Below are 72,089 nucleotides of genomic sequence, written 5' to 3'. Positions count from 1 at the left end.
TGGGGAATGGAATGGGGGGGCGGAGCCATACAGGACAGGAGAGTAGGTGTGAAAGGACTTCTTATATGGTTATAAGGTTGGGCTTCGCAGGGGGGATCTGTTGTTTACATAACTAATAGGGAGGGGCATAGCTTTATCAGGGTAAAGTAATTATCTAACTGAGGTGTTATGCTTATATAAAGAGAGATTAATAGCACATGTGCAGAATATACAGCCAAGAGAGATCTAAAGCTTAATTATGGGAAGTAATGGGCTTCAACAGACACTCTGCAGAATTATGTGGAGAGGGGGACATTAGAATGTTTGGAGCATAGGGAATCTCTGGGTGAGCCTCTCTCCTAGGGGAGTGCCATCTATAGACAATGCTGGGAAAAGGAGTAGAGATATGACCCGCAGGCAGTAAGCACCGGCGGGAAAGGGAGGAGAGAGGCTTAACATGAATAATCATCATACAACATATGAAACTTGTTTACATATACAAGCAAGTAATAAGAGATACAGAGATCTGTAGGCATAACATGGAGCAGAGGATTGTATGGCATAAGGTATATATTCCCTCTTCAGTTATAAATATGAGAAACTAATGTGCATCAACAAGGAGGTCATTTAGCTGAGCTCCAGGTAGAGCTACATACACCTGCCACATATACATTAGAGTAGTCTGCAACCTGGAGGGGCACATGAGAAAATTTTATTAGCTAGTATTGAGGGAGCTATGTAAAGACCTGCTAAACCAATGCTGCAGTAGGGATTACATCCCATACTGTTAAATAAGTGTATTATCTTCTGGTACATAACAAAGTGCACTTGTTGACGTCTTGTAAAGGAGCAAGTTAAGTATACCCATCATGTCAAATAGCTCGAGGATCTATGTAGGAGTAATACAAAGACAAATTAAACCAAGGGGCTCTACATCATTCGGAGGTATATATACATCTGGGTAATCAAAAGCATAAAGTATGCTAGAGTAGTTAAGCACACTGTAGTAACGTATGTACCTCCCAAGCCATACAAAGTTTAAACTAGATGCTGAGAGAGCCTAGAATACTGTATATGATCAAAAATCAACTAATATATTAATCTGCGATGTGTATCTAAGCTTTACAAATGATATAAGTTAGTATAGAGAGCAAGCCCAATTGCTTACAAGTATCATGTATTCCCTAATGTGTTAGACCAGTAACCAACAAACCTACCAGTAGACACTTTAAGTAAGAGGCACAACCCATGGCCGTGGTATCAATATAATCAATATAGGAGGGTGACATTAAACTATCCAATGAGCTCTTAATAAGTAGTAAGCGATATCTTAAATATATTGAACTTCTAAGGGACCCTGACAAGCTGATAACCTCCTACATCTGATCTCTATGGGCCAATATTAACAATAATAGGTGTAAAATAGTACCTGGAATCCTAAGTCCACATGTTTCAGACCTGGAGGCCGTCGTCTAAGGTAGCGGACCATTAGGAGACAGCGGCTAGATGTATCTTTATAAGCTATCAGCTAACTACCCTATATCAAGGGTTTAAACAGTAATCTTTTAACACTTATGTGAGTAATATATAAGTTTTGTATGGAGGTAAAAGCAGTATGGATCATTATCAATGAATAACTATAGTAATCTTAGACAAGGAAAAATCCAGCGTAAAAAGTCCTCCTAAAGATAGAGCAATGTATAGAAAAATCAACATTATAACAGTCATGGTCAAACAGGAAGAGGGTGTACAGTACTGAGAGGATTATGTCCCAAAGCCTAAAAAGCTGGTAAACTATCACTACAGCTAGGCACCAGGGTGTAGTTAGATAAAAACATAGCGGATCACTGTGTAGGTAGAGGATTTCCTTGTGATCGGTCAGTTCCTGCAGGGCTGCAGCATTAGACCATATGTGTAATTTTAGAGTCAAGCAGCCTTTATCAGTGTGAGATATCTTCCTAATTATCAAGCACCGCTCATAGTATAAGTCTTAGTAACTGTCTCTCTGAAAGAGATATGGCAAGCTTGTCGCCGAGTTATATAAAAACTCAGTACAGTTTGATTCTATTATGGACCCTCTGTTGAGCTACACAGGGCAATCAGCTGAGTAAGAGGAACGGCCACCAGGATCAAAAGGGCCTTTCAATAGAACGATGCAATGTGTGGCATCCGATCTATAAGCCCCAGGTAAAAATATGTCCTGAGCAAGCAGTGTATGGGGGGGGGGGGTAATGCAACCCTGAATTACTCTTTTGCGGATTCAAGTGGGCAGACAGTCCGCGATCCTCCAGGATTAGGGCTATAGAGCAGCGGTGTGGCTTAAGGGCTTCTGGGTAAACCTCACCTCCGCATCGGAACTTCTCAAGCGGCAAGTGAAGGGTCTCCTCCAGCTGCCCACGATGTTCCTCAGCGTCACCTTGAGAGTGGTAGGTGCTGGCGCTATTTGTAGGTTTAGACAGGGAGGCAAAGAGAGCGGAGAGTGCCGCAGATCCGCACTCCGGAGGGATCTCGCTGGTCTAGACATAGCGGCCTCTACATGAGCCAGTTCAGCTGGGCACGCCTGCAGCAGGTCGTTGTCAAGTAAAATTTCAGGCAATTCTCGTCCGGACCGCTTTTCCTGCAGTAACCCAGAAGGGAGTTGAGTAGGTAATAAGTCCTCTGTCCAGCCAGCTATACAGGGAGTGCAGAATTATTAGGCAAATGAGTATTTTGACCACATCATCCTCTTTATGCATGTTGTCTTACTCCAAGCTGTATAGGCTCGAAAGCCTACTACCAATTAAGCATATTAGGTGATGTGCATCTCTGTAACGAGAAGGGGTGTGGTCTAATGACATCAACACCCTATATCAGGTGTGCATAATTATTAGGCAACTTCCTTTCCTTTGGCAAAATGGGTCAAAAGAAGGACTTGACAGGCTCAGAAAAGTCAAAAATAGTGAGATATCTTGCAGAGGGATGCAGCACTCTTAAAATTGCAAAGCTTCTGAAGCGTGATCATCGAACAATCAAGAGTTTCATTCAAAATAGTCAACAGGGTTGCAAGAAGCGTGTGGAAAAAGCAAGGTGCAAAATAACTGCCCATGAACTGAGAAAAGTCAAGCGTGCAGTTGCCAAGATGCCACTTGCCACCAGTTTGGCCATATTTCAGAGCTGCAACATCACTGGAGTGCCCAAAAGCACAAGGTGTGCAATACTCAGAGACATGGCCAAGGTAAGAAAGGCTGAAAGACGACCACCACTGAACAAGACACACAAGCTGAAACGTCAAGGCTGGGCCAAGAAATATCTCAAGACTGATTTTTCTAAGGTTTTATGGACTGATGAAATGAGAGTGAGTCTTGATGGGCCAGATGGATGGGCCCGTGGCTGGATTTTTAAATGGCAGAGAGCTCCAGTCCGACTCAGACGCCAGCAAGGTGGAGGTGGAGTACTGGTTTGGGCTGGTAGGGCCTTTTCGGGTTGAGGATGGAGTCAAGCTCAACTCCCAGTCCTACTGCCAGTTTCTGGAAGACACCTTCTTCAAGCAGTGGTACAGGAAGAAGTCTGCATCCTTCAAGAAAAACATGATTTTCATGCAGGACAATGCTCCATCACACGCGTCCAAGTACTCCACAGCGTGGCTGGCAAGAAAGGGTATAAAAGAAGAAAATCTAATGACATAGCCTCCTTGTTCACCTGATCTGAACCCCATTGAGAACCTGTGGTCCATCATCAAATGTGAGATTTACAAGGAGGGAAAATAGTACACCTCTCTGAACAGTGTCTGGGAGGCTGTGGCTGCTGCTGCACGCAATGTTGATGGTCAACAGATCAAAACACTGACAGAATCCATGGATGGCAGGCTTTTGAGTGTCCTTGCAAAGAAAGGTGGCTATATTGGTCACTGATTTGTTTTTGTTTTGTTTTTGAATGTCAGAAATGTATATTTGTGAATGTTGAGATGTTATATTGGTTTCACTGGTAAAAATAAATAATTGAAATGGGTATGTATTTGTTTTTTGTTAAGTTGCCTAATAATTATGCACAGTAATAGTCACCTGCACACACAGATATCCCCCTAAAATAGCTATAACTAAAAACAAACTAAAAACTACTTCCAAAACTATTCAGCTTTGATATTAATGAGTTTTTTGGGTTCATTAAGAACATGGTTGTTGTTCAATAATAAAATTAATCCTCAAAAATACAACTTGCCTAATAATTCTGCACTCCCTGTATGAGTATTACGTCTGGGTAGTCTAGCAGCGCCATCTTGGCTGCGCAGTTCCACGATAACAGTTCTTAAGCTGGAGAAGTGATTATCAGGTTTGTCAAACAGGCCTTCTAGAATAGAAATGAGGTGCGTGGAAGAGTCCCCGATCCTAAAAGCTTGATAGGTAAAATATAAGAATCCCTAAAACATCATTAATAAAGACTTTAGTAACTAGGTCTCAGGAGCTCTGTGAAAACACGTCTTTCCTCCGTGGCAGTTGGCTCCGCCACCCCCAACATTTAAACCCACCACCCACACAACCAACCCTACTCTAAAACCTACCCAATACCCCCTTAAAAAACCTAACACTAACCCCTTGAAGATCACCTTACCGGGAGAAGTCTTCACCCAACCAGGCCGAAGTCTTCAATGAAGCCAGCAGAAGTGGTCCTCCAGATGGGCAGAAGTGGTCCTCCAGATGAGTAGAAGTCTTCATCCAGATGGCATCTTCTATCTTCATCCATCCGGCGCGGAGCGGCTCCATCTTTTAGACATCTGACACGGAGCATCCTCTTCATCCGACGTCTTCTTGAACAATGACGGTTCCTTTAAGTGACGTCATCCAAGATGGCATCCCTTCAATTCCGATTGGCTGATAGAATTCTATCAGCCAATCGGAATTAAGGTAGGAAAAATCCAATTGGCTGATCCAATTAGCCAATAGGATAGAGCTTGCATTCTATTGGCTGATTGGAACACCCAATAGAATGCAAGCTCTATACCTCTGTGTGCTCCTCTCTCTAGCTATACCTCTATATGTGCCCTTCTCTCTAACTATACCTCTATATGTGCTCTTCTCTCTCTAGCTATACCTCTATGTGTGCTCTTTTCTCTAGCTATACCTCTATGTGTGCTCCTCTCTCTAGCTATACCTCTATGTGTGCTCCTCTCTCTCTAGCTATACCTCTATGTGTGCTCCCCTCTCTCTAGCTATACCTCTATGTGTGCTCCTCTCTCTCTAGCTATACCTCTATGTGTGCTCCTCTCTCTAGCTATACATCTATGTGTGCTCTTCTCTCTCTATAGCTGTACCTCTATGTGTGCTCCTCTCTCTAGCTATACCTCTACGTGTGCTCCTCTCTCTCTAGCTATACCTCTGTGTGCTCCTCTCTCTCTAGCTATACCTCTATGTGTGCTCCTCTCTCTCTAGCTATACCTCTATGTGTGCTCCTCTCTCTAGCTATACCTCTATGTGTGCTTCTCTCTCTAGCTATACCTCTATGTGTGTTCCTCTCTCTCTAGCTATACCTCTGTGTGCTCCTCTCTCTCTAGCTATACCTCTATGAGTGCTCCTCTCTCTAGCTATACCTCTATGTGTGCTCCTATCTCTCTAGCTATACCTCTATGTGTGCTCCTCTCTCTCTCTATAGCTGTACCTCTATGTGTGCTCCTCTCTCTAGCTATACCTCTATGTGTGTTCCTCTCTCTCTCTCTAGCTATACCTCTATGTGTGCTCCGCTCTCTAGCTATACCTCTATGTGTGCTCCTCTCTCTAGCTATACCTCTATGTGTGCTCCTCTCTCTCTAGCTATACCTCTATGTGTGCTCTGCTCTCTAGCTATACCTCTATGTGTTCTCCTCTCTCTAGCTATACCTCTATGTGTGCTCCTCTCTCTCTAGCTATACCTCTATGTGTGCTCCTCTCTCTAGCTATACCTCTATGTGTGCTCCTCTCTGTCTAGCTATACCTCTATGTGTGCTCCTCTCTATAGCTATACCTCTATGTGTGCTCCTCTCTCTCTAGCTATACCTCTATGTGTGCTCCTCTCTCTCTAGCTATACCTCTATGTGTGCTCCGCTCTCTAGCTATACCTCTATGTGTGCTCCGCTCTCTAAGTATACCTCTATGTGTGCTCCTCTCTCTAGCTATACCTCTATGTGTTTTCCTCTCTCTCTAGCTATATCTCTATGTGTGCTCCTCTCTCTAGCTATACCTCTATGTGTGCTCCTCTCTCTAGCTATACCTCTATGTGTGCTCCTCTCTCTCTAGCTATACCTCTATGTGTGCTCCGCTCTCTAGCTATACCTCTATGTGTGCTCCGCTCTCTAGCTATACCTCTATGTGTGCTCCTCTTTCTCTAGCTATACATCTATGTGTGCTCCTCTCTCTCTAGCTATACCTCTATGTGTGCTCCACTCTCTAGCTATACCTCTATGTGTGCTCCGCTCTCTAGCTATACCTCTATGTGTGCTCCTCTCTCTAGCTATACCTCTATGTGTGCTCCTCTCTCTAGCTGTACCTCTATGTGTGCTCCTCTCTCTCTAGCTATACCTCTATGTGTGCTCCTCTCTCTCTAGCTATACCTCTATGTGTGCTCCTCTCTCTCTAGCTATACCTCTATGTGTTCTCCTCTCTCTCTAGCTATACCTCTATGTGTGCTCCTCTCTCTAGCTATACCTCTATGTGTGCTCCGCTCTCTAGCTATACCTCTATGTGTGCTCCTCTCTCTCTAGCTATACCTCTACGTGTGCTCCTCTCTCTCTAGCTATACCTCTATGTGTGCTCCTCTCTCTAGCTATACCTCTATGTGTGCTCCGCTCTCTAGATATACCTCTATGTGTTCTCCTCTCTCTAGCTATACCTCTATGTGTGCTTCTCTCTCTAGCTATACCTCTATGTGTGCTCCTCTCTCTCTAGCTATACCTCTATGTGTGCTCCTCTCTCTCTAGCTATACCTCTATGTGTGCTCCGCTCTCTAGCTATACCTCTATGTGTGCTCCGCTCTCTAGCTATACCTCTATGTGTGCTCCTCTCTCTAGCTATACCTCTATGTGTGCTCCTCTCTCTAGCTATACCTCTATGTGTGCTCCTCTCTCTCTAGCTATACCTCTATGTGTGCTCCTCTCTCTCTAGCTATACCTCTATGTGTGCTCCTCTCTCTCTAGCTATACCTCTATGTGTGCTCCTCTCTCTCTAGCTATACCTCTATGTGTGCTCCTCTCTCTCTAGCTATACCTCTATGTGTGCTCCTCTCTCTAGCTATACCTCTATGTGTGCTTCTCTCTCTAGCTATACCTCTATGTGTGCTTCTCTCTCTAGCTATACCTCTATGTGTGCTCCTCTCTCTAGCTATACCTCTATGTGTGCTCCTCTCTCTAGCTATACCTCTCTGTGTGCTCCGCTCTCTAGCTATACCTCTATGTGTGCTTCTCTCTCTAGCTATACCTCTATGTGTGCTCTGCTCTCTAGCTATACCTCTATGTGTGCTCCTCTCTCTAGCTATACCTCTATGTGTGCTCCTCTCTCTAGCTATACCTCTATGTGTGCTTCTCTCTCTAGCTATACCTCTATGTGTGCTCCTCTCTCTAGCTATACCTCTATGTGTGCTCCTCTCTCTAGCTATACCTCTCTGTGTGCTCCGCTCTCTAGCTATACCTCTATGTGTGCTTCTCTCTCTAGCTATACCTCTATGTGTGCTCTGCTCTCTAGCTATACCTCTATGTGTGCTCCTCTCTCTAGCTATACCTCTATGTGTGCTCCTCTCTCTAGCTATACCTCTATGTGTGCTCCGCTCTCTAGATATACCTCTATGTGTGCTCCTCTCTCTAGCTATACCTCTATGTGTGCTCTGCTCTCTAGATATACCTCTATGTGTGCTCCTCTCTCTAGCTATACCTCTATGTGTACTCCGCTCTCTAGATATACCTCTATGTGTGCTCCTCTCTCTAGCTATACCTCTATGTGTGCTCCTCTCTCTAGCTATACCTCTATGTGTGCTCCTCTCTCTCTAGCTATACCTCTACGTGTGCTCCTCTCTCTCTAGCTATACCTCTGTGTGCTCCGCTCTCTCTAGCTATACCTCTATGTGTGCTCCTCTTTCTCTAGCTATACCTCTATGTGTGCTCCTCTCTCTAGCTATACCTCTCTGTGTGCTCCTCTCTCTAGCTATACCTCTATGTGTGCTCCTCTCTCTAGCTATACCTCTATGTGTGCTTCTCTCTCTAGCTATACCTCTATGTGTGCTCCTCTCTCTCTCTAGCTATACCTCTATGTGTGCTCCTCTCTGTCTAGCTATACCTCTATGTGTGCTCCGCTCTCTAGCTATACCTCTATGTGTGCTCCTCTCTCTCTAGCTATACCTCTATGTGTGCTCCTCTCTCTCTAGCTATACCTCTATGAGTGCTCCTCTCTCTCTAGCTATACCTCTGTGTGCTCCTCTCTCTCTAGATATACCTCTATGTGTGCTCCTCTCTCTAGCTATACCTCTATGTGTGCTCCTCTCTCTAGCTATACCTCTATGTGTGCTCCTCTCTCTAGCTATACCTCTATGTGTGCTCCTCTCTCTAGCTATACCTCTATGTGAGCTCCGCTCTCTAGCTATACCTCTATGTGTGCTCCGCTCTCTAGATATACCTCTATGTGTGCTCCTCTCTCTAGCTATACCTCTATGTGTGCTCCTCTCTCTAGCTATACCTCTATGTGTGCTTCTCTCTCTAGCTATACCTCTATGTGTGCTCCTCTCTCTCTCTAGCTATACCTCTATGTGTGCTCCTCTCTGTCTAGCTATACCTCTATGTGTGCTCCGCTCTCTAGCTATACCTCTATGTGTGCTCCTCTCTCTCTAGCTATACCTCTATGTGTGCTCCTCTCTCTCTAGCTATACCTCTATGAGTGCTCCTCTCTCTCTAGCTATACCTCTGTGTGCTCCTCTCTCTCTAGATATACCTCTATGTGTGCTCCTCTCTCTAGCTATACCTCTATGTGTGCTCCTCTCTCTAGCTATACCTCTATGTGTGCTCCTCTCTCTAGCTATACCTCTATGTGTGCTCCTCTCTCTAGCTATACCTCTATGTGAGCTCCGCTCTCTAGCTATACCTCTATGTGTGCTCCGCTCTCTAGATATACCTCTATGTGTGCTCCGCTCTCTAGCTATACCTCTATGTGTGCTCCTCTCTCTAGCTATACCTCTATGTGTGCTCCTCTCTCTAGCTATACCTCTATGTGTGCTCCTCTCTCTAGCTATACCTCTATGTGTGCTCCTCTCTCTCTAGCTATACCTCTATGTGTGCTCCTCTCTCTAGCTATACCTCTATGTGTGCTCCTCTCTCTCTAGCTATACCTCTATGTGTGCTCCTCTCTCTCTAGCTATACCTCTATGTGTGCTCCTCTCTCTAGCTATACCTCTATGTGTGCTCCTCTCTCTCTAGCTATACCTCTATGTGTGCTCCTCTCTCTCTAGCTATACCTCTATGTGTGCTCCTCTCTCTCTAGCTATACCTCTATGTGTGCTCCTCTCTCTAGATATACCTCTATGTGAGCTCCGCTCTCTAGATATACATTTATGTGTGCTCCGCTCTCTAGATATACATTTATGTGTGCTCCGCTCTCTAGATATACATTTATGTGTTCTCCGCTCTCTAGCTATATCTCTATGTGTGCTCCGCTGTCTAGATATACATTTATGTGTGCTCCGCTCTCTAGCTATATCTCTATGTGTGCTCCGCCTTCTAGATATACATTTATGTGTTCTCCGCTCTCTAGCTATATCTCTATGTGTGCTCCGCTGTCTAGATATACATTTATGTGTTCTCCGCTCTCTAGCTATATCTCTATGTGTGCTCCGCTGTCTAGATATACATTTATGTGTTCTCCGCTCTCTAGCTATATCTCTATGTGTGCTCCGCTGTCTAGATATACATTTATGTGTGCTCCATCTCTAGATATACATTTATGTGTGCTCCCCATCACTCTATTTACCTATATATTCTGTGTGACCTTGTTTATTCACTGCTGTCAGACCTATGTCACTGCACACACTTCCATTTCACTGTGGTGGCCTTTATTGGAAATATTTTTATTGAAAAACTTTAAAGTTATTTAAAAATATATTGTATTTTATTTTAACACAAATATTTTTTTTATCAACTATGTTCAGTTTCTGTAACTGGCTTTGCTTGTCAGATTTTTATTATTATTAAAATCTTGATTAAGCATTGTGATTTAAAATCCTCTCTAGAGATATGGGGCGCCGCGGATCAGTGAAGGGCGTTTGGGCTTCATTTCCAGAGCTTTGCAGAGGTAATCTCTATGCTCATTCATTTGTACGTTTAATTGTACCAGTCTCGATTTCATCTGCTCTTGCATGGTCACTGATTCATAAAGATGTTAATTCCACATCTTTCTATTTCATTGATATATAGTTTTAATAATGTTCTTAATAAGACTCTTGGCTGCCTGCATCAGTGCTTAGGAGACAGCATTAGATATTAATCAGACTGTGAAATATTTGTACATAACTGTCCTCCATGCATTACTGACATCTATTAGTTACGTTTGGCCACTGAGTTGTCAAAGTAAGCATGAAATATTCTCAACAAGAGCAAAGAGGTGTCATGAAGTATTTTATGCATTAATCAGTCTGATTTATAGAATTGAGACATACTATGAAGACAGAGAGAGGTTGCAGGAAAACACCTAAGTATAAAGGGGAAACATGTATTGTACAGAATGGTTTGCAGATAACTATCATATGGCTTATGCTAAACCATCAAATTCCCAAGCAGAATGCATGATAACATGACAATGCCCCGGAGCGCTTGCGGGCAGGTTCGCAAATGCACTGTTGCTTCTTACATTCTTTGCCACCACTGCTCGCTCTTGGTGATTGACAGTCCCTTCTATCGCGCAATTGGACGTGCAAGTGAAGGGCGGGCATCACACACTCATCGGTGAGTGGAATGATGCATACAGGCCAGCAGGTGAACAGATCCGCTGCCCGAATGCAGCAAAGGCAGACGGACAGCTTCTGAAGCTGTCCGCACGCCTTTAAATGCATGGGGCCCTTAGTCTGAACTCCCAAGTGAGTAGTAGATTTTTTAAGACACAAGTTATGTCTTCCACTCGTCCTGTACCATGTGACAGCCATCAGCCAATTACAAATGCATATTCGTATATTCTGTGAATCTTGCACATGCTCAGTAGGAGCTGGTGACTAAATAAGTGCACATTTTGTTAATGGAAGCAAATTGGAAAGTTGTTTAAAATCGCTGCTCTATCTGAATCATGAAGGTTTAATCTTGACTTGAGTGCCCCTATAATTATGGGGTAGCTAAAACAATTTTTTCCTCTGAATGTAGAACTTCAAATTATATACTCCTTAAAGGGACAGTATACACCAATTTTCATTTAACTGCATGTGATAGACACTACTATAAAGAAGAATAAACACAGATACTGATATACAAATCAAGTATAAAACCTTTTAAAAATTTACTTAGAAGCTACTAATTTAGCACAGTTGATGAGGTTAAGCTGGGACACCCACTAAAAGGGGCGGATAGCAGACCCTCCCCCTTCCCATGCATATGAACAGACTCGTTATACAAACAGAAGTAGTCTGAAGTCTGTATACAACAGTAAAGATTTAAAACATTTGCTTGTTTGCTGATGATACAAAGATTTGTAACAGAGTTGATGTTCCAGGAGGGGTCGATGAAATGAACAGTGATATATAAAAACGAGAGGACTGGTCAAATAAATGGGATCTTAAATGTAATATTACCAAGAACAAAAGTATGCGTATAGGATCCAAAAACCCTAAGGGCAATTATAGTCTCAATGGTTCATTACTGACTGTAACTAAAGAGGAAAGGGACCTGGGAATTATTATTTCAGATGATTTAAAATTTGATAGACAATGCAGCCAGTAAGACCAGTCGGGGGCCAAATTATCAAGCTCCGAATGGAGCTTGATGCCCCTGTTTCCAAACAGTAGTTATGAAGCAGCATTCTAAAGACCACTGTTCCATAACTTGTTCGCCTGTTCTGAGGTCTCAGACATCAATCTGTCCGATCCTGTATGATCGCGCTGATTGACACCCCCTGCGCGAACCTGCAGGGGGCGGCATTGCACAAGCAGTTAAAAAGAACTGCTTGTGCAATGATAAATGCTGACAGCGTATGCTTTCTGCATTTATCAATGTGCAGCGGTCATGATCCGCTATATCGGATCATGTCCGCTCGCACCTTAATAAATAGGCCCCTTGGTTGCATTGGGAGAGGTATTAGTAGCTGAAATAGCAAGGTCCTTATGCCACCTTACAGATCATTAGTTAGACCAAATCTGGAATACTGTGTACAGTTCTGGAGACCATATCTTCAGAAAGATATAAAAAAACTAGAAGCTGTTCAAAGGAGGGCTACTAAAATGGTACATGGTCTAAAATATAAAACATACAAAGAAAGACTCCATGACCTAATATGTATAGTTTAGAGGATAGAAGGGAAAGAGGTGACATGATAGAAACCTACAAATATATGAAGGGACTTAATAAAGTAGAAGCTGAAAGCATTTTGCACAAAAAAAAAAAAAATGTCAAAACAAGGGGTCACAATCTAAAGTTAGAGGGTAGCAGATTCAGGAGAAAGGGTGGTGGATTCATGGAATAAACTTCCATTTGAAGTGGTAAAGGGGTAGATTTATCATAGTGCTAGCAGACATGAAACGATGTAGCCTATAATATCCGCTGCACATCGATAAATGCAGACAGCATACCCTCTCGGCATCTATCATTGCACCAGCAGTTCTTGTAAACTTCTTGTGCAATGCCGCCCTCTGCAGATTCGCGGTCAATCGGCCACTAGCAGGGGGTGTCAATCAACCCAATCATATAGGATCGGGCTGATTTCTATCCACGGCCTCAGAGCAGGTGGACAAGTTATGGAGCAGCTGTCTGTAAACAAGGAGCATCAAGCTCCATATAGAGCTTGATAAATCGGCCCCAAAGACTGTAAAGGAATTAAAAGGCTATCCTAAGTAATAAGTAACATGCAATATGTGTAGATTTGATGGGACATGTATAAGGCTATCCTAAGTAATAAGTAACATCTAATATGAGTAGACTTGATGGGACATACATAAGGCTATACCAAGTAAACAGTAACATGTAATATGTGTAGACTTGATGGGACATGCATAAGGCTATCCTAAGTAATAAGTAACATGTAATATGTGTAGACTTGATGGGACATGCATAAGGCTATCCTAAGGAAACAGTAACATGTAATATGTGTAGACTTGATGGGACATGCATAAGGCTATCCTAAGGAAACAGTAACATGTAATATGTGTAGACTTGATGGGACTTGCATAAGGTTATCCTAAGTAATAAGTAACATGTAATATGTGTAGACTTGATGGGACATGTATAAGGCTATCCTAAGGAAACAGTAACATGTAATATGTGTAGAATTTATGGGACATACATAAGGCTATCCTAAGTAATAAGTAACATTTAATATGTGTAGACTTGATGGGACATGTAAAAGGCTATACTAAGTAATAAGTAACATGTAATATGTGTACACTTTATGGGACATGTATAAGGCTATACTAAGTAATAAGTAACATGTAATATGTGTAGACTTGATGGGACATGTATAAGGCTATACTTAGTAATAAGTAACATGTAATATGTGTAGACTTGATGGGACATGTATAAGGCTATACTAAGTAATAAGTAACATGTAATATGTGTAGACTTGATGGGACATGTATAAGGCTATCATAAGTAATAAGTAACATGTAATATGTGTAGACTTGATGGGACATACATAAGGCTATACTAAGTAAACAGTAACATGTAATATGTGTAGACTTGATGGGACATGCATAAGGCTATCCTAAGTAATAAGTAACATGTAATATGTATAGACTTGATTAGACATTCATAAGGCTATACTAAGTAATAAGTAACATGTAATATGTGTAGACTTGATGGAACGTGCATAAGGCAATCCTAAGTAATAAGTAACATGTAATATGTGTAGACTTGATAGGACATACATAAGGCTATACTAAGTAATAAGTAACGTAATATGTGTAGACTTTATGGGACATGCATAAGGCTATACTAAGTAATAAGTAACATGTAATATGGGTAGACTTGATGAGACATGCATAAGGCTATACTAAGTAATAAGTAACATGTAATATGTGTAGACTTGATGGGACATGTATAAGGGTATACTAAGTAATAAGTAACATGTAATATGTGTAGACTTGATGGGACATGCATAAGGCTATACTAAGTAATAAGTAACATGTAATATGTGTAGACTTGATGGGACATGTATAAGGGTATACTAAGTAATAAGTAACATGTAATATGTGTAGACTTGATGGGACATGTATAAGGCTATACTAAGTAAACAGTAACATGTAATAAGTGTAGACTTGATGGGACATGTATAAGGCTATCCTAAGTAATAAGTAACATGTAATATGTGTAGACTTGATGGGACATATATAAGGCTATACTAAGTAAACAGTAACATGTAATATGTGTAGACTTGATGGGACATGCATAAGGCTATACTAAGTAATAAGTAACATGCAATATGTATAGACTTGATGGGACATGTATAAGGCTATCCTAAGGAAACAGTAACATGTAATATGTGTAGACTTGATGGGACATGTATAAGGCTATCCTAAGTAATAAGTAACATTTAATATGTGTAGACTTGATGGGACATACATAAGTAATATGTAAGTAAACAGTAACATGTAATATGTGTAGACTTGATGGGACATGTATAAGGCTATCCTAAGGAAACAGTAACATGTAATATGTGTAGACTTGATGGGACATGTATAAGGATATCCTAAGGAAACAGTAACATGTAATATGTGTAGACTTGATGGGACATGTATAAGGCTATCCTAAGGAAACAGTAACATATAATATGTGTAGACTTGCTGGGACATGCATAAGGCTATCCTAAGGATACAGTAACATATAATATGTGTAGACTTGATTGGACTTGCATAAGGCTATCCTAAGTAATAAGTAACATGTAATATGTGTAGACTTGATGAGACATGCATAAGGCTATTCTAAGTAATAAGTAACATGTAATATGTGTAGACTTGATTGGACATCCATAAGGCTATCCTAAGTAAACAGTAACATGTAATATGTGTAGACTTGATGAGACATGCATAAGGCTATCCTAAGTAAACAGTAACATGTAATATGTGTAGACTTGATGGGACATCCATAAGGCTATCCTAAGTAAACAGTAACATGTAATATGTGTAGACTTGATGAGACATGCATAAGGCTATCCTAAGCAATAAGTAACATGTAATATGTGTAGACTTGATGGGACATGCATAAGGCTATCCTAAGTAAACAGTAACATGTAATATGTGTAAACTTGATGGGGCATACATAAGGCTATCCTAAGTAATAAGTAACATGTAATATGTGTAGACTTGATGGGACATACATAAGGCTATCCTAAGTAAACAGTAACATGTAATATGTGTAGACTTGATGAGACATGCATAAGGTTATCCTAAGTAATAAGTAACATGTAATATGTGTAGACTTGATGGGACATACATAAGGCTATCCTAAGTAAACAGTAACATGTAATATGTGTAGACTTGATGAGACATGCATAAGGTTATCCTAAGTAATAAGTAACATGTAATATGTGTAGACTTGATGAGACTTGCATAAGGCTATCCTAAGTAAACAGTAACATGTAATATGTGTAGACTTGATGGGACATACATAAGGCTATCCTAAGTAAACAGTAACGTAATATGGGCAGACTTGATGGGACATTCATAAGGCTATACTAAGTGATAGTAACATGTAATATGTGTAGACTTGATGGGACATGCATAAGGTTATACTAAGTAATAAGTAACATGTAATATGAGTAGACTTGATGGGACATGCATAAGGCAATCCTAAGTAATAAGGAACATGTAATATGTGTAGACTTGATGGGACATGCATAAGGCTATCCTAAGTAATAAGTAACATGTAATATGAGTAGACTTGATGGGACATACATAAGGCTATCCTAAGTAATAAGTAACATGTAATATGTGTAGACTTGATGGGACATGCATAAGGCTATCCTAAGTAATAAGTAACATGTAATATTAGTAGACTTGATGGGACATGCATAAGGTTATCCTAAGTAATAAGTAACATGTAATATGAGTAGACTTGATTGGACATGCATAAGGCTATCCTAAGAAACCAGTAACATGTAATATGTGTAGACTTGATGGGACTTGCATAAGGCTATCCTAAGTAAACAGTAACATCTAATATGTCTAGACTTGATGGGACATGCATAAGGCTATCCTAAGTAATAAGTAATATGTGTAGAATTGATGGGACATGCATAAGGTTATCCTAAGTAATAAATAACATGTAATATGTGTAGACTTGATGGGACATGCATAAGGCTATCCTAAGAAACCAGTAACATGTAATATGTGTAGACTTGATGGGACTTGCATAAGGCTATCCTAAGTAATAAGTAACATGTAATATGGGTAGACTTGATGGGACATACATAAGGCTATACTAAGTAAACAGTAACATGTAATATGTGTAGACTTGATGGGACATGTATAAGGCTATCCTAAGTAATAAGTAACATGTAATATGTGTAGACTTGATGGGATATCCATAGGGCTATCCTAAGGAAACAGTAAAATGTAATGTGGGTAGACTTGCTGGGCCTTTTGGTTCTTATCTACCGTCAAATTCTATGTTTCTATAAATGGATCATCTACAAAACGTTTTATGCAAAGAAAAATCTAGTGTACTATGTCCATTTAAGGAAATCAGAGTTAGGGTCTCGCTGGACCCTCACAGATAAACGTCCCGCAACACAGTGTAATTAAATTAAAGATAGGATACAATTGTTTTTTTTTTTTTCTTCCTTCCCCCGCCCCCCTGGGTATACCCAAAATATTTGTCTCTAAAGAGGACAAAGTCATTTTTAGTTACTCTGTTTGCAGTTTTACCTGATCTTCCTCTTTCTTTTCAGCTGTTGCATTTCTACAATTTATACGTAATGATTACAAAACATGTCATTTGCAGAAAATGTAAAATACAATAGGTAAAGAAGTTGAATTTAATCTGTGAAATGGAACTGGAATATAAAATGATTGTTGTTAAATATAGTTAAGTTGAGCAGCAATGTATATTTGCTTATTGATATATTGTCTCTGTACTGTTTTCTTTTTTTAGGTATAAAATTAGTAAAAATAAAAACTATTCAGTATAATTTCCTTATTTTATTTGCATTATTTCTTGTAATTTAAAGGGACAGTTTACTCCAGAATCGTTATTGTTTAAAAAGATAGATAATCCCTTTATTTACCATTCCCCAGTTTTGCATAACCAGCACAGTTTTATAAATATATATATATATTACCTCTGTGATTACCTTGTACCTCTGCAGAATGCCCACTGCCCCCTTATTTTAATTCTTTTGACAAACATGCATTTTAGACAATCAGTGTTCACTCCTAGGTAACTACATATGTATGAGCACAATGTTATCTATCAGACAGCCATGCTGTTGCGCCCCCTAACTGTAAATAATGGTCAAAATGCCCTGAAATAATAGGCGGCCTTCAAGGGCTTATAAATTAGCATATGAGCTACCTAGGGTTAGCTTTCAACAAAGAATTCCAAGAGAACAATGAAAAGTTGATGATAAAAGTAAATTGGAAAGTTGTTTAAAATTGCATGCCCTATCAGAATCATTAAAGTTTAATTTGGACTAGAATGTCCATTTAAAGGAAACTGAAACCCCCAAAAATTATTTCATTATTTAGCTAGAACATACAATTCTAAATACCTTTCCAATTTACTTCTGCTATCAAATTTTCTTCATTCTCTTGGTATCCTTGAGCAAAATGCACCTTACCTCTGGCTTTCTCTAGCCTATGGTCTCATGAATATATAATGCAACTCAACCTTTCAAAAAGGGACACACTATATTCATAGGGCTTCATTTATTTAGGGTCAAGCGGACATGATTCAGTACTGCAAATCATGTGCACTGGTTATCGCTGTGAGCGGACAGCATACACTGTCTGCATTTATTAATGCACAAGTATTCCACAAGTAATCGCCAACACTAAATAAAGCTATTAACCTCTAAACCGCCGGCCCCCCACATCGCGACAAACTAAATTAAACTATTAACCCCTAATCCTAACACCCCTTAAATTTAAATTAAAGTTACAATATAAATACTTTAAAATAAATAAAAACTAACCTGTGAAATAAAAAAAATAAGCTTAAACTATAAAAACATAAAAGATACCCAAAATAAATAAATTACAAAATTGTAAAACTCCTAACAATACAGAATTTTTTTTTTAACATTACAAAAAATAACAAACTCTAAAACTCCATAACATCGCCGCCACCTACCTTCATTTATTAACCCCTAATCTGCCACCCCCAACGTCTCCACCACTATACTAAAGTTATTAACCCCTAAACCACTGCACTCCCACCTCGAAAACACTAGTTAAATATTATTAACCCCTAATCTGCCGTCCCTAACATCGCCGCTACCTACATTACTGTTATTAACCCCTAATCTGCCGCCCCCAACGTCGCTGCCACTATACTAAATTTATTAATCCCTAAACCTAAGTCTAACCCTAACACCCCCTAACTTAAATATAATTAAAATAAAACTAAATAAAACCTACTATTAATAACTAAATAATTCCTATTTAAAACTAAATACTTACCTGTAAAATAAACCCTAAAATAGCTACAATATAACTAATTGTTACATTGTATCTATCTTAGGTTTTATTTTTATTTTACAGGCAAGTTTGCATTTATTTTAACTAAGTAGAATAGTTACTAAATAGTTATACTATTTACTAACTACCTAGCTAAAATAAATATGAATGTGCCTGTAAAATAAAACCAATCCTGTCTTACACTAATACCTAACCTTACACTACATTTAAATCAATTACCTAAATTAAATACAATTAACTAAATACAAATACCTAAATTACAAAAACAAACAAACACTAAATTACACAAAATAAAAAACAAATTACAAGATATTTAAACCAATTTCTACTAATCTAATAGCCCTATCAAAATAAAAAAAACCTAGCCTACAATAAACTACCAATGGCCCTTAAAAGGGCCTTTTGCAGGGCATTGCCCCAAAGAAATCAGCTCTTTTACCTGTAAAAAAATACAACCAACCCCCCAACAGTAAAACTCACCACCCATACAACCAACCCCCCAAAAAAAACCCTAACTAAAAAAATCTAAGCTCCCCATTGCCCTTAAAAGCCCATTTAGCTCTATTGCTGCCCAAACCCTAATCTAAAACTAAAACCCACCCAATAAACCCTTAAAAAAAACTAACACTAACCCCCGAAGATTTTTGAAGACCGGACATCCATCCTAAACGAAGCCTGGAGAAATCCTCAATGAAGTGGCAAGAAGTGCTCAACGAAGCCGGGAGAAGTGGTCCTCCAGACGGGCAGAAGTCTTCATCTAGACGGCATCTTCTATCTTCATCCATCCGACGAGGAGCGAGTCCATCTTCAAGACATCCGGCGCAGAGCATACTCTTCTTCCGACGACTACCCGACAAATGAAGGTTCCTTTAAGTGATGTCATCCAAGATGGTGTCCCTTAGATTCCGATTGGCTGATAGAATTCTATCAGCCAATCGGAATTAAGGTTGAAAAAATCCGATTGGCTGATGCAATCAGCCAATAGGATTGAACTTCATTCCTATTGGCTGATCCAATCAGCTGATAGGATTGAGCTCGCATTTTTTTTGCTGTTCCAATCAGGGCTATTAGATTAGGTGTAATTAGTTTAAATATCTTGTAATTTGATTTTTATTTTGTGTAATTAAGTATTTGTTTTTTGTAATTTAGGTATTTGTATTTAATTTAGGTATTTGTATTTAATTTAGGCAATTGTATTTAATTTAGGTATTTGTATTTAATTTAGGCAATTGTATTTAATTTAGGTAATTGTATTTAATTTAGGCAATTGTATTTAATTTAGGTAATTGTATTTAATTTAGGTAATTGATTTAATTGTAGTGTAAGGTTAGGTGTTAGTGTAAGACAGGTTAGGTTTTATTTTACAGGTAAATTTGTTTTTGTTTTTAGCTAGGTAGTTCTTAAATAGTTCATAACTATTTAGTAACTATTCTACCTAGTTAAAATAAATACAAACTTGCCTGTAAAATAAAAATAAAACCAAAGCTTGCTACAATGTAACTATTAGTTATATTGTAGCTAGCTTAGGGTTTATTTTACAGGTAAGTATGTAGTTTTAAATACCATCCCCTTCTCCTACGGACTCTCAGCTCTCTTGGGCTCTGTGACACTGCCCTCTCCTGGATTCACTCTTATCTCTCTAACAGATCCTTCTCCGTCTCTTTTGCTGGTGACTCCTCCACTCCATTGCCTCTGTCTGTTGGAGAACCTCAAGGCTCTGTCCTGGGTCCCCTACTCTTCTCTATTTACACTTCTTCACTGGGTAAACTCATCAACAGCTATGGCTTCAACTATCACCTGTATGCTGATGATACCCAGATCTACCTTTCCACCCCTGCACTACCTCCTTCTGTCAATTCTCACATCAGTGACTGCTTATCTGGCATTTCCTCCTGGATAGTCTCTCACCACCTAAAAATAAACATGTCCAAGACCGAACTACTTCTAATCCCCCCCCCCTCTAACTCTACTCCAGTTTCTAATTTTTCCATCACTGTTGGAGGCACCACTATCTCCCCATCACCCAAGTCCACTTGCTCTGAGTCACACTTGACTCAAATCTGTCCTTCATTCCCCACATCCAATTGCTCTCTTCATCCTTCTGTAACCACCTACCTATCTAAAATTTGTTCTTTTCTGAGTGCTGAAACTACTAAACAGCTAATGCACTCCCTGGTTATTTTCCGACTTGAATACAGTAATAACTTACTATCTGGCCTCCCTCACTCCCGCCTCTCTCCCCTTCAATCCATCCTAAATGCATCTGCAAGGCTAATCCACCTCTCTCGACACTCTGTTTCTGCTGCACCTCTCTGTGAGTCCCTTCACTGGGTCCCTATTCACAGCAGAATTAAATTCAAAATACTCACCCTGACCTACAAAGCCCTCACCAATGCTGCCCCACCCTACCTGTCCTCACCACTGTCCGCCGCCTAAGATCCAACAATGACCTGCTTCTTGCGTCCTCTACCATCACCTTCTCTCATGCTAGACTACAGGACTTCTCTCGTGCGGCACCAACCCTCTGGAACGCACTTCCTCGAGCTGTCAGACTCTCCCCTAACTTCTCCTCCTTTAAACATTCCCTAAAGACCTTTTTATTCAGGGAAGCTTATCACCTGACTCATTAGCAAATTAACTTCACCTACCCAACAGTTGCCTTCATCTATCTCCTCACTAATATCATTCTCACCTTTGCAGTCCCCACCTCCTGTTTCCCATCCTCCCACCCATCTAGATTGTAAGTTCCCACGGGAATAGGGCCCTCAGTTCCCCCTGTATTTGTCTGTAAAATGTTGTCTTTTATTGTATTGTTTCTTCATTGTACTTTTAATCCTTGTACCCATGGGCAGCGCTACGCAATCTGTTGGTGCTTTATAAATAAAGAATAATAATAATAATAACTTCAGTATTTGTGATGCAGGGGGATGACGGATTGGGGTTAATAGGTTTATTTATGGAGTCGCAATGTGAATGAATGATGGTTTATTCATTAGTTGCAATGCTGGGGGTGGAGGTTTAATGGTTAATAGTGTAGTTTATGGGTGTTAGTGTACTTTGTAACATATTTTGTATGGGTTTTCTGAAGCTTTTTTTTTTGCTAAATCCATAACTACTGGTCTTTGATTGCGGAATGGATTGGTGTGGTATAGGCCATAATGATCATGGTAAAGACGTACCTAGGGTTACCACCTCTGCTATGTTTTCCTGAACACTTATGAGCTACACATGCGGCAGGGTGTGCAGGGAGGACCATGTATTGTGTTTCTGGACAGCCCTATTTATATTCCACCCTGCAGCATGTGTAACTTATAAGTGTTCTGTATTCTAAGAGATGGGTGGCTACCCTAGCCGTACCACACAACTTGTAATATCGAGTCACTGACCATTCTGCACTCAAAGACCATTTTTTTGTGGTCAAACCGTACTGCACAATTTGTAAACTTGGTCGCTGAAAATACTGCAGTGTTTATTTTTAAGCGACTTTTGACTCCAGCAGTGAAAAGGTTAAACACAGATACCCATCCATAACAACCTGTGTACAGTTCCCATGCCAGGTCACCGATAGCCATAAATAGGTCTGGAGATATAAACCTGCTGCCAAGTTATAAAAAGCAGCAGGGTATCCTTGAACAAAAATTCAGACTAAAAGCTTTATTTCTTTAAAGCACTTTCAATTCCTTTTCTTCTTCAGTTTGGTAGGCACAGCAGGTTACTGACACTACTAAAATAGACCATTATGGGAAGAAAACAAAGTATATCCAGTCCCACATCTCCTGTCTAAAATACAGATATTGCTGGTTTTATTCATTTGAAGTAGCATGATGTATCTGAAACCAAATTCTGGTATTTGCCATAAAGCAGAACCTAATCATTTGTCCTTGGCTAAACAAAGATATTTAAATAACTGACCATCCGGCGCACAAGACATTGATAAGTTATAGGGGCATATTAATCAAGCTCCGTATGAAGCGTGAGGCCCCTTGTTTCCGGCGGACAGAAATCAGCCCAATTGAATTCAATCGGGTTGATTGACATTCTCTGCTAGCGGCAGATTGGCCACGAATCTGCAGGGGGCGGCATTGCACCAGCATCTCACTAGAACTGCTGGTGCAATGATAAATGCAGACAGCGTATGCTGTCATTATTTATCGATGGGCAGCGGACATGATACGCTACTTCGTATCATGTCCGCTCGCACATTGTTAAATATGCCCCATAGCCTTTAAAACTTGACTTGGTTTTATTTCTGTGTGCTGCAAAAACCAAGTGTACCGTAGAGCCACTTCACTAACCTTGGGGCCTAATAGTGCCAAGCAAACACTGGTAGATTGCTTAACAAAAGAAAGATATACAGTAGGGATTTAATACAGCGTGACCTGTATGAATAATGTGAGACAGAAATGTGCCTGGTACATCTATCAAAAACTCTTCCTAATTTCTATGTGCTGCATCAACAGCACATACTAAATCAGTGGTTCTCAACCTAAGTGACCTCAAGGCCCGGTAAGTTTTAGCCGGACCAGTCCAGGGCCCGGTAAGCATCGGGAGTGGGTTGCAGTAGGTTTGGAAGAAATATATATATATATATATATATATATATATATATATATATATATATATATATATATACACAGTCTCTTTCTCTCTCCTCCCCTCTCTCTCTTTCGCTCTCCTCCCCTCTCTTTCTCTCTCTCCTCTCTCTCCTCCCCTCTCTCTATTTTTCTCTCTCTCCTCCCCTCTCTCTCTTTTTTTCTCTCCTCCCCCTCTCTTTCTCTCTCTCATCCCTCTCTTTCTTTCTTTATTTCTTTCTTTCTCTCTCTCTCCTCCCTCACCCACTGAGACCAATGAATTATAAAATTAACCCACTATAAACCATTTATATATATATATATATATATATATTATACAGGGAGTGCAGAATTATTAGGCAAGTTGTATTTTTGAGGATTAATTTTATTATTGAACAACAACCATGTTCTCAATGAACCCAAAAAACTCATTAATATCAAAGCTGAATAGTTTTGGAAGTAGTTTTTAGTTTGTTTTTAGTTATAGCTATTTTAGGGGGATATCTGTGTGTGCAGGTGACTATTACTGTGCATAATTATTAGGCAACTTAACAAAAAACAAATATATACCCATTTCAATTATTTATTTTTACCAGTGAAACCAATATAACATCTCAACATTCACAAATATACATTTCTGACATTCAAAAACAAAACTAAAACAAATCAGTGACCAATATAGCCACCTTTCTTTGCAAGGACACTCAACAGCCTGCCACCCATGGATTCTGTCAGTGTTTTGATCTGTTCACCATCAACATTGCGTGCTCTCATTTAATCAGTCCATAAAACCTTAGAAAAATCAGTCTTGAGATATTTCTTGGCCCAGTCTTGACGTTTCAGCTTGTGTGTCTTGTTCAGTGGTGGTCGTGTTTAAGCCTTTCTTACCTTGGCCATGTCTCTGAGTATTGCACACCTTGTGCTTTTGGGCACTCCAGTGATGTTGCAGCTCTGAAATATGGCCAAACTGGTGGCAAGTGGCATCTTGGCAGCTGCACGCTTGACTTTTCTCAGTTCATGGGCAGTTATTTTGCGCCTTGGTTTTTCCACACTCTTCTTGTGACCCTGTTGACTATTTTGAATGAAACGCTTGATTGTTCGATGATCACGCTTCAGAAGCTTTGCAATTTTAAGAGTGCTGCATCCCTCTGCAAGATATCTCACAGTGGGTTAATTATATGATAATTCATTGGTGTCAGTGGGATCCATATATATATATATATATACACACATATATATATATATCCATAATATATATATATACACATATATATATATATATATACACACATATATATATATATATATATATATATATATATATATATATATATATATATATATATATATATATATATATATATATATATATATATAGAGAGAGAGAGAGAGAGAGTTTACATTGGGTTAATATTTGATAATTCATTGGTGTCAGTAGGATCTATATATATATATATATATATATATATATATATATATATATATATATATATATATATATGTACACACACAGTTTACAAATACACATTGGAGTCAGTGGCCGTAATTATGTAATTGGTGTCAGTGGGCTTACTTACTTGTGAGCCTATGCTTCACCTCTGCCCGCCGCCAGCCGCTTCTACCCGGTCACTCACAGTGCGCCCGCCCGCCGCTACATGCTCACAGTCACACAGTGCGCAAACTGAAATGCGCAGTGGCACTCTGACAGGCTCGTCCAAAATTTAGGAGATGTGTAAAGGCGAGCCTGTCAGAGTGAGTGTCTGGAGGCAATGTCGGGTCGCGGCCCACCAGCAGGGTCATCGCGGCCCGGTAGTGGGCCGCGGCCCGGCTGTTGAGAAACACGGTACTAAATAGCTGTTGCCACTAGTAACTTGCTGGTAATGTAATAAATGTAGTATTAGTTAACTGCTCGCTGCCTTTAAGTCTGTGCTTACTTGTTTTTTTCCTAATACCACCATAAAGAAACATTAAAGGATAGCTAAACACAGTAGTAATTCCATAATCAATTGTTTGAAAGAGTAGTAGTTTTTTTAATGACAAACGTTGAAGTAAGTTACATTTTCCTTCTTAATGCATCATGTGACAGCCATTACCCCATCACAAAATGCATATAGATATATCCTGAGAATCTTGCACATGCTCAGTAGGAGCTAGCGCCTCAGAAAGTGTGCATACAAAAAGATTGTGGACATTTAGAGAAGGGATGTGATTTGGAAAGTGGTTTAAAAATGCACATTCTATCTAAATCATGTACTGTCTCTTTAACCTCAAGCATCAGTAATGTTACAATGCTGATACATACAGCACATAGTTTTTCTCATTAAACTTCACAGTGCATATGAATATGAGTCTGTGATTGGCTGATATCTGTCACATGATACAATTTAAGTAAATTTTTTAGGAAAAAGTCAACTGCTCATCTAAAATTTTGAATTAATGCTACATTGTATTTTGTTATCATATACTTGAGTATAATTCTTTCCTTTATTTAGGTGAAAATATTTTTTATTAAGCATATTGATTACATTTCACATTCCAATGTAACATAGATCTAAGCAGGTTTGAGTACAAATGTCTTACATAAAGGGGCCGGTTTATAAAGCTCCGTACGGATGCCCCTGTTTCTGCGCAAGCCTTCAGGATCGCCGGAAACAGAAGTTATGAAGCAGCAGTCTAAAGACACCCCCTGCTAGCGGCCGATTGGCTGCAAATCTGCAGGGGGCGGCATTGCACCAGCAGTTCACAAGAATTGCTGGTGCAATGATAAATGCAGACAGCGTATGCAGTCAGCATTTATCAATGTGCAGCGGACATGATACCCTACATTGTATCTACCCCATAGAGTCTGTCTGTAAAAAGTCCATTCCTCTCCCTCTCAAGTAGGGTTAATATAAGTTTCTGAACTTTGTAAATTTATCAGGATTGGACTTTTGTAGCTGTACATATATCTATCAAGAGCAAAGTCTCTATGTTACATATACTTGTATAGTCATATTTCTTTACAGCTTGGAACTGAGATATTCACATTCATGAAAAACAAATAACTGGAAAAAATAAACAATAAAAATAAACCTAAACCATAACTTTCAAACAGATTGTGTCAATGTGCACTTCATCATAGGTAGCTGTTAAAATCTTATTCATCCAAGTATTTTAGTTAGCCTAAAATTTGAATTGAGGGCTTTATAGTATTTCCTGGTTTCACTAAGAGGATGTTTCGCCTATCTCTACTACCTTCCGTTAATCTTTCTCTTTGCTTCCAAGTAGATATAAAAAAGTGTTACCCTGGATCATCCAATAAAACCGAACCTTGTTAAATAATTCCGTTGTATCTTTAATATGTGCTGCAGATTTGTACATTTTAAATGTCATTTTGAGTTTATTCAAGATCTCTGGCCACTTCTGGCGCTTCTACTTTCCAATATTTGGCTATGCTGATTCTAGTGGTTGTGCACATAATTCTAAAAAATTGGTTTATATGCGTATTATAATTCTGGATCTTTACATTTAGTAGGGCTTGTGCAGGAGGGTTTAATCCTTAAAAAATTTAGATAGGTCTCTCCATACTAATTGTATCATCACATTCCCACCACATATGTAAATATGTACCTATTACATTGCATCCCCTGTAGCAATTTCTAGATCCTCCCACCGACCAATGTGCACTTTTTATTGGAGTCATATACCATCTAAAGGTTGTTTTGATGCAGTTCTCTTGCAAATCCTGAGAAGACCCTTGCAAGAATTAAAATATATATTGTTCCACTCTTCTGTGTGTAACTCTATGGTAATATAATTTTCCCATCTGAGACTATTAGATTATTTGTTTTTTATTTTATTTGCCTGTATGTCTATATATAGGCTTTTTTTGGTCTGTGTATGGCATTACATAGGCGTTCCAGCACAAGATGCTAACGGTTCAATGCAGATAGCAAACAATAGGTGAGAAAGTGGGATACCCTGTCTTGTTCCGTTTAGTATTATAAATGTCTTTGATTGATGTCAACACAATATCTATCCGACGGCGCTAACTCGAAAGGACCTAAGCTCCTATAACAAATGGGTCCCTAGTTGCCCATAAAAATCAAGCAGAAACAGTGGTGGGTGTAAGGAGCGCCTAGGATAAAAGGCCAGGTCAAAAGAGGGTGCTAGTGGAATCCAACAGCGATATGGGCTAAAAATTATTTAATAACACATATTACAAATACAAAAAAGTACATGGATCCATGGTACTTAAAAACAATAATACAATAATGATGGTTCAATAATACAATAATAAGATAAAACAATAATACAATGATATTAGTTAAAACCAGATGAGAATAAGGTATAAAAACAATGACAGAAAGTATATATGGCCAAAAATATGTGTGAGATTGGCCCCTGGGGGTCTAGAGCACACTAAAGAGTCGAGTACACTGTTTTGTTTTTTTTTACACATTTTATATAATTTTTGCACCTATTCCATTTCTCTTACTCGATTCTTTACAGTGTGCCCTAGACCCCCAGGGGCCAATCTCACACATATTTTTGGCCATATATACTTTCTGTCATTGTTTTTATACCTTATGCTCATCTGGTTTTAACTAATATCATTGTATTATTGTTTTATCTTATTATTGTATTATTGTACCATCATTATTGTATTATTGTTTTTAGGGAACCTTGGATCCATGTACTTTTTTGTATTTGTAATATGTGTTATTAAATCATTTTTAGCCCATATCGCTGTTGGATTCCGCTAGCACCCTCTTTTGACCTGGCCTTTTATCCTAGGCACTCCTTACACCCACCACTGTGTCTCTTTGATTGATGTCCTATAGCTCTGACTTGGGCAGGAGGTGTTGAGTATATACTTCTGATGGCTGCCATGAATGGGCCATAAAATCCTAATTTGTGTAGAGTTGCATTCATATATGCCCAGTCCACCCTATCGAATGCCTTTTCCGCATCTAAGGATAGAATTAGAGAAGGTATATTTTTTTCGCTGATATAATCTATCACTGATATCATTCTACGTATGTTGTCTGGTGCTTCTCGTCTTTTATAAAACCCACTTGGTCTGTATTTATTATTGTTGGTAATATATGTTTGAGTCAATTAGCTAAAACTGTGGTTATTATTTTTATATCTTGGTTTATAAGTGAGATTGGCCTATAACTGGTACATAGTTTGCGATTTTTCCCAGGTTTCGGTACAATTTTGGCCTGCAATAAATCTATCGGAAGATCTTTACCTTCCATGATGTAATTTGCAAATTTAACTAAGTGGGTAATCAAGACTGATTTAAATGCTTTATAGTATTATCCCGAAAACCCGTCGGGTCCTGAAGCTTTCCTCGGTTTTAGATCTTTGATAGCTGCCACTATTTCTGCCTGTGTAATCTTTACATTTAGTTTTTCCCTATCATCTTTTGTGATTGGTGTCAGATCAACCCTATCTGAAAAAGTCTGGAGCGATATGTCTGTATTTTCATTGTGGTGTACTTTCATTCCATCATATAGTGTGCTATAGTATTGAGTTATACTTTCATTCCATCATATAGTGTGCTATAGTATTGAGTTACCTCATCTACGATTTATTGAGGGTGAGAGGATAACTGTCCATTTGATTTTGTATGAATGGCATAGATAAGACTTGATAATTGTCACATATTTTTTTTGCTAAATATTTGTCGGGTTTAATTGCGTATATGAAATAATGAGTTTTTAGTCTTTGTGCCGCTTTAATCGATTGGTCATTAAGTTATGCCTGGAGAGTCTGTCTTTTAGTCTGTAATGTTGCTAGGGTTAGTTTGGATTGAGTTAGTTTGTGTTTCTTTTCTAGGATCTCTATCTCAGATGCCATAAGTTTTTTCTGTGGAGAGCTTTTTCTTTATTTAGTAACCTTCTAATCACTGCCTTATGGGCTGCCCAGGTGGACAATGAATTAATGGTGGATTCTAGATTTATTTGCTAATATTCCTTCAAATGTTTCATCAAGTTATTTTTGGATATTGGGTCTCTCACGCATGAGGGATCATATGTCCAAGATTTGATTCTCTTAGGTTCTGCAAAGTTTCCCATTTGTATTTTGACTATAGAATCATCCGACCATACGCAAGTATTTATGTTGAGGGATTGGATGATAGGTTGGAGTATTTGACTGGTGTATATGTAGTCTATTTTGGTGTAGCTATTGTGTGCAGTTGAGTAATATGTTGTGTCGGACGTTTTCCCATACATTATTGTCCATGCATCTTGCAAAGTATGTTGGGCTAGACTGTCGGATATAGATTAAGCCATGGATCTCTGCCTTTGCTTTTTCTTGAATAGTGAATCATGTATCTTATTTGTTAATGCTTGTAGATCAATATTAAAGTCTCCCACTAGGATTATCCTAGTTTTTGACCAACCTGTTAGTAAGTTGGATATGTGTCAAAAAAATGTGTCTTGTTTGTCATTGGGAGCGTATAGATTGCAAAGTAGAATATCTGAGCCTTGAATTTGCCCATGAATTATTAGATAGCGGCCTTCTGTGTCCGAAATTTTTTCTGTATGCACAAATTGGAGCGATAAGTGGATTAAAATCGACATGCCTCTCTTTTTAAATTAGTAGTGGAGTGGTATTGGGATGTGTACTCCTTTGCCCAATATTTAGGTATTTGTGGTTTTAAAAAGTGTGTTTCTTGAAGGTATAATATGTTTGCTCTAAGTTTTTTATAGTGGGTCACTGCTGTTCTTCTCTTGATATCAGTGTTAGGAATAGACGTGACTTCTTGGTTCATTGAGTGTAGTGTATTAGGCATTCCATCTAATGTTTGTAGATTTAGGTATAAATAGTATTTGTGTTTTGTTCGGGATAAGGGTCTCTGTGTGAGTCTCTCAAAACTTGCTTTTACCTCTTGTATCTATACTCGTTTCAGTGTCTTGCGATTCTAATCTTTTTGCTATCCATTGGGTGGGCATCTTTCTAGTGTACAATGACATAAAAATAAACATAAAAATGTAAAGAACAATAATAACAGTGTTTCAATGACAAAAACTAAACAAGCTTTATATTGCATGTAAAACATACAAAAGTGAATTACAATTTTTGAGTTCAAGTGCAGTTATAAAAAATTAAGTAAACATTTTGAACTATAAAAGGTAGGCATCTATGTGGAGTATTAACTAGTTATCTGCTGTTTTCTTCCTCCCAACCATGATTGTAAATGTCTCGGATACCAGTGTACCTTCAAAGTTTGAGGTGCATCTCCCCTCCATAGTGTGCGTCATTGTATTTCTGACAGTTCCAGGATTTGGCTGATTCAAGTTTTGGTTTTCTTTTTCATCATTTTAGACCAGGTCGACTTTTGAGATCTAAGCTGGGTATCTGGGAGGTCTCCAACTGTGGTATTTTCCTGCATTTATGGGGTTTCCAACCCTAGATGTGGGTGGTGGGTTTTAATGTTGGGGGGGTATTGTATTTCTTTTTTTTACAGGTAAAAGAGCTGATTACTTTGGGGCAATGCCCCGCAAAAGGCCCTTTTAAGGGCTATTTGTAATTTAGTGTAAGGTAGGGAATTTAATTATTTTGGGGGGCTTTTTTATTTTATTAGGGGGATTAGATTAGGTGTAATTGGTTTAAAATATTGTAATTTTTTTTTATTTTCTATAATTTAGTGGGGGGGTTTTCTCTCGTAATTTAGTTTATTTAATTTAATTGTATTTAATTGTAGGTAGTTTAGGTAATTAATTTAATTATAGAGTAGTGTTAGGTGTAATTGTAACTTAGGTTAGGGTTTATTTTACAGGTATAGTTGTATTTATTTTATCTAGGTATTTATTAAATAGTTAATAACTATTTAATAGCTATTGTACCTAGTTAAAATAAATACAAAGTTGCTTGTAAAATAAAAATAAATCCTAAAATAGCAACAATGTAATTATTAGTTATATTGTAGCTATATTAGGGTTTATTTTATAGGTAAGTATTTAGTTTTAAATAGGAATACTTTATTTAATTATAGTAATTTTATTTATATTTATTAAAAATAGATTTAAGTTAGGGGGTGTTAGGGTTAGACTTAGGTTTAGGGGTTAATACATTTATTATAGTAGCGGCGACGTTGGGGTCTGCAGGTTAGGGGTTAATAATCGTAGGTAGACGTTGGGGGTGGCAGATTAGGGGTTAATAAATATAATGTAGGTTTCGGCGATGTTAGGGCAGCAGATTAGGGGTTCATAGCTATAATGTAGGTGGTGGCAGTGTCCGGAGCGGCAGGTTAGGGGTTAATAAGTGTAAGATTAGGGGTGTTTAGACTCAGGGTTCATGTTAGGGTGTTAGGTGTAGACTTAGAAAGTTTTTTCCCATAGGAAACAATGGGGCTACGTTAGGAGCTGAACGCTGCTTTTTTGCAGGTGTTAGGTTTTTTTTCAGCCAGCTCAGCCCCATTGTTTCCTATGGGGAAATAGTGCACAAGCACGTTTTAGCCAGCTTACCGCTACCGTAAGCAACGCTGGTATTACAGGGAGAAGTGGTGCTAAATTTGCTCAACGCTCACTTTTCTGAGGCTAGCACAGGCATTCAGAAAACTTGTAATACCAGCGTTGTTTAAAGTGTGCACTGGAAAAAAAAGGCTCGTTAGCAAAACTTGTAATCTAGCCGTATGTTACACAAAATGAAAAACACTAAGTTACACAAAATAAAAAATAAATTATCAAATATTTAAACTAATTAGACCTAATCTAATAGCCCTATCAAAATAAAAAAGCCTCTCCCAAAATAAAAAAAAACTCTAGCCTACACTAAACTACCAATGGCCCTTAAAAGGGCCTTTTGCAGGGCATTACCCCAAAGAAATCAACTCTTTTACCTGTTAAAAAAAATACAAATACCCCCCCAACAGTAAAACCCACCACCCACACAACCAACACCCCCAAATAAAAACCTATCTAAAAAACCTAAGCTCCCCATTGCTCCGAAAAGGTTATTTTTATGGGCATTGCCCTTAAAAGGGCATTTAGCTTTTTCAACCCAAAGTCCCTAACCTAAAATTAAAATCCACCAAATAAACCCTTAAAAAAACCTAACACTAACCCCTGAAGATCCACTTACAGTTTTCGAAGACCGGACATCCATCCTCATCCAAGCGGCAGAAGTCCTCAGCGAAGCCGGCAGAAGTCTTCATCCAAGCGGGCCAAAGTCTTTATCCAAGCGGGCAGAAGTTTTCATCCAGACGGCATCTTCTATCTTCATCCATCTGGCCCGGAGTGGCTCCATCTTCAAGACATCCGGCGCGGAGCATCCTCTTCTTAAGACGTCTCTTGAATAATGAAGTTTCCTTTAAATGACGTCATCCAAGATGGCGTCTCTTACAATCCAATTGGCTGATAGAATTCTATCAGCCAATCGGAATTAAAGTTGAAAAAATCCTATTGTCTGTTGCAATCAGCCAATAGAATTGAGCTTTCATCCTATTGGCTGATCCAATCAGCCAATAGGATTGAGCTTGCATTCTATTGGCTGATTGGAATAGCCAATAGAATTGAGCTTTCATCCTATTGGCTGATTAAATCAGCCAATAGGATGGAAGCTCATCCTATTTAATTCCGATTGGCTGATAGAATTCTATCAGCCAATCGGAATGTAAGAGACGCCATCTTGGATGACGTCATTTAAAGGAAACGTCATTCTTCAAGAGACATCGTAAGAAGAGGATGCTCCGTGGCGAATGTCTTGAAGATGGAGCTGCTTCGCGCCGGATGGATGAAGATAGAAGATGCCGTCTGGATGAAGACTTCTGTCCGCTAGGATGAAGACTTCTGCCGGCTTCACTGAGGACTTCTGCCATTTGGATGAGGATGGATGTCCGGTCTTCGAAAACTGTAAGTGGGTCTTCGGGGGTTAGTGTTAGGTTTTTAATTTTAGGTTAGGGACTTTGGGCTGAAAAAGAGCTAAATGCCCTTTTCAGGGCAATGGGGAGCTTATGTTTTTTAGAATTTTATTTAGGTTTTTATTTGGGGATGTTGGTTGTGTGGGTGGTGGGTTTTACTGTTGGGGGGTTGTTTGTATTTTTTTCTAACAGGTAAAAGAGCTGATTTCTTTGGGGCAATGCCCCGCAAAAGGCCCTTTTAAGGGCCATTGGTAGTTTAGTGTAGGCTAGGGTTTTCTTTATTTTGGGGGGCTTTTTATTTTGATAGAGCTATTAGATTAGGTGTAATTAGTTTAAATATTTGCTAATTTATTTTTTATTTTGTGTAACTTAGTGTTTTTTATTTTGTGTAACTTAGTTGTTAATTTTTTGTAACTTAGTAATTTTTAATAGTAGATTTAAATAACTTGAGTAGGATTAGGTTTTTAAATATGTAATATAGTTAATTTAATTTGTAGTTTAATGTAATTTTAGTATAATAGTTAGGGTAGGTTAATTAATTGTTTAATATAGTTTATTTTAATTCTAAAGGTAAGTTTACATTTATTATAATATAGAGATGAGTTAATATTTAATGTAAAGTTAGCGAGTTGTTAGGTTTAGGAGTTAATAGTTTAATTTAGTTTATGGCGATGTGGGGGGCTGGCGGTTTAGGGGTTAATAGGTTTAGAAAGTGGTAGTGATGTGGGAGGCCAGGGGTTTAGGGGTTAATACATTTATTTAGTTGCGGAGGGGTCTGGGAGCAGGGGGATAGGGGTTAATAACTTTATTAGAGTTGCGGTGGGCTCCAGGAGCGGAGGGATAAGGGTTAATAACTTTATTAGACTTGTGGTGGGCTCTGGGAGCAGTGGGATGGGGGTTAATAACTTTATTTAGTTTCGTCTGGGTCCAGGAGAGACGGGATAGGGGTTAAACATTTTAGTATAGTGGCAGTGTTTAGTGACAGGGTATAAATAAAGTTGGGAGCAAGCCGAATAGCAATGAGATTGATGACTGTTCGTTAACAACAGTCCGCTGCTCATTGCCCCGTATTTAGTGCACTGCTTTTTGACAGCTTTTTTTATAAATACGGAGAGCGTATTCAGGTCCGTGGCCGTGATGTTAGGCGAGCGTATTGGTGCCGTTGAATGCAGTATAGTTGACGGCTTGATAATTCGGTCTTATAGTCTTGTATAAGCAATGATAAAATAATAATAATAAAATCCTCTAGCACGTTATAGCATTTTACTAATGATCCCTTATGTTCATTTAACATTATACTCAGGGGCTAAACTTCAGGGGGTGCAGAGGATGCAAACGTTGACCTGCCACTACCTGCACTGATATCATGTGAGTGTGACATGATGACTCACTAGTGTCTCTGACTACAGGGGTTAGTGTTTCTGTTTTACCCATTAGTGTTTATGTGTGTGTGTGTGTATTTATGCATGTATGTGTGTGTGTTTGTATGTGACTGTGTGTGTATGTATGTGACTGTGTGTGTATGTATGCGTGTGTGTGTGTGTATGTATGTGTGTATGTATGCATGTGACTGTGTGTGTATTTATGCATGTATGTGTGTGTATGTATGTGACTGTGTGTGTATGTATTCATGTATGTGTGTGTATGTATGCATGTGACTGTGTGTGTACTTATGCATGTATGTGTGTGTGTATGTATGTGACTGTGGGTGTATGTATGTGACTGTGGGTGTATGTATGTGACTGTGTGTGTATGTATTCATGTATGTGTGTGTGTATGTATGTGACTTTGTGTATTTATGCATATATGTGTGTGTGTATGTATGTGACTGTGTGTGTATTTATGCATGTATGTGTGTGTGTATGTATGTGACTGTGTGTGTATGTATGCGTGTGTGTGTGTGTATGTATGTGTGTATGTATGCATGTGACTGTGTGTGTATTTATGCATGTATGTGTGTGTATGTATGTGACTGTGTGTGTATGTATTCATGTATGTGTGTGTATGTATGCATGTGACTGTGTGTGTACTTATGCATGTATGTGTGTGTGTATGTATGTGACTGTGGGTGTGTGTATGTATTCATGTATGTGTGTGTGTATGTATGTGACTTTGTGTATTTATGCATATATGTGTGTGTGTGTGTGTATGTATGTGACTGTGTGTGTACTTATGCATGTGTGTGTGTGTGTGTATGTATGTGTGTATGTATGTATGTGACTGTGTGTGTATTTATGCATGTATGTGTGTATGTATGTATGTATGTGACTGTGTGTGTATTTATGCATGTATGTGTGTGTATGTATGTGAATGTGTGTGTATGTATTCATGTATGTGTGTGTGTGTATGTATGTGACTGTGTGTGTATTTATGCATGTATGTGTGTGTGTATGTATTCATGTATGTGTGTGTGTGTGTGTGTGTATGTATGTGTGTATGTATGTATGTATGTATGTATGTGACTGTGTGTGTATTTATGCATGTATGTGTGTGTGTATGTATGTGACTGTGTGTGTATTTATGCATGTGTGTGTGTGTGTGTGTGTATGTATGTGTGTATGTATGTATGTGACTGTGTGTGTATTTATGCATGTATGTGTGTATGTATGTATGTATGTGACTGTGCGTGTATTTATGCATGTATGTGTGTGTGTGTGTATGTATGTATGTGAATGTGTGTGTATGTATTCATGTATGCGTGTGTGTATGTATGTGACTGTGTGTGTATTTATGCATGTATGTGTGTGTGTGTATGTATTCATGTATGTGTGTGTGTATGTGTGTGTGTGTATGTTTGTAGAACCAGCAAATTACAGACCTTGTTAGTACAGCATGGGGGGGGCGGGGGGTAAACAGTGTCAAAATACAGTACCACTATATACAGTACGGGGGCTGGACCATGTCACAGACTACTGTGGTCACTCTATAAAGTACTGGGGCGGGTAGGGTCAGGCCAGTCATCTCACCGGCAGATTACAGACTGTGTCACTAACTCACTATACACAGTACTGGTGGGTTAAAGGGGGCCCTTCTTATATTTTTGCACCTGTGCCCTGTGGTTTCTAGTTACGCCTCTGATTATGCTAACAGCTGTATAACATCCTTGCTACAGCAGCTCCCCAATATGCACAAACACCTTATGCCCTGTATAAGTGCTTGTAGTTAAATCCTCTCTCCAGAGGACAACTTGCTTATAGTGCACATAAAGCTTCTGCGCAGTTGTTAAACAGCTAAATACTTTATTAGTGCCCAGACGTTTAGTCATTACAGCACACAAGATAGTTGGCAGATTATTCAAGCTTGAGAAAGGGCTTAAAATATTTCTGTACTTTATCCATGTACTTTTTTTAATACCTCTGAAGTGTGCAGAAGCTTTATGGGGATTAACATGATTACAGCCCAGCCCAGGTAATAATATGTAATAGTATTAGGATCGTTGTCTCTTTAGTGTTCTGTACTTTATAAAGTTTATGTGCTGTTTTCAGTGAGGTATTTTCTGGTGCCAGGTTTGATAATATCAGAGTTTAAATAGACAGGCGCAACAGCACAACTCTTGTAAGTTTATATTATTATACACAACATATTAAACTATAATTAACCCAATCTTCAAGTAAGCAAAGCGGTGAAACATATTCTAAGAAATAAACGTTTATTGCAGTTGTTTTGTTTGGAATATAAGGTTGAGTAATCACTATAAACAAGTAAATGATATTACATAATTAAATACTTAAATAAATTAATAATAAAACATATAGGGCTAGATTATGAGTGGAGCGCTAATTTGTGTGCCCGTAAAGGGGCAAATGTGTCCGTTTACGGACACACGTCAAATAACCAGCCATTACAGGTGGCTGGTTAGTGCTTGCGCTAGCACTTTTATCTAGGAGAAATTAACCAAAGGTCAGACCTCTTGTTATTTTAAAAAAAAATTCCCCAAAATAAAGTGGATAGTTCATGTAATAAAAAGAAAAATATCAGCATCTTTATTTTGTTTTTAAATAACTGCACAAAGCAGTTTTAAGGGGTTAAAGTGAGGGAATGTGGGGTGTTAAATGAAAAACGTCACTGAAAAGTGCCTTTACATTGCGGTCTATGGCGACTGTGTTTTAAACTGTAACTTTATATGTATATACTTATATACATATATATTTATGTTATTATATAAAAGGAGATGAAGGGGTCTGTGTGAACCTCAAAACATCAATACTTTTTTTTTTGGACTCACTACAAAGAAGTCCTGAGAGTGCATTCATTTGCAATATATTTACTCCATTTTTGCACCAAAGCAGACGACCCAGGAGGGTGGATTCACTTCCAAGAGTTTTCTATATATGTATATATTCATATACATATATATTTAAATTTTGCTGCCCAACGCTGCGCGACTTACCCCCTGCGCTGTGCTAGGTTTTGTGCCATGTCTATCGGCATCAAAACGTGAGCACAGAGCTTCCAGGCAATGTAAACGTGAGGTCGCGTTCGCATTGTGCCTTATCTCTAATATTATGTTAAAGAAGGGTTTATTGAACAGTATACAAAAAAGCCAAAGCGTGACCTTGCTGCACAAAAAAATTATTTATTTACAATTAGAAACAGTGGAACACAGGTGTGGTGATATTCCACTGGAAATAACTCACTGGGAGCGCTAAATAACGCAATAGCAGAGAAATGACAAACGGCTTAAGTTAAAGCAATTGGCAACATAATTTCAATAACAATAAGTTGAAGCACTTTCTCATACATTGTGTAACATTCAAAGGAAAGAAAGACACACAGTCTCTAAATCAGATCAGGGCACTTAGTGCTTTGCACGCCAACAAATATGCTTTCCAAATTGATCCACAAAGAAGGAAAAGTTCCTGAGGATTTTACTCTGAGCACATACTGCAACTGCACGCTCAGGTACCTCATTCAGGTTAAATGAAATGGCAAAAGTCCTGCACTGGTAATCCCAGAGAGGATACACTTATGGATCCATAGCTTTTCAAACGATCCGGTCTGTCCTTTGAACCGTAGCTTATCTTTGCTGATGGAAAATCAAAAGCTTTTGGATCCGATAATAGTGCCGACTGTACTGCTTTGCAAACTTGGTCCACTTGCTCAAACTGCTCTCTGCGCTGTGTATGGGACACTTGCTTCCAGGCTCACGTGTTTTGCAAATCTTGGAATTCAAATACTTTCAGGAACCGGGATGTACTCGGTACACAGCAAGACCTTCTGCTGCTCACACCTGTGAATTTTCCACTGCGGGCTGATGACGCGTTTCGCCCCTCCCGTTCTGGGTTTTGCACGGAGCTTTGTCAGATACCTCTTGTAATGACACTCCTTCCTTAAAAACTGTGTCAATTCCTTTTTAAAGGCATACATACATCTTTGCAATTGCTTACTAAGTGTGGCAAATTAGTCATATAAGATGCCTAAAAATTGAACATGGCCTTTACATTATGCCTAATCCTACTATATCTATACATCACTTATTCACAGAAACGATATTCTTAGCAATTAAGTTTAAACCCTCGATGGATTACCTTTACAAAAAAATCCCTACCGATATTAGTCATATTTAACTCAAAAGTGTAAATACATAGAATAGAAGGACCTGAGGCCTCTTCTTAACAGAGTGTTTTTAGAGGAAACTTGCATACTCAATTTTTTCATTTAATCCTCTAGGGGTTAGTGTGTTTAAAACATATAATTTAATGCCACTGCAACTTTAGATACCAGCGGTGCTTACGGACGCGGCCAGCTTAAAAAACGTGCTCGTGCACGATATCCCCATAGAAAACAATGGGGCAGTTTGAGCTGAAAAAAAACCTAACACCTGCAAAAAAGCCGTGTTCAGCTCCTAACGCAGCCCCATTGTTTTCTATGGGGAAACACTTCCTACGTCTGCACCTAACACTCTAACATGTACCCCGAGTCTAAACACCCCTAACCTTACTCTTATTAACCCCTAATCTGCCGCCCCCGCTATCGCTGACCCCTGACTATTATTATTATTATTAACCCCTAATCTGCCGCTCCGTACACCACTGCCACCTACATTATAGCTATGTACCCCTAATCTGCTGCCCCTAACACCGCCGACCCCAATATTATATTTATTAAACCCTAATCTGCCCCCCACAACGTCGCCGCCAGTTACCTACACTTATTGACCCCTAATCTGCCGAGCGGACCGCACCGCTATTATAATAAAGTTATTAACCCCTAATCCGCCTCACTCCCGCCTCAATAACCCTATAATAAATAGTATTAACCCCTAATCTGCCCTCCCTAACATCACCGACACCTAACTTCAATTATTAACCCCTAATCTGCCGACCGAATCTCGCCGCTACTGTAATAAATGGATTAACCCCAAAGCTAAGTCCAACCCTAACACTAACACTCCCCTAAGTTAAATATAATTTAAATCTAACAAAATAAATTAACTCTTATTAAATAAATTATTCCTATTTAAAGCTAAATACTTACCTGTAAAATAAACCCTAATATAGCTACAATATAAATTATAATTATATTGTAGCTATTTTAGGATTTATATTTATTTTACAGGTAACTTTGTATTTATTTTAACCAGGTACAATAGCTATTAAATAGTTAAGAACTATTTAATAGTTACCTAGTTAAAATAATTACAAAATTACCTGTAAAATAAATCCTAACCTAAGTTACAATTAAACCTAACACTACACTATCAATCAATTAATTAAATAAAATACCTACAATTATCTAAAATTAAACCTAACACTACACTATCAATAAATAAATTAAATACAATTCCTACAAATAAATACAATTAAATAAACTAACTAAAGTACCAAAAATAAAAAAGAACTAAGTTACAAAAAATAAAAAAATATGTACAAACATTAGAAAAATATTACAACAATTTTAAACTAATTACACCTACTCTAAGCCCCCTAATAAAATAACAAAGACCCCCAAAATAAAAAAATGCCCTACCCTATTCTAAATTAAAAAAGTTCAAAGCTCTTTTACCTCCGATCAGCCAATAGAATGCGAGCTCAATCTGATTGGCTGATTGGATCAGCCAATCGGATTGAACTTGATTCTGATTGGCTGATTCCATCAGCCAATCAGAATTTTCCTACCTTAATTCCGATTGGCTGATAGAATCCTATCAGCCAATCGGAATTCGAGGGACGCCATCTTGGATGACGTCCCTTAAAGGAACCGTCATTCGTCGGGAAGTCGTCAGAAGAAGATGGGTCCGCGGTGGAGGTCTTCAAGATGGAGCCGGTCGTCATCGGATGAAGATAGAAGATGCTGCTTGGATCAAGATGGCTGCCGGTCCGGATCGCCTCTTCTTCCCGGATAGGATGAAGACTTCGGAGCCTCTTCTGGACCTCTTCAGCCGCCGGATTATGGATCGCGAGCCCCCGCTTGGGCTTGGATGAAGATTTTGGAACCTGGAACGATCGGTGATACCTGGTATGGTGAAGATAAGGTAGGAAGATCTTCAGGGGCTTAGTGTTAGGTTTATTTGAGGGGGGTTTGGGTTAGATTAGGGGTATGTGGGTGGTGGGTTGTAATGTTGGGGGGGGTATTGTATGTTTTTTTTTACAGGCAAAAGAGCTGAATTCTTTGGGGCATGCCCCGCAAAGGGCCCTTTTCAGGGCTGGTAAGGTAAAAGAGCTTTGAACTTTTGTAATTTAGAATAGGGTAGGGCATTTTTTTATTTTGGGGGTCTTTGTTATTTTATTAGGGGGCTTAGAGTAGGTGTAATTAGTTTAAAATTGTTGTAATATTTTTCTGATGTTTGTAAATATTTTTTTATTTTTTGTAACTTAGTTCTTTTTTATTTTTTGTACTTTAGTTAGTTTATTTAATTGTATTTATTTGTAGATATTGTATTTAATTAATTTATTGATAGTGTAGTGTTAGGTATAATTGTAGATAATTGTAGGTATTTTATTTAATGAATTTATTGATAGTGTAGTGTTAGGTTTAATTGTAGATAATAGTAGGTATTTTATTTAATTAATTTATTGATAGTGTAGTGTTAGGTTTAATTGTAACTTAGGTTAGGATTTATTTTACAGGTAATTTTGTAATTATTTTAACTATTTTAGCTATTAAATAGTTCTTAACTATTTAATAGCTATTGTACCTGGTTAAAATAAATACAAAGTTACCTGTAAAATACATATAAATCCTAAAATAGCTATAATATAATTATAATTTATATTGTAGCTATATTAGGGTTTATTTTACAGGTAAGTATTTAGCTTTAAATAGGAATAATTTATTTAATAAGAGTTAATTTATTTCGTTAGATTTAAATTATATTTAATTTAGGGGGGTGTTAGGGTTAGGGTTAGACTTAGCTTTAGGGGTTAATCCATTTATTACAGTAGCGGCGAGATTCGGTCGGCAGATTAGGGGTTAATAATTGAAGTTAGGTGTCGGCGATGTTAGGGAGGGCAGATTAGGGGTTAATACTATTTATTATAGGGTTATTGAGGCGGGAGTGAGGCGGATTAGGGGTTAATAACTTTATTATAGTAGCGGTGTGGTCCGCTCGGCAGATTAGGGGTTAATAAGTGTAGGCAGGTGGAGGCGACGTTGAGGGGGGCAGATTAGGGGTTAATAAATATAATATAGGGGTCGGCGGTGTTAGGGGCAGCAGATTAGGGGTACATAAGGATAACGTAAGTGGCGGCGCTTTGCGGTCGGCAGATTAGGGGTTAATTATTGTAGGTAGCTGGCGGCGACGTTGTGGGGGGCAGGTTAGGGGTTAATAAATATAATATAGGGGTCGGCGGTGTTAGGGGCAGCAGATTAGGGGTACATAAGTATAACGTAGGTGGCGGTCGGCAGATTAGGGGTTAAAAAAATGTGGGGGGTCCTCGGTTTAGGGGTACATAGGTAGTTTTTGGGTGTTAGTGTACTTTAGAGCACAGTAGTTAAGAGCTTTATAAACCGGCGTTAGCCCAGAAAGCTCTTAACTACTGACTTTTTTTCTGCGGCTGGAGTTTTGTCGTTAGATTTCTAACGCTCACTTCAGCCACGACTCTAAATACCAGCGTTAGAAAGATCCCATTGAAAAGATAGGATACGCAATTGACGTAAGGGGATCTGCGGTATGGAAAAGTCGCGGCTGGAAAGTGAGCGTTAGACCCTTTAATGACTGACTCTAAATACCGGCGGTAGCCCAAAACCAGCGTTAGGAGCCTCTAACGCTGGTTTTGACGGCTACCGCCAAACTCTAAATCTAGGCCTTAGTAAGCAGTTGCAAAGATGTATGTATGCCTTTTAAAAGGAATTGACATGCTATTTAAGGAAGGAGTGTCATTACAAGCGGTTTCTGACAAAGCCCAAAAGGGGATGGGCGAAACGCTTCATCAGCCCGCAGTGGAAAACTCACAGGTGTGAGCAACAGAAGGTCTTGCTGTGTACCGAGCACATCCTGGTTCCTGAAAAGTGTTTGAATGCCAAGATTTGCAAAACACGTGAGCTTGGAAGCAATACACAGCACAGAGAGCAGTTTGAGCAAGTGGACCAAGTTTACAAAGCAGTGCAGTCGGTGCTATTATCGGATCCAAAAGCTTTTGATTTTCCATCAGCAAAGATAAGCTACGGTTCAAAGGACAGACCGGATCGTTTGAAAAGCTATGGATCCATAAGTGTATCCTCTCTGGGATTACCAGTGCAGGACTGTTGCCATTTGATTTAACCTGACTGAGGTACCCGAGCGTGCAGTTGCACTATGTGCTCAGAGTAAAAGCCTCAGGAACTTTTCCTTCTTTGTGGATCAATTTGGAAAGCATATTTGTTGGGCGTGCAAAGCACTAAGTGCCCTCATCTGATTTAGAGACTGTGTGTCTTTCTTTCCTTTTAATGTTACACAATGTATGAGAAAGTGCTTCAACTTATTGTTATTGAAATTATGTTGCCAATTGCTTTAACTTAAGCCGTTTGTCATTTCTCTGCTATTGAGTTATTTAGCGCTCCCAGTGAGTTATTTCCAGTGGAATATCACCACACCTGTGTTCCACTGTTTCTAATTGTAATTAAACCATTTTTTTGTGCAGCCAGGTCACGCTTTGGCTTTTTTGTATACTGTTGTATAAGCCCTTCTTTAACATGGTATATATGTACTGTATATAGCACTTAATTTGTTTATTATCAATATAGTCCCATTGAGAGTTCTGCCGCAACAATATTAATTTTTATTTCTAATACCAGCACACATTTGTGTGCGCTGGTATTATGAGGAGAGTGCAAATATCACTCTTGCAAAAGGTACATTTTGTGCTCCACTTGTAATCTAGGTGATAATTATATTCTGAATATGCAATAAAATTCCCAGTGCGCATGCACTCATTTTTACTTGCTAGGTTTTGGCAAAGCTACAGTGAGGTTGAGTGCAAAAGTGGAATCTTTTAATATAGGAATGGCCACAAAAGAACTTACATAATTATGCACATTATATTAAAACATAGATCAGATGGAACACTACAAAGGGTAACAATAAAATGAAGAAAACGTCATAATAGAATATACAATTTGAATACTTCTATCTGAATTATGAAAGAAAATGTTGGGGTTTATGTCCTTTTAATAAGTTACCCTACAGCATTTTGTTAAATAACCCCAGGGAAGTGTTAGAGTTTTTTAGAGTAAAATATAAAATACGTTTTGGGTCCCTGGATAATTAGCAGAGCAGGATGGGTCAATACTCCAAGACCTGTAGGAGTCAGTTAAACTCAGGTGTGGCTCTTTATTACTGCTCCGGTGTTTTAAAGCCAAGCCTCTCTTTGGGTAAGGGCTCCACTATAAGCTTTGGAGCGTCGTCGGCTGCAGGTTGTCATGAGCGAGACTGCAGCCAAGAGTTATTAGACCTGTTATGGGGTGTATGTCACATAACAATTGTTGCAAAACTGCTGCCATATAGTTTTGCAGACACATGCACACTCTTGAACTTACCATCTTGCTTTTCAATAATGACAAGAAAACAAAGAAAATGTTATGATAGAAGTAAATTGGAAAGTTGTTTTAATTTATATGCTTTATCTGAATCTAGAAAGAAAAAAAATTGGGTTTTATGTCCCTTTAACGTCTAAACCCCTTAAAAAATAAATAAAGGAAACAAAGGAATACTGACAATTTTTATCAATATTTTTTCTTTTTATTTCACTTTCTTTGTGCGTTCATTCGGAGCATTAATTTAGTTAAAATGAAAATCCGATTTTCCTCACAAATGTGCATTTGTATGTAATGAATAGACGTCTCTATTAGGCACTTACATATAAACCATGCAGTACATATGGACTTAAGCTACACTACCTTATGCTAAAATCATCTCTTCTGGCTCTGATTGTAACAGGGGGCTATCCCAGTATCAGACCCAAATTCATTAGATATGTACTACACAACTTCCCCCTGTGCCCTTCACATGCTCAGTTTCAACCTGAGTTGCATGAGCCATTGCTAGAAATCTCTGGGGTCCATTTTTAATACTCTGTGTCTTTTATCTTCTTAAAACCTATATTCACATAGAAGCCTATAATTACTTAAAGGGATATAAAGCCCAATATTTGTTTCTTTTATGATTCAGATAGAGCATGCGATTTTAAGCAACTTTCTAATTTACTCCTATTATCAATGTTTATTTGTTCTCTTGGTATCTTTATTTGAAGAAGAAAAAAACTGAAATGTAAGCTTAGGAGCCGGCCCATTTTAGGTTCAGCATCTGGGTAGCGCTTGCTGATTGGTGGCTACATATATATATCTGATTATATATAGGTATATATATATATATATATATATATATATATATTTATATGAATATTTATTTAAAATACTTAGAACATATGCATGTGCAGAACATTGGAATGTGACATATTTACAGTAAATACACAGTTAAACACTTTATTAAAAATGTATATTGTTTTTATCTACTTAACTAATTAGTAAAGACAGATGGATACTCGCGTGGTAGGTGTGTTGCTAAAAACAAATTAGTACAAAATAAAGGGGGCCCCTATTCCCCTACAAAAAGATAAAGAAAAAAAAGGCTTTCTTAAAAAGAGAAAGTACTATGCGCTGCACAATGCAGCTAAATTAGCAACTGATAACACAATGTTACAAGTTAAAATAAAATAGATTTAATAAACAGTGTATTCACTTAAATATAAAACATCAAATAGATCCACAAACTCGCTCAAAAAAGCGTAGTATCCACATATACATAAAAAACATATACAATGTAGATAAAATACATATACAATATTTAAAACAATTGATACAATAAAAAGGTTTCAATACGAAATCCAATAAGACCGGTAATGTGGGAGAGTTTGTAGATGCCAGGAGCGCCTGAATAAAAGAGATTCCAATGAGACAGTAGAAAGGAACCAAGCAATACGGTGACAAGTCAGCAATGTCCATAGTATGTAGGCTCTTTCCAGAACACTCCCTCCGTATCTACGTTAGTAGTCTTTTGCACTTTACTTGGCGTTCGTTTGAAATTTTGCGCCTCTGCCCTTTAAAACTAAGGAAGCCCAGACAGGACAAACAAAAGAGCAACGCGTTTCAGCCTGTAATGGCCTTTTTAAAGCTCTGCTTGACAATGCGTTCTTGCTGCTATATACCCCCATCATGCAAAGCATGTGCAGAAGATCAATTCATATGAATATATATATCTATAATAAGGAATGGGATGTGTAGTATATCAATTGAATATATACCTAGAATTCATAATTATAGGATTTTTTATATAAAGAATTTAAAAATACGATAAGGTCAAAATAGTAAAAATGTTATATGGGCCAGTATATTAGCAAAAAAGAACGCATTTTACAAAGCCTATCTTGCATAGTTATACATTCAAAATCAGTCCGTGCACATAAGCATATCATGAGGCCCATTTATCAAGCTTCGTATGGAGCTTGTGGGCCCATGTTTCTGGCGAGTCTTCAGTTTCTAAAGACCGCTGCTCCATAACCCTGTCCGCCACAATTCAACCCGATCGAGTATGATCGGGTTGATTGACACCTCCCTGCTGGAGGCCGATTGGCCGCGAGTCTGCAGGGGGCGGCGTTGCACAAGCAGCTCTTGTGAGATGCTGGTGCAATGCTGAATACAGAGAGCGTATTGCTCTCCACATTCAGCGAGGTCTTGCGGACCTGATCCGCACTGTCGGATCAGGTCCGCAAGACCTTTAATAAATAGTCCTCTATATGTAAACAGACTCAATACATCAGAACATTAAATATTAATGCAATAATGAAAAATAATAATTTGGGGGAGACTTCCGGGCAGCGGCCATGTCTAGTCGCACAACTGCATACTGCTCCAGCATTTCCAATGTTTCTGTATGATATATTTTAGCTGACTCATCCTTGTGTTATATAACTGGATCTACGACCTACTACAGAACCTACATCTGATGAGCCTAACTTTATAGAAATAGCTGCTGGTATCAGTGCCTAGAGCAATACATGAGGTTTAGGCCTTTCTTAACCCCCCCCCCCCCCGGCAAGGTGTCCTCTGGCCATGTCATTAGGCAGCACTCAATGCTGAATTCATTTCTTTAATATTTACTGGACCCTGGGCAAAACTGTTCGTGCCCCCCCACCACCCCATGCAATCTTGCTCTCCATCCCAACATCCCAAAAAACAACTAAATCAATTTATTTTATAAAAGTTATTAGCCCAGCAGTGGATCATCCACTGCTGGGCTAATCTTTTTGTAAAAAAATGAAATAAATTGCAATATGTGAAACTGGACCTAAGCAGTGCTAATAAGTAAATAAATATATAAATTCCTCCACTGTGGATTCATTTAATATGCTTTTGAATGTGATTCTTGTGTGAGGTTATTCATTCCATTCCTCGGCCGTCTGTAGCTCAGTGCATGGAGGTAATCGGATTAACGGTAGCGGCAATGGACGTAGTCCCTTTTGCTCGAATACATCTCAGACCACTGCAACTGTGTATGCTTAAACAGTGGAATAGAGATTATGCAGACTTGTCACCTCAGATACAACTGGACCGGAAAACCAAAGATTCTCTTCTCTGGCTGTTGTCTCAGGATCACCTGTCTCAGGGAATGTGCTTCCGCAGACTGGAGTGGATGATTGTCACAACCGACACCTGTCTGTTAGGCTGGGGCGCAGTCTGGGACTCCCTGAAAGCTCAGGGCCTATGGTCTCGGGAAGAGTCTCTTCTCCCGATAAACATTTTGGAACTGAGAGCGATATTCAATACGCTCCAGGCATGGCCTCAGCTAGCGGCGGCCAAGTTCATAAGATTTCAGTCGGACAACATCACGACGGTAGCATACATAAATCATCAGGGAGGAACAAAGAGTTCCTTAGCGATGAAGGAAGTAACCAAGATAATCAGGTGGGCTGAGGATCACTCTTGCCATCTATCTGCAATTCACATCCCAGGAGTAGACAACTGGGAAGCGGATTTCCTAAGTCGTCAGACTTTACACCCGGGGGAGTGGGAACTCCACCCGGAGGTATTTGCTCAGCTGACTCAGCTATGGGGCATTCCAGAGTTGGATCTGATGGCGTCCCATCAGAACACCAAACTTCTTCTTTACGGTGCCAGGTCCAGGGACCTCGGCATTGATAGATGCTCTAGTAGCGCCTTGGTCCTTCAATCTGGCTTATGTCTTTCCACCGTTTACCCTTCTCCCTCGGCTGGTAGCCAGAATCAAAGAGGAAAAGGCCTTGGTAATTCTGATAGCGCCTGCGTGGCCACACAGGACTTGGTATGCAAACCTAGTGGACATGTCATCTGTCCCACCATGGACAGTGCCAATGAGGCAGGATCTTCTAATACAGGGTCCAGTCAAGCATCCAAATCTAGTTTCTCTGCAGCTGACTGCTTGGAGATTGAACGCTTAATTCTATCCAAGTGTGGGTTCTCTGAATCAGTCATAGATACTCTGATCCAAGCTAGAAAACCTGTCACCAGGAAAATTTACCATAAGATATGGCGGAAATATCTTTGTTGGTGTGAATCCAAGGGTTACTCGTGGAGTAAGATTAGGATTCCAAGGATATTGTCCTTTCTGCAAGAAGGATTGGAGAAAGGTTTATCAGCTAGTTCCTTAAAGGGGCAGATATCCGCTCTGTCTATCCTTTTACACAAGTGTCTGGCAGAAGTACCAGATGTTCAAGCATTTACACAGGCGTTAGTCAGAATCAAGCCTGTCTATAAACCTGTGGCTCCTCCATGGAGTCTAAATTTAGTTCTTTCAGTTCTTCAAGGGGTTCCGTTTGAACCTTTACATTCCATAGATATTAAGTTATTATCTTGGAAAGTTTTGTTTTTGGTAGCTATATCTTCTGCTTGAAGAGTTTCAGAATTGTCTGCTTTGCAGTGTAATTCACCCTATCTGGTGTTCCATGCAGATAAGGTAGTTTTGCGTACCAAACCTGGTTTTCTTCCTAAAGTTGTTTCTAATAAGAACATTAACCAGGAAATCATTGTTCCTTCTCTGTGTCCTAATCCAGCTTCTAAGAAGGAACGGCTTTTACACAATCTTGATGTGGGTCGTGCTTTGAAATTCTATTTACAAGCAACTAAGGATTTCAGACAAACATCATCTTTGTTTGTTGTCTATTCTGGTAAGAGGAGAGGTCAAAAAGTGACGGCTACCTCTCTTTTCTTCTAGTTGAAAAGCATCATCCGATTGGCTTATGAGACTGCTGGGCAGCAGCCTCCTGAACGAATTACAGCTCATTCCACCAGAGCTGTGGCTTCCACTTGGGCCTTCAAGAATGAGGCTTCTGTTGAACAGATTTGTAAGGCAGCGACTTGGTCTTCACTGCATACTTTTGCCAAATTTTACAAATTCGATACTTTTGCTTCTTCGGAGGCTATTTTTGGGAGAAAGGTTTTACAAGCAGTGGTGCCTTCCGTTTAGGTTACCTGTCTTGTTCCCTCCCTTCATCCGTGTCCTAAAGCTTTGGTATTGGTATCCCACAAGTAAGGATGAATCCGTGGACTGGATACACCTTGCAGGAGAAAACAGAATTTATGCTTACCTGATAAATTAATTTCTCTTGTGGTGTATCCAGTCCACGGCCCGCCCTGGCAATTAAGTCAGGTTAAAATTTCTTGTCACCACTGCACCCTATGGTTTCTCCTTTTTCTTCTAACCATCGGTCGAATGACTGGGGGGCGGAGCCAGAGGGGGAGCTATATGGACAGCTCTGCTGTGTGCTCTCTTTGCCACTTCCTGTAGGGAATGAGAATATCCCACAAGTAAGGATGAACCCGTGGACTGGATTCACCGCAAGAGAAAGTAATTTATCAGGTAAGCATAAATTCTGTTTTTGTTGGGCATTGCCCCAAAGTAATCAGCTCTATTAACTGTAGAAAAAAAAACCAACATTAAAACCCACCACCCACACAACCAACCCTACTCTAAAACTCACCCAATCCCCCCTTAAAAAAACCTAACACTAACCCCTTGAAGATTACCCTACAATGAGATGTCTTCACCCAGCCGGGCCAAAGTCCTCAACGAAGCCGGAAGAAGTCTTCATCCAAGCCGGGCGAAGTGGTCCTCCAGGCGGGCAGAAGTCTTCATCCAGGCGGCATCTTCTATCTTCATCAATCCGGCGCGGAGCGGCTCCATCTTCAAGACATCCGACGCAGAGCATCCTCTTCATCCAACGTCTTCTTCAACAATGACGGTTCCTTTAAGTGACGTCATCCAAGATGGCATCCCTTCAATTCCGATTGGCTGATAGAATTCTATCAGCCAATCGGAATTAAGGTAGGAAAAATCCTATTGGCTGATGCAATCAGCCAATAGGATTGAGCTGACATTCTATTGGCTGATTGGAACAGCCAATAGAATGCAAGCTCAATCCTATTGGCTGATTGGATCAGCCAATAGGATTTTTCCTACCTTAATTCCAATTGGTTGATAGAATTCTATCAGCCAATCGGAATTAAGGTAGGAAAAATCCTATTGGCTGATGCAATCAGCCAATAGGATTGAACTTCAATCCTATTGGCTGATTGCATCAGCCAATAGGATTTTTCCTACCTTAATTCCGATTGGCTGATAGAATTCTTTCAGCCAATCGGAATTGAAGGGACGCCATCTTGGATAACGTCACTTAAAGGAACCGTCATTGTTGAAGAAGACGTCGGATGAAGAGGATGCTCCACGTCGGATGTCTTGAAGATGGAGCCGCTCCGCGCCGCATGGATGAAGATAGAAGATGCCGTCTGGATGAAGACTTCTGCCCGTCTGGAGGACCACTTCGCCCGGCTTGGATGAAGACATAGGTTAGGTTTTATTTTACAGGTATATTTGTATTTATTTTAACTAGGAAGTTATTAAATAGTTAATAACTATTTAATAACTATTGTACCTAGTTAAAATAAATACAAACTTGCCTGTAAAATAAAAATAAACCCTAAGATAGCTATAATGTAACTATTAGTTATATTGTAGCTATCTTAGGGTTTATTTTACAGGTAAGTATTTAGTTTTAAATAGGAATAATTTAGTTAATGCTGGAATATTTATTTAGATTTATTTAAATTATATTTAAATTAGGGGGTGTTAGGGTTAGGGTTAGACTTAGGTTTAGGGGTTAATAAATTTAATATAGTGGCAGAGACGTTGGGGGCGGCAGATTAGGGGTTAATAAATATAATGTAGGTGGTGGAGGTGTAGGGGGCAGATTAGGGGTTAATAAATATAATGTAGGTGGCGGCGGTGTAGGGGGGGCAGATTAGGGGTTAATAAATATAATGTAGGTGGCGGTGGTGTATGGGGGCAGATTAGGGGTTAATAAATATAATGTAGGTGGCGGTGGTGTAGGGGGCGGCAGATTAGGGGTTAATAAGTATAATTTAGGTGGCGGTGGGCTCTGGCAGCAGCGGTTTAGGGGTTAATACATTTATTAGAGTTGCGGCGGGGTCCGGGAGCGGCGGTATAGGGGGTAAAACAGTATAGTATAGTTTGGGTGTTTAGTGACAGGGTACCAATAAAGCTGTTTTAAAAAGCCGAAGAGCAGCGAGATCGATGAATGTTTGTTAACAGTAGTCCGCTGTTCATCGCCCCATACTTGGTGCACGGCTTTTTGACAGCTTTTTTTATAATTTTGGAGAATGTATTCAGGTCCGCGACAGCGATGTTAGGAGATCTTAGGCGAGCGTATTGGTGCCGTTGAATGCAAGTAAGTTGACGGCTTGATAAATAGATGCCATAGTATTATGTACTATGTGAATGTCACTGTTCTTGTTTCAGTTTTGACAAGTGTCTATGAGCAACTACACCCTAGAACCACTATGTTATATATTGTGTGAATGTCACTGCTATAGTTTCAGTTTAGAACAGTGTCTATATGCAGTCTATGAATAAACACTTAAGAAACCCATGGTTCACCCTTTAATGCCTAAACCATGAGGACATCCCATCTGTTTTATATTTATGGGTCTCTTGCCCTATTCATGAATCTTTAATGGTTTACTAATAACCTATGGGGTATGTTCATACACTCAGCATTGCTTTACTTATATATTCCTTTAATGCTTGCAACAACAAACTTATACAGTCGCCTTTACATTTATACCACAAGAACACATGATAGCCTTTAAGCTTTATTTACATCTCTAGTGCTTTGGTTTGGCACTTTGAACAGACGCATTGCTGCCAGTGGCTGAGGTAGCATGATGTCTACTTTTTTTATATCTACAGAGCTCAATATTGGAACCTCAGATATTGCCTTACACCTCAGCAAAATCAAACATATATACATATAGGCTATCCATTTCTCCTTTTGAATGTTTCAGGAATGCTGTTTTCCCTATGACTGATAACCTGCTGTGGTATAATCACAGGATTTTTGTAAGAGACTGTGGCAAACCTAGCCACTTCAGGACTATAATGTAAGAAAGGTTGTCTATAGAATGTATTGTGTGCTATGTAGATGTGACAGACCCTTCTGTCAGGACTGAAGGAGTTAACTGTGTTTAGCTTTAAGAAGCTAATTTTCTAAATACAAGTTGCTGGCTCCAGCCATAATTTAGTTAGTGATGAGAATTCCATTGTTTGATCACCTTCAGAGAGAAAACGCCTAAGTGATAAGAAGAGCCAAACGTGTCTGGTGTTTAAGTTGTTATCTGCCTAAGTAAAGTAATGTACAACATTCTTTCAACGCCCCTTCTGGGGGGTCTGACCTGCATAAATACTGGGCATATGAGCCTTAATAAAGTCATTCTGTTTTAAACCTGAAAACTTGCTGGGTTGTGAATTGCTGATTCCCTATGCAAGACATTGTTCCCTGGTGTTAACCCTTGGTATCCTGTTGGTACCGTTACAATTGGTGGCAAGCGACGGAATGAACCTTATCGCCCAGAAGAGCAACTACACAAGCCAGTAACCTCAGGAAGAGGGGGATTACTACAATACTGACTAAGATGGAAGGAGTACCAGGGACCGAAGTGAATGGAGATGGATTATTCTAAGCTAAAGAGACAAACGTTAAAGGAACTGCTAGAAGCCAGGGGAAAGATAGCCAGCAGCAAACCCAAGGCTATATTAATTGCCGAGCTGATGGAGGGAGACAGAGCTCGCAGAGCTACGCCTCCAGCAGCCATGGAGGAGACCCTATACCAGAGGGAAATGAGGACCAGGCTGGAATTTTTACCCCAACCTGTACCACGGGATATGCTATCCGTGGTAATGGCAGATGTGCAGGAGTATGTGATGGCACACAGTCCGCGGAATGCATCCTCCCGAGCAGAATCCATTTTGGACGCACTCAGCAACCCAGTAAGACCCAAAATCCCATACCATGCATTTAAAATGTTTTGTGAGGAGAAGGATGAGATCGATGGGTATTTACAGGATTTTGAGAGACTGTGCGAGTTACATGATTTGGAGCAGTCCGTATGGGTGCCGGTGCTAGCAGGCAAGCTAGCCGGTAGGGCAGCGGAAGCGTATTGCGCTGTACCCAGGGAGGACAGCAAGGATTACGCTAAAGTGAAGAGAGCGATCTTGGAAAGATATGCCATTACCCCAGAGGCATGCCGGCGCAAGTTTAGAGGCCTGCACAAGCCAGAAAGAGATTCACATGCAGAGTGGGCTCACAAGCTGGATCAAGCATCTCAAGGGTGGATACAGGCCAGCCAAGCTACCACCATGGAAGAATTGCGACAACTGATGCTGTTGGAGCAATTCTTTAACGGCTTGTCCCCAGAAGCCCAAGAATGGGTGAGAGATCGAAAACCCCTCACCTTAACCGAAGCAGCCAGATTAGCAGACCAGCATTTTGATGCCAGGAGGCACCATGGACTACAGCCTAACAACCCCACAGCGGCACCTTTTCGCCCAGCCCCAGGGAATCCATCACCCCCCTCACGATACAACGGATGGGCGAATATACAATGCCACACCTGCAAGCAGTGGGGACATATGACACGTGAGTGCACCCAAAATCGGAGCAGACAAGCTTGGAACCAGGTCAGACAGAACCTGGCCCCAAGGGCGGCTGCTCACCATTACCAAACGGAGCCAGCCGCTCATGAGGTGTTGAGCACCCAAGCCGAGGAACCCCTGGGAATTCTGCATAAGGTGATGTCGGTCCAGGGACTTCGGGATTCGGGAGCTACTTTAACCCTGATAGCTCCCCATTTGGTGCCGGATACAGCACCCACTGGCGGATCCGTGGCAGTACGAGGGGCAGGGGGAGCAGTATACCGATTGCCCACTGCTAGAGTGGAGTACAGACCCCCAGTCACCCCAGCAGCTGCCAGTTACCAGCCCCCGGCGCACCGCTATACCACACGGCCTCCGGCCACGAACTACCCTCAGAGAGCCCGGTTCAATTCGCGGGGCTACTTACAACCTATTCGGTGCTTTGGATGTAAGCAACTAGGGCACAAAAGACCAGAGTGTCCCCTAAACGCAGCGAATCAAGCACAGTCCTGGAGAAGACCCGCCGGCGGAATCCCACATAATCCTGAATGCTGGGGCAGCCTACATGAAGCAGACCCCGTGCAAGCTGCCCACCGGAATAACCGGCAATGGGTTAAAGTGAATGGGAAGGAGGTCAGTGGTCTACGGGATACTGGTGCTACCATGACCTTGCTTCAAGAGAACTTGGTGTCCGAGAAACAGCACACTGGAGACACTGTGGCTGTGAGGGTAACAGGGGGCACTGTGTTCCGCTTACCTGTTGCCAGGGTACATTTGGATTGGGGAGTGGGCGCTAGACCTGTGAATGTGGGGGTCAAGAAGGACTTACCTGCTGATGTTCTCCTTGGAAATGACTTGGCCCCCCTCGTTTCTGCCTATGCTCCCATGGGTCCCGCTGATGTTAACCCTGTGACTACCCAAGCCCAGTCCCTTCGGGAAGAGGTACATTTTAACCGTGGTGGACTACGCCACTAGGTACCCCGAGGCCATTGCTCTCTCCAACATCCATGCAGAGACGGTAGCTGAAGCCCTATTTGAGGAGCTACAACCTAGTTTGGTTTACTTACAAGTTGCTGTTACCTTTTATATTTTAATCAGGGCCCTCAAAAAGTTGCAGCCGTACCTGTATGGACAACCTTTTTCCTTACTCACAGATCACCACCCGTTGGTGCGGCTGAACCGTGTGGCCGGGGACAATGCCAGGCTGCTGCGCTGGAGTTTGGCGCTGCAGCCCTTCAACTTTACAAATCCATTATCGCCCAGGGAAACAAAACGGTAACGCCGACGGGTTGTCCAGACAAACTGAACTTGAAAAGTGATCTGTGAGTACTTCCCCGGACATCCCCAAGCCGATCCGTTGGGATCAGACTGTGTATGCCGGCTTGGTTCTGGGGGAGCATTGTGGCAAACCTAGCCACTTCAGGACTATAATGTAAGAAAGGTTGTCTATAGAATGTATTGTGTGCTATGTAGATGTGACAGACCCTTCTGTCAGGACTGAAGGAGTTAACTGTGTTTAGCTTTAAGAAGCTAATTTTCTAAATACAAGTTGCTGGCTCCAGCCATAATTTAGTTAGTGATGAGAATTCCATTGTTTGATCACCTTCAGAGAGAAAACGCCTAAGTGATAAGAAGAGCCAAACGTGTCTGGTGTTTAAGTTGTTATCTGCCTAAGTAAAGTAATGTACAACATTCTTTCAACCCCCCTTCTGGGGGGTCTGACCTGCATAAATACTGGGCATATGAGCCTTAATAAAGTCATTCTGTTTTAAACCTGAAAACTGGCTGGGTTGTGAATTGCTGATTCCCTATGCAGGACATTGTTCCCTGGTGTTAACCCTTGGTATCCTGTTGGTACCGTTACAGAGACCAAATCATTTCTTCCCTTTTGATAAAAGTTGAGTCTCCCTTTTACCATAATTTTTCAACCCATACCTGGTTTGGTTCTTTATGCATTGCCTACATCTCTCCTCTATTTACAAGCAATTACACCTTATATAGATATACTTACTTATTTAAGCGCAACTCCTCCATATGTTAAACATTATAAAGTTCTTCCCTAGTTATATTGCAGGCAGAGCCCTACTTATAAATTGAAAAAAAAAAAAATAGTGAAAACAAGGTTCATCATTCGAGATCCATGAGTGGTCTCCTTCAGTTTACCGACTGTGGCTTTTCATTTTGCACATTGTAGGTCCAAGAGTTGCCTCATGATTCCATTGGTGGGTATACAGTTTTTTTCTGGCAAATATTGTATACTAAGGGTGTAAAATGTCATATAAACATGTAATATATTTTTTCCTGATTTATGTTGGATGTGTGCCTTGTAAACATGTATTCCTGTTCTGTCTACTGGTCATTGACATTCAATGTTTTTGTATGACTTAAATTGAACCATAATAATAAAAAATAATAATAATAATAATAATAATAATAATTCATCCTGCATAAGCTTATTGGCTGATAGGTACTTTCTGTGTCAGTTCATTAGCTGTAAGTACTTCCTGCATTAGCTTATTGGCTGATAGATACTTCCTGTGTAAGCTCATTAGCTGTAAGTACTTCCTGCATAAGCTTATTGGCTGATAGGTACTTCCTGTGTAAGATCATTGGCAGTAAGTACTTCCTGCATAAGCTCATTGGCTGAAAGGGACTTCCCGTGTAAGCTCATTGGCAGTAAGTACTTCCTGCATAAGCTTATTGGCTGATAGGTACTTCCTGTGTAAGATCATTGGCAGTAAGTACTTCCTGCATAAGCTCATTGACTGAAAGGGACTTCCCGTGTAAGCTCATTGGCAGTAAGTACTTCCTGCATAAGCTCATTGGCTGATAGGTACTTAAGAGTTAAAGGGACAATAAACACTAAATACATTTTATAGGAATAGTATTGAGGTTATTTCCCGTCTGCCTCTAGTAATGGGTGCCGCCATGTTGGAATTTCTCTAACTACATTCCAGTGCTGCTGTATTTGCACATGTACAACAACTCTCCTTCAGATACCTGCATTGTAACCTATGTTCCAAAATGGCAGTACCCATGATTAGAGGGAGGAGCATGAAATGTATTTAGTGTTTAGTGCATATAATTTGGCTTATGTTTATATCCTGATAGACAGGTGGTTTCTTCAAAACCATATGTGTCTGACACTATACGTGCAGTTGGTTCTCTCCCACACTCCTCTGTCAATAGAAGTTGTTGTCACCGGTCACACTGGATTTTATAAATGTAAACGTTCTCTGCATGGCGTTTCCAATTAGGTGACATCTCATTTCTAATAGGTGACAATTTTCCTATTTTCTGCTTACTGTCTGACCCAAGTAACACAAATACAGAAAGTAGTCCAGCACTTGTGATTCTTCAACCCATTTCCCAAAATCATTGTTGTACATTGATAGGGTTAATTGTAGTGTGCAATTGGGTAATGGTCTGAAAAATTTGAGGTAAAAGGTGTTTAAATTAACTTAAAATATTTAACTTAAAACTTATACACTGTATCAGATGTATAATTCCTGCTATAGCTCATTAACCGATAGGTACTTCCTGTGTAAGCTCATTAGCTGTAGGTACTTCCTGCATAAGTTTATTGGTTGATAGGTACTTCCTGTGTAAGCTCATTAGCTGTAAGTACTTCCTGCATAAGCTTATTGGCTGATAGGTACTTCCTGTGTAAGCTCATTAGCTGTAAGTACTTCCTGCATAAGCTTATTGGCTGATATGTATTTCCTGTATAAGCTCATTAGCTGTAAGTACTTCCTGCATAAGCTTATTGGCTTATAGGTACTTTCTGTGTAAGCTCATTGGCTGAAAGGGACTTCCTGCATAAGCTCATTAGCTGTAAGTACTTTCTGCATAAGCTTATTGGCTGATAGGTGCTTCCTGTGTAAACTCATTAGCTGTAAGTACTTCCTGCATAAGCATATTGGCTGATAGGTACTTCCTGTGTAAGCTCATTGGCTGATAGGCACTTCCTGCATAAGCTCATTAGCTGTAAGTACTTCCTTCATAAATTTATTGGCTGTTACGTACTTCCTGTATAAGCTCACTAGCTGTAAGTACTTCCTGCATAAGCTCATTGGCTGAAAGGGATATCCTGTATAAGCTCATTAGCTGTAAGTACTTTCTGCATAAGCGTATTGGCTGATAGGTACTTCCTGTGTAAGATCATTAGCAGTAAGTACTTCCTGCATAAGCTCATTGGCTGAAAGGGACTTCCCGTGTAAGCTCATTGGCAGTAAGTACTTCCTGCATAAGCTCATTGGCTGATAGGTACTTAAGAGCTAAAGGGGCAATAAACACTAAATACATTTTATTAAAATAGTATTGAGGTTATTTCCCGTCTGCCTCTAGTAATGGGTGCCGCCATGTTGGAATTTTTCTAATTACATTCCAGTGCTGCTGTATTTGCACATGTAAAACAACTCTCCTTCAGATACCTGCATTGTAACCTATGTTCCAAAATGGCAGTACCCATGATTAGAGGGAGGAGCATGACATGTATTTAGTGTTTAGTGTCCCTTTATAGGATCATAAATACAGTCAAACTGTATAATCGTCAAGTGCATAAAAAATATACAATAGAAAACACCCTAAATTGTAAGTGTGCAGTAGATTTTTTTTCTAAAAAATTTGTAAATGTATTTAAATTTGCAGGCCCTTGTATCACATGACAGACATCAGCCAATCACAGACTCATATGTATACACTGTGAACTCTTGTAGATGCTCAGTAGGCGCTGGTGCCTCAGAAAGTTTGCCTATAAAAAACTGTGCGCAATTCGATAATGGATATAAATTAAAAAATCTTTTAAACTATACACGCTGCATATGAATCATGAAAGTTTAATTTTGACTTTAGTGGGGGAAGGGGTTAAATTACAGTAAATAGGCACAAAATAAATAATGAAAGTATATTGCAAAATGTTGTGGACTGCACATAAACATTTTATAGTATAATCTCAATTTAGATCATTTGTGTGAATAATTTTGTCAATCTGGTGTTGTTACAAAACATAGGTTTGCAGGACACATTATGGCGACAGTTTAGTTCATGGTTAGAGCGCAGACAAATAATGACTACTTTAAAAGCCAAGATACGTTTTTGTAAAAAAGACGCTATTTGTTTTTTAGCGTGTATGGAGCATGTCTGCAGTGTGTAAACAGCATATTAAATAAACCCTCTTTGTACACCTGACTGTAGATGTTATTGTGCAATGCAGGTGTCCCACACTTATTCTACCCCAGAAGACTCTTGTGTTTGTGAATATAGTGACGTTTAGCCTCTTTTTTTAATGTGCCCTCTCTGTTGTGTAAATAAAGTGTCTTACACCTGCCCGCCTCATACGCTACCTCCTTCCTGCTTTTCAAAAGAATTTCAAAAGCAAAGTTTGAGAGGAGAAAGCGACGCCTGCAATTAACTGGGAGATAAAAGTAATGAAATGTGACTCTTGAAATGATACCAGCGTCATAAGGCTTGTGTACAAAGGAATTAATCAATGGCAATATGAGATGAACACAAGTTGGAAAAAAATATTTCTGACAAGTATAAATAGGTGATTTATTGAGGGCTGCCAGGTTTTCATGTGCATTAACTACCTGATAAAGGCTCTAATGTATTTACATATATTCGTTTTAATGTTCTTTATGGGTTTTATAAAAGTCTGCTCAAAAACACTAGAAAGCAAAGTATCAGTTATTTTGATTGAAAGGCTGGGAACTCCGAATTTGTGCCTCAAGCGAGATTTGACTAAACCACTCTCTTAAAGTCTCTTAAGACATGTTTTGATAATAACCTGAGTCACAACAAATGTCATTGTATAAACCACACAGGACAGCAATGTTTTATATTATTCTGGATTTGTGAAAATGAAATGGTAATTAATTTGGAGGCGTGGTTATTGCAGCCATTTACAGGCGTGATCATAATGAGAGTGCACTTGGATATGCTCAGTTCAGCACTGTTGCCTTAAAGCTCATTCTCTTACATACTGTTAGTACAAATATGTATTATTTATCATTTTGGTTTTTCTAGCCACCTGAGAGTGAAATATGATTTTACATTCCAATGTTCTTCAAATAGATGTTCATTTAAAATACATATATATAACTATATATCAATATGAATAGATAAATAGGCATAGGTATAAAGATACATCTATAGGAATATGGAATGTGAACTATTAATAACTCCTGTCAGGTTAGCACGAGAGTATGGGTGTTTATTTTGCAGTTTGTGTGCTCAATTGAAGTCTATGGGAAAATATGTCAATGCAGTCACAATATTCGAAGTTCAACTTTATGCATTCGTCGGGATTTTGATCACATGCTAACTTTTTACATTCAACTTGTAATACAAGCGGAACTGGATGCGCTAAAAAAGCCTACATCTAGCGAAGTTAACGCACAACTAGAAGTGCTAAATAGCGCTGCACTCGTAATCTAGCCCAGAGTTTCAAACTTAATATGGGGCAACAATTGGTGTTCGCAAACTTTTTTTATAGAGGGCCAGTCTCAAATGGCAGTAATAGCTAGCGGTCACATTACATTATACTCACAATTATTCTGCAGATAATATGGAAAATTAAATTAGTTTAAAAATAGTTTTTAGTTAAAAATGACATTGCAAATATGTAACTTTTCATTATTTTTATGTAACTACTCAAAGTTACAAAACTTGGTACTAATACGTATGCCTGATCACATTTTGTGTCATTCAAAAACGACTTTAGTTTAGAATGATTTATTATTATTATTATTATTATTATTATCGGTTATTTTTAGAGTGCCAACAGATTCCGCAGCGCTAGATTTGTTATATTTAAACAATTGTTGTTCTTACATTTGCTTTAGAAAGTAAGACGAGTTAAGTTTGCCATAAATGACTAAGAGGGCATAATTCTGTGCTAGATAAATAATAAAATTGAGTTTCAGTAAAATGTTTATTATACAAATTAGATATACAGTAAATACAATGCAACACTCTTCATTTTAAATTACATTAGCAGAATAATGTTTTGCAAGCTACATTACTTTTAAAATAAATTACAATTAGTTTTGTTGGAAAAGTATTGTTTTCTGTTTTTATTCTTGTTGAGACATCCATATGCAAGGATAACTGTGGGAGGTGTCCTCTTTAGCCAGTGAGCTCTTTGTCCTTATAAATAAGCACAGCCCTTTATCCTGTTTTAAAGGCAAAATAAGCACCATTTAAAGCACATTAAACACCTCTTGGTTTTGTGAAATATTTTGTTTGTCTCAAGCTACCTTGAGAGACCAAAAAGCAAATTTTGTGAGCTGCAACTTCTGCAAATAAAACAGCTGGATTTTGCAGCATTGAGAAAACCTAGATGCAGATTTTGGCCTCTCTAGATAGTGTGGGGCAAAGAAAAACGTTTACCCAAAACTTCACGCACAACATTTTTTAAAATATAAACTCAAAAACAGCTACACAGAAAAAGTCATGATTAAAGGGATACTAACCCCAATTTTTTATTTCATGATTCATACAGAGCGTGCAATTTTAAGCAACTTTCTAATTTACTCTTATTATAATTTTTTCTTTGTTCTCATGTTATCTTGATTGTAAAAAGCAGTATTGAAAGGTTAGGAGCCGGCCCATTTTTAGTTCAGAACCTGGGTAGCACTTGCTGATTGGTTTGCTACATTTAGCCACAAATCAGCAAGTGCTACCCAGGTGCTAAACAAAAAATGGTCCGGCTCTAAAGCTTACAGTACTTCTTTTTCAAATCAAGATAGCATGAGAACAAACAAAAATTGATAATAGGAGTAAATTAGAAAGGTTCTTAAAGGGACACTGTACCCAATTTTTTTCTTTTATGATTCAGATAGAGCATGCAATTTTAAGAATCTTTCTAATTTACTCCTATTGTCAAATTTTCTTTATTCTCTTGGTATCTTTATTTTAAAAGCAAGAATTTAAGTTTAGATGCCGGCCCATTTTTGGTGAACAACCTGGGTTGTCCTTGCTGATTGGACAGCACCAATAAAGAAGTGCTGTCCATGGTCCTGAACCACAAATTGGCTGGTTCCTTAGATTAGATGTCTTCTTTTTCAAATAAAGAAAGCAAAAGAACGAAGAAAAATTGATAATAGGACTAAATTAGAAAGTTGCTTAAAATTACATGCTCTATCTGAATCACAAAAGAAAAAATTTGGGCTCAGTGTCCCTTTAAAATCTCATGCTCCATCTGAATCATGAAAGAAAAAAATTGTGTTTAGTATCCCTTTAAGTGCCTGTCATTGGTACAAAACACGTATTGTAAACCTTGATGCTTGAATTTCTTAAATACATTAATAAAAGTTAAATTGTACACTTTTTTTCTGTGGTCTCTGGAGTATTCGGCTGTTTTTGATTTTGGATTTTGCATTTGGCGGCTAGCAGCATTGTAATTAGTTTAATTGTCCCCTTTCGCTTCTAGTTATGTGTGGAGGAGCGGACTTGGATGTAGGAGCGCCGGTTTTGCAATAAAACATTTTTTAACACACATATAGAGTGCTCTTTAAAGAAGAAAAAAACATTCTACTTGGTGTCTTTTTGTCTAATGTACAAAACATGCAAAATTCCAGCAATATTAGCCTGTACCTATACAGTAAAAGTATATTATGTGTATGTATGTGTGTGCCCTAACTCTAGCAATGGCACACCAACATCTGATAGCCCAGCAATAGTGTTTTCTGACCCCCCCCCCCCCCAGGAACCCACTCCTTTACAAAAAAAATGTCATCTGAAAAATACAATATATTTATATAAATAATTAATAATTTAAGTGTTGATGAAGATACATTGTCGTCATCTGTAAAATTGCCTTTAGTGCAAATCGCATGTCATCATCTTGGGGGGTCATGCTTTCTAAGCTGATCAAGGATCCCCCCCTACAGCTTAAGCACTTCATACAACATTAAATACAAAACAACACACTCCTTGTGCAGGCTGTAAAAATAAAATGTAAAATAAAACTGATAGCTACCAAAAAGTGGGAGGTAAAGGGAAGTTCCCAGGGTATGTCTGAAGCGCCCTCAAAATTCTCAAGAAAAGCTGTATGCATTTTACATAAGCTGTTCTCATTGAATTATCTCATAAGCTGTATGCGGGTGAAATTTGCTAAAAGTTTACAATAAACTTATTTTACGGAGAGAAAATTAATATATACTAGACTAGAGACAAAAGCAAGTTAAATTGTAATGAAAACATTTCAGTTTTATTTGTATGTGCTGCAAACTGAGCCCTAGGGACCGATTTATCAAAGCGTCAATGTAAGCTCATTCGCTGTAGTAAATACGGTCACCAGTAATCACTGATGCGAATCTACATTCGACTCTCTAAGTTATTAACACGTCTGTCAAATACACGTGCGTCAAGTCCGGTGTGAATAGCATTGGACTGTTGAAAAATAAGAGGCATCTCTGTCGTGGATATCCTTATTTGTGAAATGATCTACCCTGAATGTCCATCAAATTAAGACATTTTCTTTCATATAATTGGCAAGAGTCCATGAGCTAGTGACGTATGGGATATACAATCCTACCAGGAGGGGCAAAGTTTCCTAAACCTCAAAATGCCTATAAATACTAGGGATGGGCAAATGTTTCGCAACATTCGAAAAATGAAACGAATTTTAACACATTTGTTCATTCAAATCGAATTTCGAATGTTTACATAACATTCTAACATTCGATTTTTGAATGTTCGGTTTCGAATTTTACGATTACATTCGAAAATATTCTTTTCGAAAAATTCGAATTTATATTTGTAATAGTATTTCTAATGCTTTCTTTAAATGTAATATTCGAATTAAAAAAATTCGAATTTATATGTTTGTAATAGTATTTCTAATGCTTTCTTTAAATGTAATATTCAAATTATGCAATATTCTATATAGAAACATTCAAAATGATATATTTGTATCTATTATGTATCAATTTACTAGATTCCCTCCCTACCACATGAACTATTGAACTTCTGAATAGTATTTGTTAGAATGTTAAATTCAAAATTTCGAATGTGGACATTCAATATAATTATAAACATTCGAATTTGAAAACTGTAAATAGCATTCGATTATAGTATTTTTAAGAATATTCGTTCTTATCAACATTCGGATTTATAATTCGAATTTCGGTAATAAAATTCGTTCTAACATTCAAATTCTGAAATTTACACATTCGACCATTCCTAATAAATACACCCCTCACCACACCCACAATTCAATTTTACAAACTTTGCCTCCTATGGAGGTGGTGAAGTAAGTTTGTGCTAAGATTTCTACGTTGATATGCACTTCTCAGCATTTTGAAGCCCGATTCCTCTCAGAGTACAGTGAATGTCAGAGGGATGTGAAGGGAGTATCACCTATTGAATGCAATGGTTTTCCTCACAGGAGATCTATTTCATAGGTTCTCTGTTATCGGTCTTAGATATTCATCTCCTACCTCCCTTTTCAGATACGATATACTCTCATATTCCATTACCTCTACTGATAACCGTTTCAGTACTGGTTTGGCTATCTGCTATATGTGGATGGGTGTCTTTTGGTAAGTATGTTTTCATTACTTAAGACACTCTCAGCTATCGTTTGGCACTTTATGTATTTATATAAAGTTCTAAATATATGTATTGTACTTATATTTGCCATGATTCAGATTTTAGTTTATTTCCTTTCGCGGACTGTCAGTTTCATATCTGGGAAATGCATTTTTCTCCAACATTGGTGTGTCCGGTCCACGGCGTCATCCATAACTTGTGGGAATATTCTCTTCCCCAACAGGAAACGGCAAAGAGCACAGCAAAAGCTGTCCATATAGTCCCTCCTAGGCTCCGCCCACCCCAGTCATTCTCTTTGCCACTGAACAAGCAGCATCTCCACAGGGATGGTGAGGAGTTTGTGGTGTTTAGTTGTAGTTTTTTATTCTACTATCAAGAGTTTGTTATTTTAAAATAGTGCTGGTATGTACTATTTACTCTGAAACAGAAAAAGATGAAGAGTTCTGTTTGTGAGAGGAATATGATTTTAGCAGCAGTAACTAAAATCGTTTGCTGTTTCCACATAGGACTGTTGAGATGAGATAACTTCAGTTGGGGGAAACAGTTGGCAGACTTTTCTGCTTAAGGTATGACTAGCCATATTTCTAACAAGACTGAGTAATGCTGGAAGGCTGTCATTTTCCCCATCATGGGGACCGGTAAGCCATTTTCTTAGTCTCAAACAGAATAAAGGGCTTAATATGGGCTATAAAACTGGTAGACACTTTTATTGGCTAGATCGATTGCTTTATTTGGGCATTTTATACAGCTTTAAGTTGAAATTCACACTTTATAACTTTGGGGAACGTTTTTTTTTTTACGTCAGGCACTGGTTTAGACACCTTCCCAGTCAGGAAGGGCCTTCTATGTAGTAGGCAGAGCCTCATTTTCGCGCCATTACTGCGCAGTTACTTTTGAGAGCAGGACATGCAGCTGCATGTGTGTGAGTCTGGAAGTGGTTGAAAAGGTTCCTAGAAGGCTTCATTTGGTATCGTATACCCCCCTGGGTTTGGTAAAGTCGCAGCAAAGGCTGTAGCTGGGACTGTAGAGGGGTTAAAACTGTAAACGGCTCCGGTTTCGTCATTTTAAGGGTTGAACGTCTGAAATTTGGGGTGCAATGCTTTGAATGCTTTAAGACACTGTGGTGAACATTTGGTTAAAATTGAACAATTCCTTCATAGTTTTTCACATATTCAGTAAAAAAGTGTGCCCTGTTTAAAATTTAAAGAGACAGTAACAGTTTTGTTTTAAAACGGTTTTTGTATTTTATTGACAAGTTTAAGCCTGTTTAACATGTCTGTGCCTTCAGATAAACTATGTTCTGTATGTATGGAAGCCAATGTGTCTCCCCCTTCAAAATTGTGTGATAATTGTGCCATAGCGTCCAAACAAAGTAAGGACAGTACTGCCACAGATAGTAAAGTTGCCCAAGATGATTCATCAGATGAAGGGAGTAGACATAGTTCTACATCATCTCCTTCTGTGTCTACACCAGTTTTACCCACGCAGGAGGCCCCTAGTACTTCTAGCGCGCCAATGCTTGCTACTATACAACAATTAACGGCAGTAATGGATAACTCCATAGCAAATATTTTATCCAAAATGCCTGCATTTCAGAGAAAGCGCGATTGCTCTGTTTTAAACACTGTAGAGCAGGAGGGCGCTGATGATAATTACTCTGTCATACCCTCACACCAATCTGAAGTGGCCATGAGGGAGGTTTTGTCAGATGGGGAAATTTCTGATTCAGGTAGAATTTCTCAACAGGCAGAACCTGGTGTTGTGACATTTAAATTTAAATTAGAGCATCTCCGCGCACTGCTTAAGGAGGTGCTATCTACTCTGGATGATTGTGACAACCTGGTCATTCCAGAAAAATTGTGCAAGATGGACAATTTCCTAGAGGTTCCGGTGCACCCCAACGCTTTTCCTATACCCAAGCGGGTGGCGGACATAGTGAATAAGGAGTGGGAGAAGCCCGGCATACCTTTTGTCCCCCTCCTATATTTAAGAAATTATTTCCTATGGTCGACCCCAGAAAGGACTTATGGCAGACAGTCCCTAAGGTCGAGGGGGCAGTTTCCACACTAGCTAAGCGCACTACTATTCCTATCGAGGATAATTGTGCTTTCAAAGATCCTATGGATAAAAAATTGGAGGGTTTGCTTAAAAAGATTTTTGTACAGCAAGGTTACCTCATGCAACCTATTTTGTGCATTATTCCTGTCACTACAGCAGCGTGGTTCTGGTTCGAGGAACTAGAAAAGTCGCTCAGTAGAGAGACTCCGTATGAGGAGGTTATGGACAGAATTCACGCACTTAAGTTAGCTAATTCCTTTATTTTAGATGCCGCTTTGCAGTTAGATTAGCAGCGAAAAATTCAGGGTTTGCAATTGTGGCACGCAGAGCGCTCTGGCTAAAGTCTTGGTCAGCGGATGTATCTTCCAAGACAAAGTTGCTTAATATCCCTTTCAAGGGTAAAACCCTTTTTGGGCCAGAATTGAAAGAGATTATCTCAGACATCACTGGGGGTAAGGGCCATGCCCTCCCACAAGATAGGCCTTTCAAGGCCAAGAATAAGTCTAATTTTTGTTCCTTTCGCAATTTCAAGAACGGACCGGCCTCCAACTCTGCAGCCTCTAGACAAGAGGGTAATGCTTCGCAAACCAAACCAGCTTGGGAACCGATGCAAGGCTGGAACAAGGGTAAGCAGGCCAAGAAGCCTGCTGCTGCTACCAAAACAGCATGAAGGAGTAGCCCCCGATCCGGGACCGGATCTAGTAGGGGGCAGACTCTCTCTCTTCGCTCAGGCTTGGGCAAGAGATGTTCAGGATCCCTGGGCACTAGAAATAGTTTCTCAGGGTTATCTTCTGGAATTCAAGGAACTACCCCCAAGGGGAAGGTTCCACATGTCTCACTTATCTTCAAACCAAATAAAGAGACAGGCATTCTTACATTGTGTAGAAGACCTGTTAAAAACGGGAGTGATACACCCAGTTCCAACTGTGGAACAAGGAATGGGGTTTTACTCAAATCTGTTTGTAGTTCCCAAAAAAGAGGGAACTTTCAGACCAATTCTGGATTTAAAGATTCTAAACAAATTTCTCAGAGTGCCATCGTTCAAAATGGAAACTATTCGAACGATTTTACCTTCAATCCAGGAGGGTCAATTTATGACTACCGTGGATCTAAAGGATGCGTATCTACATATTCCTATCCAAAAAGATCATCATCAGTTCCTAAGGTTCGCCTTTCTGGACAAACATTATAGGTTCTAAGACCAAGGGGCATTGCAGTGGCACCTTACTTGGACGACATTCTGATACAAGCGTCGTCTCTTTCAAAGGCAAAGGCTCACACAGACATCGTTCTGGCCTTTCTCAGATCTCACGGGTGGAAGGTGAACATAGAAAAGAGTTCCCTGTCTCCGTCGACAAGAGTTCCTTTCTTGGGGACAATAATAGATTCTTTACAAATGAAGATTTTCCTGACAGATGTCAGAAAGTCAAAACTTCTAAACGCTTGTCAAGTTCTTCACTCTGTTCCACGACCTTCCATAGGTCAGTGCATGGAAGTAGTAGGGTTGATGGTTGCAGCAATGGACATAGTTCCTTTTGCGCAAATTCATCTAAGACCATTACAACTGTGCATGCTGAAACAGTGGAATGGGGACTATACGGACTTGTCTCCAGTGATTCAAGTAGATCAGAAGACCAGAGACTCACTCCGTTGGTGGCTAACCCAGGATCACCTGTCCAAGGGAATGAGCTTCCGCAGACCAGAGTGGGTCATCGTCACGACCGACGCCAGTCTAGTGGGCTGGGGCGCGGTCTGGGACTCCCTGAAAGCTCAGGGTCTATGGTCTCGGGAAGTGTCTCTTCTCCCGATAAACATTCTGGAACTGAGAGCGATATTCAATACTCTCAGGGCTTGGCCTCAACTAGCAAAGGCCAGATTCATAAGATTCCAATCAGACAACATGACGACTGTTGCTTACATCAACCATCAGGGGGGAACAAGGAGTTCCCTGGCGATGAGAGAAGTGACCAAAATCATAAAATGGGCGGAGGATCACTCCTGCCACCTATCTGCGATCCACATCCCAGGAGTGGAAAACTGGGAGGCGGATTATCTGAGTCGTCAGACATTCCATCCGGGGGAGTGGGAACTCCACCCGGAGATATTTGCCCAGTTGACTCAATTATGGGGCATTCCAGACATGGATCTGATGGCGTCTCGTCAGAACTTCAAGGTTCCTTGCTATGGGTCCAGATCCAGGGATCCCAAGGCGACTCTAGTGGATGCATTAGTAGCGCCTTGGGCCTTCAACCTAGCTTATGTGTTTCCACCGTTTCCTCTCATTCCCAGGCTGGTAGCCAGGATCAAACAGGAGAGGGCCTCGGTGATCTTGATAGCTCCTGCGTGGCCATGCAGGACTTGGTATGCAGACCTGGTGAATATGTCATCGGCTCCACCATGGAAGCTACCTTTGAGACAGGATCTTCTAGTACAAGGTCCATTCGAACATCCGAATCTAGTTTCCCTCCAGCTGACGGCTTGGAAATTGAATGCTTGATTTTATCTAAGCGTGGGTTTTCGGATTCTGTGATAGATACTCTGGTACAAGCCAGAAAACCTGTAACTAGAAAAATTTACCATAAAATATGGAAAAGATATATCTGTTGGTGTGAATCCAAGGGATTCTCATGGAGTAAGATCAAAATTCCTAGGATCCTTTCTTTACTTCAAGAAGGTTTGGATAAGGGATTATCAGCGAGTTCTCTAAAGGGACAGATTTCTGCTTTATCTGTCTTATTACACAAACGCCTGGCAGCTGTGCCAGATGTTCAAGCTTTTGTTCAGGCTTTGGTCAGGATCAAGCCTGTTTACAGACCTTTGACTCCTCCCTGGAGTCTGAATTTAGTTCTTTCAGTTCTTCAAGGGGTTCCGTTTGAACCTCTACATTCCATAGAAAGTTCTGTTTTTGGTTGCTATTTCTTCTGCTAGAAGAGTTTCTGAGTTATCTGCTCTGCAGTGTAATCCGCCCTATCTGGTGTTCCATTCAGATAAGGTTGTTTTGCGTACTAAACCTGGTTTCCTTCCAAAGGTTGTTTCCAACAAGAATATTAACCAGGAAATAGTTGTGCCTTCTTTGTGTCCGAATCCAGTTTCAAAGAAGGAACGTTTGTTACACAATTTAGATGTAGTTCGTGCTTTAAAGTTCTATTTAGAAGCAACAAAGGATTTCAGACAAACGTCTTCTCTGTTTGTCGTTTATTCTGGCAAGAGGAGAGGTCAAAAAGCTACTGCTACCTCTCTTTCCTTTTGGCTGAAAAGCATCATCCGATTGGCTTATGAGACTGCCGGACGGCAGCCTCCCGAACGCATCACAGCTCACTCTACTAGGGCTGTGGCTTCCACATGGGCCTTCAAGAACGAGGCTTCTGTTGATCAGATATGTAAGGCAGCGACTTGGTCTTCCCTGCACACTTTTGCCAAATTCTACAAATTTGATACTTTTGCTTCTTCGGAGGCTATTTTTGGGAGAAAGGTTTTGCAAGCCGTGGTGCCTTCCGTTTAGGTAACCAGATTGGCTCCCTCCCTTCATCCGTGTCCTAAAGCTTTGGTATTGGTTCCCACAAGAATGTATGCTTACCTGATAAATTACTTTCTCCAACGGTATGTCCGGTCCACGGCCCGCCGTGGTTTTTTTATCAGGTTTGATGAATTTCTTTCTTTAACTACAGTCACCACGGCACCCTATGGTTTCTCCTGTTTTTCTCCTGTCCGTCGGTTGAATGACTGGGGTGGGCGGAGCCTAGGAGGGACTATATGGACAGCTTTTGCTGTGCTCTTTGCCGTTTCCTGTTGGGAAAGAGAATATTCCCACAAGTTATGGATGACGCCGTGGACCGGACACACCGTTGGAGAAAGTAATTTATCAGGTAAGCATAAATTCTGTTTTTAGGATAAAATTTATTTTTTACCTGGGGTATAATCTTTTCTCTTGTTAAGTGTGTTCAGTCCACGGGTCATCCATTACTTATGGGATATATTCTCCTCCCCAACAGGAAGTTGCAAGAGGATCACCCAAGCAGAGCTGCTATATAGCTCCTCCCCTCACATGTCATATCCAGTCATTCTCTTGCAAGTCTCAACAAAGAAGGAGGTCGCGAGAGGAGATAGGAGTTTTTTTACCTAATTATTCTTCAATCAAAAGTTTATTATTTTAAAATGGCACCGGAGTGTGCTGTTTTTTTCTCCCAGGCAGTATTTAGAAGAAGAATCTGCCTGCGTTTTTCTATGATCTTAGCAAACGTAACTAAGATCCACTGGCTGTTCTCACACATTCTGAGGAGTGGGGTAACTTCAGAAAAGGGAATAGCATGCGGGGTCCCCCGCAAATGAGGTATGTGCAGTAATATTTTCTAGGAATGGAATTGACTAAGAAAACACTGCTGTTACCCATATGATGTAAGTACAGCCTTTAATGCAGTAGTAGCGACTGGTATCAGGCTGATAAATGTATGCGCAGTTGAGTTATTTTCTAGGGACTAGAATTTGACTGAGAAAATACTGTTAATACTGAAATAAATGTATGAGCCTTAACTGCAGTAGAAGCGACTCGTAGCAGGCTTAGTGATAACTTTGCATAACACTGGAAAGTTGTTTTTAAAACGTTTACTGGCATGTTATTCGTTTTGTGAGGTACTTTGGTGATAAATCCTTTTGGGCATGATTTTTTTCAATATGGCTAACGTGTATTTCTGCATAGAAACCGTTGTAACAGGTCTCCCACTGTTGTAATATGAGTGGGAGGGGCCTTTTTTAGCGCCTTGTTGCGCAGTTAAAATTCTTGCACAGTCTTCCTGCTTCTTCCTCCTTGATCCAGGACGTCTACAGAGAGCTCAGGGGTCTTCAAAATTCATTTTTGAGGGAGGTAATCAGTCACAGCAGACCTGTGACAGTGTGTTTGACTGTGATAAAAGCATTAAATCTTAAATTGATTATCCGTTTTTGGGTATTGAGGGGTTAATCATCCGTTTGCTAGTGGGTGCAATCCTCTGCTAAATTCATACAATTACTGTTAAAATTGTTGGCTATAACTGAATTAGTTCATTGTTATTTCAACTGTGACAGTTTTTTTGTGTTTTTAAAAGCGCTGCAGCGTTTTTTCAATTGCTTGTAAATTTATTGACAGATTTTTTCCAAGCTTGCTAGCCTTCATTGCTAGTCTGTTTAAACATGTCTGATACAGATGAATCTACTTGTTCATTATGTTTAAAAGCCAATGTGGAGCCCAATAGAAATATGTGTACCAATTGTATTGATGTTACTAAATAAAAGTATTATCTAATTTGCCTGAGTTAAGAGGCAAGCGCGATAGCTCTGGGTTTAGGACAGAGCGCGACAATGACACGAGAGCCATGTCCGATACTGCGTCACAATTTGCAGAACATGAGGACGGAGAGCTTCATTCTGTGGGTGACGGATCTAATCCGGGGAGACAGGATTCAGAAATTTCAAATTTTAAATTTAAGCTTGAGAACCTCCGTGTATTACTAGGGGAGGTGTTAGCGGCTCTGAACGATTGCGACGCGGTTGCAATCCCAGAGAAGTTATGTAGGCTGGATAAATATATGCGGTACCGGTGTGTACTGACGTTTTTCCTATACCTAAAAGGCTTACAGAGATTATTAGCAAGGAGTGGGATAGACCCGGTGTGCCCTTTTCCCCTCCTCCGATATTTAGAAAAATGTTCTCAATAGACGCCACCACACAAGACTTATGGCAGACGGTCCCTAAGGTGGAGGGAGCAGTTTCTACTTTAGCCAATCGTACCACTATCCCGGTGGAGGATAGTTGTGCTTTCTCAGATCCAATGGATAAAAAATTAGGTTAC

This window comes from Bombina bombina, chromosome 3 (genome assembly GCF_027579735.1).
Source record: "Bombina bombina isolate aBomBom1 chromosome 3, aBomBom1.pri, whole genome shotgun sequence".
In the NCBI taxonomy this organism is placed as follows: Eukaryota; Metazoa; Chordata; class Amphibia; order Anura; family Bombinatoridae; genus Bombina; species Bombina bombina.
The sequence above is the reverse complement of the archived record's forward strand: the minus strand, read 5'-3'. Positions refer to the sequence as shown.